The following is a 71,820-nucleotide window of genomic DNA, read 5'->3' as shown; positions in this document are numbered from 1 at the left end:
TCGACGACTGGATCGAAAAGTTTGAGCGAGTGGCTCGATTCAACCAGTGAAGCCCTGCCAAGAAGCTTCGCAACGTCTACTTCGCGCTCGAAGACTGCGCCAAAACATGGTATAAGAACAGGGAGGCCAGTCTTCAAATTTAGGCTTCCTTCCATCAGCAGCTGCGGGGTACGTTTTTCAGCCACGACCGCTGTGATCGCGCACGCCGGCTCCTGGACTGTCGTGTGCAACGGCTTCACGAGAGCGGCGCGATGTTCGCTAAGGACGTGATGCGTCTTTATAGGCGGGCTTACCCCGACATGACGGAATCCGCGAAGTTGCGCCACCTGATTCGCTTAGGAAACTATAGGCCCTGCAATTGGAAACATTTAGACTCTATAAAACTATGGCTGCCGCTACTGACATCGGAGTTGCGAACATGTCCTGTGAAGATGATCAGCACAGCAATAGAGCGGCCGCTACTGCCAGTTTGCTGAGCACCCAATAAACAATAAGGCACCCTCTAATCTTCACCTTGTAAAATAGAAAGGCGAACTGCGACACTGTCGCCTTTATCTCGTCTTGTTTTTAGAACTTATATTTTGAGCACAAAATTGCGGTTACTGAACTGGCGATGTAAAATATCACTTGAGCTCTGTTTTAAGAGTATCTATTTTGCTACCGCTTTGATGACCGCTAACGTTTTCCGGCCGCACTTGCTGATCCTCGTTCGGGTCCAATTCATTTGTACTCGCTTAACAAAACCTTTTTATTTGTGCTTTTATTATCCCGCACACTCTCATTAGCATAAAGACGTAAGGTACCACATTATTCGAAATACTAATCGACATAGACATCAAGCCGAACTTAACCAAGTCGTATTAACGTACCTGCGTGGCCTAGTCGTAGCGTGTCTCACTAGAAATGCAAAGGTCCAGGAGGGTTCGATCCCCCACTTCTCAATTGAAGTCAGAGACCTGAACCGGCAACTTCTGCCAAATCGTCCAGGCCACGTGATCATGTGACACTGCACCAACCTAAGACCAATCGTTTCCTGGCCTTGTCATTTGCCAGTTAGAACCTGTCATAGGGGTGCCCGTGACTATTCGCTCACAAAGGTTACACAGACTTTATTCTAGCCTTTAACGCTAACCCGTTAAAGCTCGGAAGACGAGTGTGCGCGCATCATTTGGGGAAAGAAGACTGTGGTCGCCTAGCGCTACTCTCATCGTTAGCTGATTTTTATTGAAGCTATATGCACTTTTCTCACACTCTGTATGTACACACAATGGCGGCCTTCCATTGCATTGCTGCACTGAGGCTCAGCCCACTTTTTATCTCAGATATAAAGGCACAGCTATGCAAAAGGCAACGACCGACGCAATTTAACAAGAGCGCCCCATGCGGCACAATATTGTTTTTGAGAGAAGCGTATTCATTTAGAGAAACAAACTTTCAAAAAGTTTGTTTTAAAGTGTGCATCGGAGAGTGTGGCCGAGGACCTGGCATTCTTTTCTTGATCTTGCCGTTCGTTCTAGCAGCACCATCGAGCACCGCTTCGGGAACGAAGCAGCTGTTGCAACATTGATTTTTCCCACGTTTACCATCGTCCAAGCATTTAAAAAAGTTATAGCAGGGCGCTAACCGCACCGGATTTCTCGACGGCTTTGAGATATTGTTAAGTGAAGCGGCATCCACTGATCGTATACTTCGCCTTTCGGTAAAAACTTGTATAGACTGGCTGCTTATAAAATGAGCTGCTCGTTTCTAACGTAGCAGGATATGCATCCACTAAAAGTATACCTACACACAAACATCTGTCGGTTCCCTAGAATACCACTCTATAATTACATGCCTTCTAAAATGTACTCCCCGTCCTTCCCCCCCCCCCCACCTCCAGAGTTAAATTTAATTCCGAGTACATCTTCAGCATTTTTCAAAGTAACGAACGGCTTTCCTGTTTCAAACGGGGGAGGCCTTTTGTTGTAATACTCTTCATAAACTTTAAGTACAGAAACATAACCTCTACACCTGCTTTATTAAGTGCGGAAGTGGAGGTTTTATATCTGTCAATATTTATCCTTGAAACATAACTATAGCTTCAATATCTCTTTTCATCTTAACGAACTGCATAGCTATGAGTGCGATCTTCTCTTAACATGAAACACAGTGAAGCAGCTGGTCTTGTTTTCGCTTCCAGGTATTTTTGAACATACCTTTCGTAAGGCGAATACAAAACTTGCGTGATTTTCTTCATGGCTCATAGTGAATTTTCTATATCTTTAATCATTTACAAATATGGATTGCAAAAACATTTCAAGGTTACGGGAGCACGCGCTGAGGATGTGCAATCAAATTTCGGAAGTCTAGTGGGCAAGAAGTTGATTAAGACACGTAAATTTGCAAGACGCCATTGCTTTTGACGTAGATGATAAATAACTAAGACATTATCTATATCCCTGTGTTTACTTATCGATTATGGCCTTATCAATCTGAAGTATCTGTGTGGAGAGACAGTCACTTCCTGTACACACTTCAGTGGAAGTTTTTATGCTCCATAATCTTGTTAATGCTCGCGCAATAAAACATCGCTATATATGTCTGTGCGCTCTCCGCAAATGTGTTTTCGAGCAAGACATCCGTCAAGAATGAACATAATAGCGCTTATAATTGCTACAGTATTATTTACCTAGGATAATCTGACCAATCAATCATAAACTACTAATCTAATAAAAAATATTTCATTGAAAATTTGAAGGCCATCATAATCTAAGGTGGTTTTCGTTTTAAATATTGTTGATCCCCACTGTGGTCCCAAAGATGGGATATAAAATATGTGAATTTAAAAGCACGTTGACGCTGCTTTATCGTGCTGCATTAATAATATATAACGACTTCCCTGCGAGTGATAATGTCGTCAAAACCACATTAGCCCCGTCTTCATGCACAGAAATCATCGTCTGTATTCTAGGAGTAAGAAAAGTGAAAGATGCCATTTTCAAATGTGCAATGCCGGAAAGGCAACTGAAGGAGCACTGACTCCGGTATTTTAACATCATCATTATCATCGTCATCATCAGCCTGATTATACCCACTGCAGGGCGAAGGCCTCTCCCATATTTCTCCACTTAACCCGCTCTAGGGACAGTCTACAGCAAGCGATGAGAAAAATCCTTCGTGACTCGCTGCCCGCTTCACAACCATTGTGTCTCACTCCCGTCGCATTCGGAATAGCGTTTCTAACTCCAACCGTTGTCGAGCCGGTGAAGCTGCGTGCGCTGATATAAACAAGGGTATTAAAGGAACTTTTCTGGAAAACATACAAACTGCGAAACACGCAGGTGCATCCGCAAGGTAATCAAAAAACGTAAAAATACAAAACGAGGGCACTTAGTGATAACTGAATTGTGCAATATGTGCGAAGCGTGATCCAGTGAGTATCTGACCACGCATTATAGACTCGTGTTGCATACATGTTCCCTCGGGAGCTCCACTCACCCAAGATGTTTTTTTTGGACAGCCTCCGGTCCTTCCTTCAGGGTGACATATGTACAAAGGAAGACGCCGGTTCGCCACTGAAAAAGAGGTCTTGATGCAGGTACTTACGCTGGAACTTCCTTTCTCATGTATGTAGGTAATGACTGCGAGCCCCCGATGAAATAAAGATGAACTCAGTTAAAAAAAAAAGTAGGTTTTCACGTAGAAGGCATCAACCGCGATATGTAGGGACCATATATCAAAAGAAACTGCTCCTTTTACTATACTCTTTAGTAAACGTCCATGGCAAAGACATATATTAAACAGGTGTTGTTGGTGCCAAGGTGCAATTCTTGAGGTAGATTCAAACATCAACAGCATCAGAAAGACGCTTTGCTCCACAAGCTTGCCAAGACAAATAGCTGCTATGGAATTACCCACAGTGTAAGCACAGAGAGACGGACTAGCATTTAGAGCATGAGCCAACCAAGTCGCAGCCAATATACGGCCGTGTAAATACTCTGCCAAAAATCAAGCCCACGGACATAACCAAAAATTGTTCATTCTCTTCGCACGACATTTGAACGAAACATGTTCGCAGTGCTAAGCAGTGCACTGTCAGAGCCACGACACAGTAGTCAAATGCGTAATTTTGGAATCAGCCTGACCACAGTTCGAGCATATGTTGGGAATACATCGGGAGCATATATCGGGAACAGCAGCGCCAAACTTTCATAGAAAGCACGCCCGATCAGTGCGTCGCCAGAACTAGAACTACTTCACACTGTTGCGAGGCTGGAGCAACGGGCTCATATGTTGGATGTCCAGCAGTAATTCAGTAAGTCACATAGGCCCTGAGAAACCCACATAAAGTCATGGAATTTCATGCTTCTTTTTGAAACATGTGGCAATGCACATAAATGCGCTGCGAAGCAGCCAATAAAGCAAGGCCTGAACAGATTTGGTGCCTTCTTTCTCAGACCACGTGATACAAACATCAGCCTTCTACTTCCGTGCCAGTACAGTGGTAAAGGCCGATATAAGTAGTCGAGGTGCTCCACTAAATGGCATAACCATGTAACACACAACGGTCGGCCGAGGGTAAAAGGGACGGCAAAGCCCAGCCCATATATATATATATATATATATATTGTTACGAGGTTTATTTACACAGATGTTAGGATGCGCTGGAGATTAGCTCACCAGAGCGGACAGACCCGGCTTCCTCTTCCTCTTCTGCTTATCCCGCCAAACCTCATCTTCCTCTAATACTGGTCCGCGGGAAGTGCGTGACAGTAGCCTGTACTAGCCTTCGATTAATCTGTTTCCAATTTCTGCAGTCTTTGTTTAACCTGGGTAAAACGGGGTTGTGCTTACAGCACACGCACACTTTTTGGCGCTCGCGTGTGTTCGCTCAGGACGCTGTCAGCGTTCCAACTTTCATCTCACAGCATCTACTTCGTTCGGTCACCTGGTGCAGGATATGATGCCCGGGACGAGAGAAACTTAAGGAAGATCAAGAATAAGTACAACGAGCTGGGTATTCGAGGGAATTACTGGCAAGGAGCTGGTCTTGCCACCTGCTTGCGAAAAGACTTTCCATCCAACGTGCTGCAGACGATCCTGGAAGAACGTGAAAGCGTGGGCAGCCCTTACCGCAAAGTCTACCATTGGACCGCTGATGTCCCAGCACAGATGAGACGGTCGCTGCTGTGAGTGCTACCAGCTCACTGTCTTTTTTTTTCTGAGTTGCACACTTCAACGCGAATGTTTGTTTACACGAAGCGAATGCAGCTCGCTCCGTTGAAAAGCCGTCGAAGTCGGCATCGTTTCACAGAAATATTCGCTCGGAAAAATCCTGATTGGTCTACAAGGTTATGACGCCGCAACCAAATGACCTCGTTCGGGAATTTCAAACGCCCCACATTGAAAATAAAGCTATATAACGAATTAGAAAAAAAAAAGTCGAAATGTAGCCAAAATTAGTGACGAGGTTCCTCGAATTGAGATATTTGAGGAATTAAAAATAATTCAATGAAATAAATTTGCCGCCAATCTGGTTTGAGCCCAAGTCTATTGTATGCAAGATAGGCACGCAGTGCACAGGCCATTTAGGGTTTTTTTTTATTATTACTATTGCTGGCTTGGCAAGAACGGTACAACATGCGTAAAAAGAATGACTTCCACCGCACTTGGTGGAGCGTTGACTGCCATCGTTTCAAAATTGCAAAGGTCATTCATTATACAAATCCACTCAGGTAGTTCACTTTGGCTTCAGAGAGCATTTCTTATGTAAACAATACTCCCAATCATTGGTGCACAACTTACTAAGGTGTGTTTGGAATATTCGTTTATGTTGTGGTAACGATAATTTTAAAATTACTGTAATTTATACAAGGAAAATTAAAAAGACAAATTGCCCATTGAAAAAACGATATTTAAGGCGCTTTGCGTCTGCGTCCTGCAAATTTTCACTTTGATTTCATGAAAGCAAAAGCATTTCTTTTCAGACGATAGCGCGCTTATGCAATGTGCCTCAAGAAATTCGTCAGATAAAGCATACAAGCAGCTTCATGTGATAAGGATCTTGCTCTTGCTTTCCTTTAGGTGTTGATAACGCAAGGAAACTTGCCTTTCTGTTGCTAGGTCCACATTGCCGAGTGCATGCTCGTAAACAAGACGAAGATTACTGTGTTTTTTAGTGTACTAACCCGAAAAAAGCCAATAATGAACGAGGTCTTGAAAAGCACAGGAGATTTCTATTTTATTGCTAATTTCCGCAACATGCATGAGTTAGCACTTCACCAGTAAAGTCAGTAACGGACAAGGTCAAGAAAAGCACAAGAGATTTCTATTTTATTGCTAATTTCCGCAACATGCATGAGTTAGCACTGCACCAGTAAAGTCAGTAATGGACAAGATCAAGAAAAGCACAAGAGATTTCTATTTTATTGCTAATTTCCGCAACATACATGAGTTAGCACTGCACCAGTAAAGTCAGTAATGGACAAGGTCAAGAAGAGATTTCTATTTTATTGCTAATTTCCGCAACATGCATGAGTTAGCACTGCACCAGTAAAGTCAGTAATGGACAAGGTCAAGAAAAGCACAAGAGATTTCTATTTTATTGCTGATTTCCGCAACATGCATGAGTTAGCACTGCACCAGTAAAGTCAGTAATGGACAAGATCAAGAAAAGCACAAGAGATTTCTATTTTATTGCTAATTTCCGCAACATACATGAGTTAGCACTGCACCAGTAAAGTCAGTAATGGACAAGGTCAAGAAGAGATTTCTATTTTATTGCTAATTTCCGCAACATGCATGAGTTAGCACTGCACCAGTAAAGTCAGTAATGGACAAGGTCAAGAAGAGATTTCTATTTTATTGCTAATTTCCGCAACATGCATGAGTTAGCACTGCACCAGTAAAGTCAGTAATGGACAAGGTCAAGAAGAGATTTCTATTTTATTGCTAATTTCCGCAACATGCATGAGTTAGCACTGCACCAGTAAAGTCAGTAATGGACAAGGTCAAGAAGAGATTTCTATTTTATTGCTAATTTCCGAAACATGCATGAGTTAGCACTGCACCAGTAAAGTCAGTAATGGACAAGGTCAAGAAAAGCACAAGAGATTTCTATTTTATTGCTAATTTCCGCAACATGCATGAGTTAGCACTGCACCAGTAAAGTCAGTAATGGACAAGGTCAAGAAGAAATTTCTATTTTATTGCTAATTTCCGAAACATGCATGAGTTAGCACTGCACCAGTAAAGTCAGTAATGGACAAGGTCAAGAAGAGATTTCTATTTTATTGCTAATTTCCGAAACATGCATGAGTTAGCACTGCACCAGTAAAGTCAGTAATGGACAAGGTCAAGAAAAGCACAAGAGATTTCTATTTTATTGCTAATTTCCGCAACATGCATGAGTTAGCACTGCACCAGTAAAGTCAGTAATGGACAAGGTCAAGAAGAGATTTCTATTTTATTGCTAATTTCCGAAACATTCATGAGTTAGCACTGCACCAGTAAAGTCAGTAATGGACAAGGTCAAGAAAAGCACAAGAGATTTCTATTTTATTGCTAATTTCCGCAACATGCATGAGTTAGCACTGCACCAGTAAAGTCAGTAATGGACAAGGTCAAGAAGAGATTTCTATTTTATTGCTAATTTCCGCAACATGCATGAGTTAGCACTGCACCAGTAAAGTCAGTAATGGACAAGGTCAAGAAGAGATTTCTATTTTATTGCTAATTTCCGAAACATGCATGAGTTAGCACTGCACCAGTAAAGTCAGTAATGGACAAGGTCAAGAAGAAATTTCTATTTTATTGCTAATTTCCGAAACATGCATGAGTTAGCACTGCACCAGTAAAGTCAGTAATGGACAAGGTCAAGAAGAGATTTCTATTTTATTGCTAATTTCCGCAACATGCATGAGTTAGCACTGCACCAGTAAAGTCAGTAATGGACAAGGTCAAGAAAAGCACAAGAGATTTCTATTTTATTGCTAATTTCCGCAACATGCATGAGTTAGCACTGCACCAGTAAAGTCAGTAATGGACAAGGTCAAGAAGAGATTTCTATTTTATTGCTAATTTCCGCAACATGCATGAGTTAGCACTGCACCAGTAAAGTCAGTAATGGACAAGGTCAAGAAGAGATTTCTATTTTATTGCTAATTTCCGAAACATGCATGAGTTAGCACTGCACCAGTAAAGTCAGTAATGGACAAGGTCAAGAAGAGATTTCTATTTTATTGCTAATTTCCGCAACATGCATGAGTTAGCACTGCACCAGTAAAGTCAGTAATGGACAAGGTCAAGAAGAGATTTCTATTTTATTGCTAATTTCCGAAACATGCATGAGTTAGCACTGCACCAGTAAAGTCAGTAAATGGACAAGGTCAAGAAAAGCACAAGAGATTTCTATTTTATTGCTAATTTCCGCAACATGCATGAGTTAGCACTGCACCAGTAAAGTCAGTAATGGACAAGGTCAAGAAAAGCACAAGAGAGTTCTATTTTATTGCTAATTTCCGCAACATGCATGAGTTAGCACTGCACCAGTACTCATTCATGTCAACAGCAGTAATTAAGATTGAAATAATCCCCTATTCTTTTCTTGGCGTAGCTGACTATTGGCCTCTTTTGACTCTGTATCATAGCGAGCCTCATCTCTGTCCCTCGATTTTTGTGCTTATGTTTTCAAAAATATTCTTACCTGAGCTGCCTGCCTTACACAAGCGCTGACAGAGCTAGGTAACGTGCAACAGCATTTTGAAAAATGGGCTACGGTGAGGTTACCGCAGACATATGACTGAATTTGAATCTGAGCCTTGAATGCAAAGAACATTTGAAAGATTATTCTGAGCCTGTCGAGTACGTGACGTCCAGTGAGGCGAGACGCAAACGGCGAGGTGAGCGTTCGCAAGCTACGGTGCCGTAATGTAGACCCATAATGTGGGGCTTTTATCGCTGAGGGGGGTAAAGAGCCGCCTTTTATAAGCCTGCCTTACTGGCAGCAAGATTTTGTAATTAAAGATTTAGGTTAGGTGATCGGAACCAGGCGTCGAGGTCAGCCTCCCGCATGCTTCTTTGCTGGCGATTCGCTACATATGCAGCAAATGGTATGCAAAAAACAACGTGAGTTTAGCTGGATTGTCTGTGTATTTCCTATTACTCTGGATAACAAGGCGCGATGGCCTAGTTGTGGATACCTCGCGTATGGATTGGTCGCCAGCGGTTACGCAGCTGGGATGCTTTGGTTTGGTTTGGTTCGTAGGGTTTAACGTCCCAAAACGACTCAGGCTATGAGAGACGACGTAGTAAGGTCTCCAGAAATTTCGACCACGTGGAGCTTTTCAACGCGCACTGACATGGCACAGCACACGGACGCCACTCCGTTCCGCCTCCATCGAAACGCAGCCGCCGGTGGCCGGGTTCGAACTCGGGTATTCCGGTACAATTGTCGGGCACCTTATCCACTGCGCCACCGCGGCAGAGTGCAGATGAGGGGATGACCGCGAAATCCCGGCTAACCTTCGACAGGGAGCAGCGTAGATTTCAAAAGGTGACATGAGAGATCTCCCCCGGCAACTTGGCATTCAATGACACCGAATCGATTGTTGGAGTGTGGATTCAACGCCGGAATTGCAGCCTGTTGAAACCCAGGCGGTGATATCAATCCACTCGCATGACTTATTAATTCGGGTAGATGTGCTCTGAGGTAACGAAATGTGTTATTCGTGATAGCAGTCGGGCGACAATTCTAACTGTGTGTGGAGGTGTTGAGGGTAATGGGGAGATGATGGTCGTTGCCGAGGGTATTCGCGGTTTTGAGTCATCGATTGATCCGCACGTGTTTTCAGAATTTTGGATCAGGTGATATGTATGCACAGCCTCTGTTTCCCATGCGGATACGACTGCGAGGGTCAGTGACCAGAATGAGGCCCAGTCGTGTGTTTGTAGCCAAAAATTGTTACCTTTGGGTTTCTTGTGCGGTATGCCCAAACGCAATGGTGGACAACAACAGTCTCCCGCAGTGAAAAGACCCGTACGCCGCACACGGTTGTCTACACGGCAATGGAGAGGGACGTGGCCGACCATCTGCGACTGGTGGACCAGAAATTGCGACGAGAGTGGGGGCTCTAACGCTCGCGCACCAGGGGATATCTGTCGAGTAAACAGTGGAACACGTTACAGTGAGTGCAGGCTCAGTTCTCACCATTTTTCGCAGCAGCCTCCACATGACGAAGGTTGCTGCGCGCTTGCGAAAATCTTTCGCCTGCTCCATGATACTGCACCGTTTCCCTCAGCACGGGTGACCGGGACACACGCGGCCATCTTAAGCTGCGAAATATTGCATTAGCCTCCATTTTTCACCCGACCTCGCACGAAATAACTTCTTCCTCTTCCTTCCCACTAAGACCTAGCTACGTTAGCATACCTCCAAGACAACTAGAAAGAGATTTTTCATGTGAATGCCGTTCCAGAACACAAGCGCCAGCTCGTCCATCAGGGGCAAAAGTGCGTGATCTTGGGCGGGGAACATGTACCAAACGATTAAACTCCTGCTCAAGCTTCATTGTTCTATATTTGTTCCTTCTTGTCAATAATACGAACTTTATGAACTTTGCTCGTAAAACACCGTTCCCTAGAAAGAATATATTCTTAACGAACATGGTTGCTGACACTGCATGAACGCGCTGAATACCTATAGCAACCTAACAACGTGAGGTGGCAAAGCATGAAGGTTTTCAATATCGGCCTCGTATTTGTGAAGGTTTTTGATGTAGCTGGGCAGAAGAGGGTAAACCGAGTGGACGCACGCAAAGAAACAGTATTTGGCTTTTCGATTGTAAGGTAGAATCATCATGTCTTTCTAGAAGAGGGCAAATATGGGCTGGTTGGTACACGTTGAAGAATCGAGCCTAGCGCTGTTTTACTCGCTTCTTCATTATGCATTTCTCACTGTTTTCGTGTTTCCTCTTGTGTGCATATGATGACCTGCAGGAGTGGTGTGGATGCCATCATCACGAGCAAGCCTGGCACTCTCGCATTCGTAATGCAAGGGTATTTTTCCCAATACATTGCGTCTGGCGACGCCCGAGGACAACCCCTGGATGAGGTTCAATGGCTGGGTGCCTTTCCCTAGGCTTCCGGCGATGCAGGAAGTTCGCCTGGGGGGTGATATACTCCAGGTCGTGCCAGGCGTCAACGATTAGAACATGGCGAACCCTTTACGACATATTAAAATATTAGCAATTGCGAAATGTCCTCATATTCTTCCATGTCTTCCTCTCAAGGTGGCAAATGCTACTCTAAAATGAATCATCTTCCCAATTTCTCCCAAAGTGGCAAATACTGCTGAAAATCTTCTCCCAATTCCTCCCAAAGTGGCTAATGCTCCTAGAAAACGAATAATCCTTCCAATTCCTCCCAAGGGGGCAAATTCTCAACGAAAATGAATCACATATATGTGTTAAACGCCTTTGTTCTGCCCAAATATGTACGAAACGTCCATTAACCGCACAGGTACCACGTTGTAATGCGTTAATGTTAGAATTTCCTTGTCCGAAAAACCCCATCCTTCGTCCGCCCGTCTCTGGCTTCGGTTAGCATCTCGCCAGCTTAGGCCTCAGAATCCTCACCTATTAAGAGGTGAAGGGGAGGCAGACAAACGACGAAGAGTAAGCCGTGGGCGATACGCTGTAGGTGTTAGGTTGGACGCAGGAAAATTGTATTTCCACAACTGATGAGTGGAGAAGGTTGGCAGGATGGAGACGAAGAGAGGGGGTGAGCGATTGACGAATAGGTGGAGGTGTACGCCGGCACACGGGAACTAACGGTGTACCCTACGCCACCCGCACGCACTGCCTGATACTGTGAGCGACAACTGCTCTTAAGTAACGAGAAGTTTGCGGTTATTAACATTTTTTTAAGGAAAGAAAGGGGCTGGCGCAAAAAATTTCGCGTGCACAGCTTGACAAGACCATAGGCCCAAACGTATGTATGTATGTATGTATGTATGTATGTATGTATGTATGTATGTATGTATGTATGTATGTATGTATGTATGTATGTATGTATGTATGTATGTATGTATGTATGTATGTATGTATGTATGTATGTATGCATGCATGCATGCATGCATGTATGTATGTATGTATGTATGTATCTATGTATGTATGTATGTATGTATGTATGTATGTATGTATGTATGTATGTATGTATGTATGTATGTATGTATGTATGTATGTATGTATGTATGTATGTATGTATGTATGTATGTATGTATGTATGTATGTATGTATGTATGTATGTATGTATGTATTGTGGGCATCCATAGCCACCTCCCCCTTTAACCGACCGCGCGTAATTAACACGCGTGATTACGCCTGCTGCTGGGGAAGACCGCGAGGCGAGGGCACATTGACCACCCTCCCAGGCTCCCGCGGAGACACCGCGCGGGTTCCCTTCTCTCCTCCCGACCTACCCGGGACACCTTCTTTACCCTGGCCCGAGGCGAGGAGCGCGTCTGTCGCAACTCCCTCGGGGTCTTTCGTCGGTTGAGCGTGCACGCACACGGTAGCATTTTCCATCGGGGAGACCGCCGCGTTCACCCTCTGCTTCCGGTTCCGCACGCACTTACCGCCGCGGGCCGTGAGCACGAAGCCACGCCAGGTGAGCAGACTAGATATCTCCTTGCGCGTGCTTCCCCGTTAGGTGGTTTTATTTCACCCCTGTACGCGAGCAGGACGCTCGCTCGAACCCACCGCAGTAGCAACTTCTCGCACCGCGGTTTGGGGGTCACAGCTCTGTCTTTTAGGGCTGCACGTCGGGGCTAGAAGGCGACTGCAGCATCTAGCCCCCCCCCCCCCCCTCCCGTGGCGCATTCTTGCGAGAATAACCCCACTATGCAAACATTTTCTTCTACATCTGCTTCCGGTCTATTATGCTCTCCTCAACATAATGTCTTCATGGACGTTTATCTTACAGAACAGCCATTTTACTGTGTGAGGAGAAACAATTGACTGCTAATGTGCGTTAGAACACACTGAAATACTCTAGATACCTTTCTTCTATGCCCTTGTTGGGACAGGGATGTACGTGGGCTTTGTGTCTCGAAATGAGCAGTGATCTCTTTCAACACAAAATAATTAAATTCGAAAGTTATATCGTTCTTTCTATAGATACTAGCACCTCAATTTTACTGCAGTACTTAAAAAATAAAAAGTGATGTGTGAAAAATCAAGGGAATGCTCAAATCACTTTCTGAGTGAAATGCGCCACAAACCCTGCCGACCAATCACAGACCATATCATCTGTACACTATCGCCTGATACAGTCTTCATCCGGACGTAACAGCGTTTTCCAGTGAACAGATTTAATGCCAGTGGGTAAATAAAAAAAAACAGGCAAATTGCCCAATGCCGCATATAGACGGCATCGCAGTAAACTATCCGGAAATTTGCGCGTTCACCATCTGAGGAAAGTCCAAGAGATTTGCTGCACGTGCCCACGTGGCACACGGTAGTTCGTTGGTGCTTGCAGCTTCCAGTGTGTCTTCTTCCTGCCTTGAGTGAAAGCACAAGATTTTCACACTTCGAAAGAGGAATGCGTTTCTCTTCAGTACGAAAAAACTGTGTACGAATAATCTGGACACGAATAATCACTCGGTAAAACCATTACGGGAGCCGCTCATGCTTCGTGCACCACTCATTCGAAATTTCTTATATATTCTGGGTTTTCCGGGCGCCTCGTACAGACCAAAGAGAAGCTATTCGCACTAGGAGAACAAAGGCGTAAGGAAGGGGTTTAACTTGCATTAAAACACGTGACGCCATGAAAACCAGGCAAAAGTAAATCAGGATTCGCACAGAAATCACAGGTGGCAGACGATTTACAAGCTTGCCCTGATTGGCCTGGGGCAGGTAGGTCAACGCCGCTTGCGGCGGGGGCTAGCCTGCCACTGATCTTTATCTGCTCTAGGCCGTCATTGCACCCGCCACCACTTCGGTGGTGGACGACGGGCGTTGTTGCGGTGCGCGTCTTTTTCTCCCTCTTCTTTTTTCTTCCTCGTCTATTTTCTCTTCTGTGCGCACGAGCAGCGGAGGTGGCTCAGCTACAGAGCCAGTAGCAGGCCCGTGCATTTTCTATTCCTTCTTTCTACAGCCACAACAACAACAACGATTTACAATGATTGAGACAAATTTTAATTAGACACACAAGCCTTTCTCTCTCTTCAGTTATGGTTTCGAGCCTAGGATCGGTCTTAAAGACCAAGCAAGCTCCAAACAGAGGTCTGAAAATCAAGGAGTGGTGGCCTTAGTGTTACCTCATCATAAACCTTTAGAAGCACTTAAACTTGAAGCCGGCTAGCGATATGGCACAGCTGTCTAATGCAGTGGCCAGCAAGGCTGGTCTCCTTGTCTCGGTCTTTCCTTTCTTCGAGCTAGAGAGGCATCACAGCCTCCTGGGCGAAATCCTAGAATATGGGCAACCATGCCTCTGCATTAAACACGAGCGCCACAGCGCAACAGATGATGTGGAGGCCACTCTTCGCTATCACGAGGCTGGAAGCCGCCGATTGGGACGAGGATCGGCAGAGAGGAAGGTGCAGCACACGACGAAGGTCTGAAAGCAGCGACAGTGGCCCCAAAGACATCACAGAGCAAAAACGGCACCTTCAACTTTCGGGCTGCGGCACTGGAGCTAGTGTAAGCGAGAAACAGCCGCCTCATATCCGCAGGCCGATCGTTTCACCACGACACTGCCTACTTATTTTTGTGAGACTAGGTTTGTTTGTTTTTTTCAGCCTTTCTAGCAGCTGTTCGATGCCCAGCCTGCCGCAATCAAAATGAAAAGTTTAATGCCCTTGCTATTCGGCGCTTCAACAACTGTTCTCGCATCCGACGATCCCGCCACCACGTTGCTTAGTCCAGTTGCCAGGCTGATTTTAGCCTTTCTGCTTGCTCCTGCTGGTTTATCCCAGCATAGTCCGTGTCGCGAGGATCTGAGACCTCGAAACTTTAGTCGTCTCACTAGCAATACGAAGGAGTCAGGAATGGGCAGGAACGCCACCCATGTAGATTTCGTCAATGTACGCTACGAGCATCCGTTGGCTGCCGTTGACCAAAGGTGAGCAGCAATTCCTAGACTCCGGTTGTCGACACTCGACATACTGACCGGTGTTCTCTGCAAAGGCTTCGGCAGTGTATGGGCAGGCTTTTAGGGAAAACTTATTTCGTGGTACCGCTGCCACATCCTATTAAAGCAAAGTTCTGCCATCTGTCATCAAACATTAGTAGGGCCGTTTTGTTTTTGTTTTTTAATTCGAATATCGTTATGTCGAATATCGTTATTGCCGCACAGCCTAATGGAAAAAACAACACTCGTATTTTTTACATGTCTATGTATCTTATATAATTTACAAAGAGGCGTGAATATAAAAAATGTGCACTGCAAACATTTCATGAAATCTTCATGTTTAAAACAAATCTAGTGAGCATACTAGCTTACTGCCCACCGCGGAAAGTTTTCGCCGGTACCTTGTCGAAAACCAAACCACAGATTTAATCTCGTCGTTATCGTCAGCTTATTTCCTTCAGTTGTATCGCTCAGAGTCATCACAAAATGTATGACAATATTCTCACGAAAAAAAAAAGGTATTGATAGAATTTATTTCTCAAACTTTACTAACGGTAAAATACGTGATGTCATGTGTCGCTTTTGGACATTAAGCCCTGTAAACACAAACCGATGGCCATTCAGATCACAAGTATCAAGGTAAATAAACAAAGGACGCTTTGTAAAAAAGCTGTTAGAATAATTGAATGAACAGAGATTTGACGTACGGTGAGATCTTTGAATCTGGGGCGATGAACAGATGATAAGCAAGGTTTGATAAAAATGCCGAATATTTAAATTTCTACCATATTTCAAAGCGCAGTAGTTACCAGTGTCATTTTTGTTCCCCACTCGTCACTGTGTCCGAATGATAATTTCAAGTGTTCGTCTTGACATATAGAGCAACTCCCCTTTTATTTTGCTTATCAGCATGGTACTATGTTGTCTCTCTTGTGCAGTGGCTACGCCGTTTCACTCAGGACACGGTCTCCTTCCTTCCAATGGTGGCTAAATATGGGTCGGACATGTAATGTGAGCCTCGGGTACCTCGGCACGGTGAGATTCACATTGGGAATCACACTGGGGATTGATATTGACACTTCAATAGTCAAGTGCCGATTGTTTATTGCTTTTGGCATTATGGCTGGCTTGACAGCTAGCGAAATTGGGATGCAGTATCAGGCACGTTTATTATTCCTGAGATAGAAAAAACCCTGAACACAAGAGCTTTGAGATCCAGTGTAGCCATATTATTCCGCAAGCCCCTAAGACCGATTGCATGCGAAAAGCCCGAGCCAGTACAAATAAGCTGGAATACAACTGCAGGAAGGTACTATATAAGAGGCCTAAACGAAATACTGAAAATTGTGGAAGAAAAAGGCATGTTTTATTCTTTTTCTCACAAGGTAAAACTGAAAAACTATCAAGACAAAATACAGTTCTTTTTTGTCCATTGCCACCGATCCTGACCGTAAATTCGGCGTTCGTTTTCAGATCGCGGTAATGCATCTTTAGTAGCAAGAAACGGACGAAATGGGGCCATTGTCATTTTTAAATTCCGGGCCTCATGTCTGAATGTTTGTATTTTGGTTGTTGCCCAGTAGGTCATCGCAGTGCGAGTATCATGACGTTTCTCTGTTTCGTCCATGGTCGCACGCTTGGAAGCATTTTAACGCGTGTGGCTAGGCCTTCACTCTAAACAGCCTTTGAGCCCCCTTACCTGTTGTGCACTGCAGATTTCACATCTCGTGCTGCACGTGAACAAAACTGTAAATGTGCCCACAGAACTGCGAAGCAAACTTTCGGGGGATCGCGCGCTGCGTAACTAAGCGTAGGCCAGTCTAGCAAAAATTAATCAAGCACAGATTGATGCACTGCATCGACCAGACCGCTCTAACATAAAATGTAGACATCCTCAACCCAGAAGCTCTCCTGATGCTTTTGATGGAACAATATATATACAATTTTTGTTCTTGAATAGGTTTGTGCGCAATCGTTTTATTTTTTAGTTTTCAAATTTCATAAAGATCAAGAACAAAGCCTGTTTTCTTTTATCGTTTATAACATCATATGGTATAATCCTACGCACAGGGTGAGTATAGTAAGCCAGCATGGCAGGATCAAGGTAAAGGCGTAGCACAGAAAGAGAAAGAGTAAACCCTCTAATGGCTTGCGTTTTACACATACTTGATAAATGTAGCTTCGTACGCATGAGATGGTTATTCACAAACCATTCTGAAAGTGTTCAAGCTCAGAGTAACATACGCCACTCTGTACGCCGACATCTACCTCGACCATTATGGAAAGTTTTTTTTAAAGAAACCGCACACCTAACCAGCATTCTGTGGTCATGTTCGCCATTATCCACCCCGGGCTCCAATATCCACAGCACGTAGCAGTGGGAAGCACTGATGGGGTGCTATAGCCCTGCCGTTCAAGCGGCGGTAGTGGCCTTGACAACGGAGGCTGACAGGGCTCGAAGGCCCGCAGCCGTCTGATTCAACATCCTCCCTACTTTAATTCATAAAAATTGTCTTCATTGATAAAATCGATATTTCTTCTCCGTCTTTCTCAAGCAAAAGTTTAATTGCACGTCTCGGCCACCTTCTCCAAGTCTGAGAAGCCTTTCAGTTTCTCCGACCGTTTCCTGATGATATATTGAAAGTCGCTGTCTGCATAGCATGAAGAGGTTCCACTTTTCCCGCCATGGTCTTTCACGTGCTTGCCTTGTTATGTGCCCTTTGCAAAAGTACGTTTTTAGAAATAATAAATTACAGCAACAATTACTGTGCTAAATATTGTGGTAATGTATATAAGTCTCATTGCCATTTATCATTTATTACTCCAAAAAGTATTCGCATTATGTTGCAGCTACTTACGAAAGCGAATGCACTTACGCTTAAACTACGTATTGAGTTTCATTAAAAAGAATTCAAATTAACATGTAAAAACCTTTCTATTGGCACGATGCATGCCTTATTAGTACTATAAGTGACTTGCCCTGGTTAGCATAATTCATTTTAACACCCGAAGGATTCGCCTGAAGAGATCACTAACCACGATAAGACATTGCTGTTTGTGGTTTTTTTTTTTTTTGGCCCAGGGACTCATTATGGCTATGACTGGTGTTGCATTATTGGAGCTCGGAGAGATATACAACACCAGCTTATCGGCCATCTCGCAGCTCATCACGACGCGGTGCGTCGGAGTGCTCGCTGGCTCTCTTATTGGTACGTTGATTATAGCACCGTTCATTAGACGGACGCTGAGAGGAACCCTACCCGAATCCTCTTTGTCACAAAAATGGCTTCTGTCGCTATTAATGGCTATAGTGATGCTTGCGCGGTAGAAAACTATCCACTTATAGCTAAGCAAAGTGGATTCAAGCAGAATCTCTTCTAGTATATTTAAAAATTATGCGTCCTTATTGCAAAGGGCTTCGTGATCAATATTTCAAACTGATCGGTGGTGTTTATTACCTAAGGTGACTGCGATAAAAGCTCTGCGTAGGTGTGCCATAGTTTGCGTTTACAGCCGGAGATGGCCACACTGCACCACCACGGCGAATCACTTGTTATTAATGGCAGAAATATCATGACGCTCGACTACAGTAACCAGGGACCGGGATCGAATCCCGGCTGCAGCGGCCAATTTTTTATGGATGCCAAAGCCAGGCGCCTTTGTGCTGTGCGATGCCACTGCATGTTAAAGAACCCCAGGTGGTCGAAATTTCCCCAAGCCCTCTACTACAGCGTCTCTCATAGCAGGAGTCGCTGAGATGTTAAGCCACATAAACCAAAACAAGTCATTAGTTACACAGAACGTAATAAAACAGACTAGCTTTTCAATAAATCATCTGTGGCCCTGGAACCTCGCTTTTCATACGGCCCTCAGTGGTTACATCTGAAAGTGCCCTGAATGCATTAGGTTACAAGCTAAGTTAGCTCCAAAGAACGCCTGTCTTGGTTCTTTGCAAGCGCCTTTTGTGCCTAACTCTTTTCCAGGAGGCAAGCTGTACGACACGTACAACACTCAAGTCATATCCATCTTGACCATCGGGCTGTCCAGCTTCACAGCTCTCGCGATCCCGCTTAGTGGATACTTGGCGGTGGCACACATTGCGATCTTCTTTGAAGGATTCAGCTGGGGTGCCTTCGGTACAGGTGAGAGAAACAGTGCTGTCCAGCTATGACACCTACTTCATAAATCTTTTAGAGTAAAGCTGTTTGCAGAGTGAACGTTTGCGCCTAGCAGATCACGTTAGCAGCGTTGTCGATCACATAATCCTCGGGGGATTAATGAAACAAAGTCCTCATCTGCTGAGAGCCATCCGAGCACTCCCCACAAGCGTTGGTAGAGCCTTTATTAATGCGTAAGCATTAAGTGGATATGTTTCCCAGGTCGTGTCACCAGAAGTTTGTTCGAACGTTCGAACGAAACGATTCATAAGAAAACGAATGGCTGCACTACATAGAGGATGAAAAAAAATCGTGTTGGGAAAAAATGTGCTGCGTGCAAAGTAATTAGTGAATTAATTAGGGCCAATTAGCTCATTCAGACGTCGGGTATGTCGTGTCACCAGCGGCAGGATTACGTTTGGACCAAAGGAGTGATAAGTAAAATACTTGCATTAGATAGAGGATAACAAAATCTCTCTGGCGAAAACATTGGTACATGGAGAATTAATTACAGCCAATTACATCAATCAGACGTTGGGTATGTCGTGTCACCAGAAGTTTGCCGGCGGGATTAGGTTCGAGCGAAACGGGAGATAAAGAAACGAATAGTTGCACTAGATAGAGGATGAAAACATATATCTGGGGAAACAATTTGGTGTATGCGGAAATATTAGTTAATTAATTGGAGCCAGTCCAGTCAGAGTCTAAAAAGCCAATCGGGTAATATCGACGCCCAAGGGGATTCACGTAGTACCCAACTTCCATGAGATGTTACGTCATAGTGTGACGTCACAAACCGAAAGCCTCTTCTTCCGTGTCTCTTCTTTCTTCCACAACGAATACTTACGCATTCCCGCAATGCAGTTGCCGCAGTGATCTCAAACTTTTTTTTTTTATTCGCAAATAGCAAAATATTGTGAAAACTGCACTGGACACACGACTAAATAGAAAGCGTGATCGAAAAGCCTTTTTTAGGAAACGCAGATTTCTCACTCGGTGATTACAACGTTCTCCCACTAAGCTCAAGTTCTTCGGTTTGGGCGCGTGCCAAATCAAACACTTTGAATGGAAGCGAGAAGGGTGAAACATTTGACTAATCCGACTTCGTTGCCTGTCGAGAAACAATCAAGGTTGTCAATGATTCGTTCTCGCAGCCCTCACCCGAGACCACCGGGTACGATTGGGAGAGGCTGGAGAATCCGCATAATCTTTAATACACGAACACAGTTCAGTTCAGTTCAGTCGTTCAGTCGTGTCCGACTCTTCGTGACCCTATTGACCATGTCACGCCACACTTTTCGGTCTCTCACTATCTTCTTAACATCACATAACTTCATCTGCAGTGCGTCGAGGATGCCATCTAACCATCGCGTTCGCTGCCTACCCCTTCTCCGGCGACCCTCAACCTTTCCCAACATCAAATCTTTCTCCAGCGACTCCTCTCTTCTCATCAGATGACCAAAGTAGCTGAGCTTTAACTTTAGAATTTGACCCTCCAATGAGCAGTCAGGGTTTATGGTCGACAATATTGACTGATTTGATCTTCTGGCAGTCCAAGGAACTCTCAAGAGTCTTCGCCAGCACCACAATTCAAACGCGTCAATTCTTCGGCGGTCAGCCTTTTTCACAGTCCAACTCTCGCATCCATACATCACAACTGGAATGACCATAGCACGAGTTATACGGATCTTGGTTGGCAGACTAATGTCTCTGCTCTTTACTAGGCGATCAAGGCTAACCATTGCTCTCTTTCCCAGAAGCAGGCGTCTCCTAATATCATGGCTGCAGTCTCCTTCCGAGGTAATCTTGGAGCCCAAGAAGAGAAAATCTGTCACAGCTTCCACTTCTTGTCCCTTGATGCTCCAGGGCTTGATAGGGCAAGACGCCATGGTCTTTGTTATTTTAATGTTCAGTTTAAGCCCAAACTTCTCACTCTCTTCTTGTACGCGCATCAGAAGTCTCTTGAGTTCCGCTTCACTTTGTCATTAAAGTGGTATCATCCGCATATCTAAGGTTGTTGATATGTTTTCCAGCAATCTTCACTCCAGCTGAAGACTCGTCCAGACCGGCCTTCCTCATGATGCACTCTGCATATAGGTTAAATAGGCAGGGCGACAGTATGCAGCCTTGCCTCACTCCTTTCTCAATCGGAAACCAATCAGTAAGACCATGCCCAGTTCTGACTGTGGCCTCTTGCCCTTCATACAGGTTCCTAAGGAGACAGATGAGGTGAACACACACTTGAGTAATAGATACAAGAGAAGCATACTTCTCCCTACCCACACGCACGCACGTAGATCAGCACACGCTCGCAGGCACGCAATCATTCAGCAGAGTGGGCGCCACAGCCCGGCGAAGCTTCATAGCCGCAATTTCTCAAACCTCTACCATAAAGACCTCTTCTTACCCACAAATGATGCTGAATAGCGTTAAGCATGCACCTGCCCTACAGTTGTACTCTTCCACTTCCTATGGAAATATGCTGCCCTTGCGTGGCACCAAGCTCCCAACATCCCTCATAATCCCCTCTCCTTGAGAGGCTACTCTCTCCAAAGCGTACCCACAAAGCCTGCAACTCTTGATTCAGCTGGCGCGCCGAATAGGGGCTGCCAACGAAGTCCTATACTGGGGACACCAACTGAAAAGAATGGCGGCTGATATATCTCACTTCATAAAAATTTTTCCTCCACCTCTTGCAACTACAGCTTAGTTAAGCATATTAAGTGGAGTCACGTCTTATTTCTATGCTACAGTACAGTACAAACAAACAAAGGCGGAAGAAAAAAAGAAAAGAGAAGGAACACGCAAGCGCCATCGCATTTCCTCCTTCTCTTCCGGTATGTTTGCACGGTAGTCTACAATGGACCCGCTTCAACGCAGTAATGTCGTCGTCTGAGCATTCCCATTCATTTTTTCTTTATCGCTCCCCGCTCCTTCTCAATATTGCTCTTCTCATCGTCCGCTTCTAGGCTCATAGTCTACAAAGAAGGAGATAAAGTCCTGCCTCATTGTCACTGAACGTGATCAAACATAGAACGCAATATCGTTCTGCCCACTCGAAGCAAAGTGACAAGGCCGCATGGCAGAGGTTCTTGGTCCCAACAAATAAAACTTGCAGTGGTCTGCGGCATAAACATGAAACAAAAGCGCGCCAAAGGACATTAATATAATCTAGCCATAACATTTCTAAAAAACCCATCGTTTCATAGGGATTCTGATAGACAGCAATCTGTAATGGAGCCCACATTGCACCCTATTAAAAAAAATGCTCACATCCATCACTCACTTACTGCGCTTTCTTGGCGTAAAATCATGGGACTTCTCGGTATACAGTCAATGCTGCAGTTGTAGAGAGCACTATGTCTAGTATTCCTGCGGTACAGTACACCCGTACTTTCAAACACGTGCAAGACTCATTTGCGTGCCCTCCAGGCAGTACAAGGTCAGGCTTTTCGCACATGCCTCAGCCTCCCTCAGAGCACATCAACATTGACAATTATTTCACTCGCCAAAGGCCACCATTTTCGACGTATATTGATACTCTTTGAGAATGCGCATACGACATATTTAAAGGGTTCCACACCATCACCTTGCACACATGCCTCTTCAAAGACCACATTCTGCATTTGCAAAGATCATAGCAACGCACAAGTAGTTCATCCCAAAACAGTTCACTCCTGCAGCAAGACCTCTGTCGCCACTGGGGTGTATGAAGCTCCTATGTGTGCGCCTTGCTATTCCGAGGGCATCGAAGAAATCGAATTTATCAACGCCAGCCCTTCAGCAAATGACACTGTTCATGCTACACAATGACTATGGGACCGTATTCACGTCTACACGGGTGTCTCGGTAACCCCTACTTGTTCTGCATGCGTCTTCATCGTTCCTGCGAGACAAGCAAGCACATACCATCTAATTTGACATAAGACTACCCCTACAGGAGAAGACCTGGCCGCAATTCGTGCTGCTGTAAAGTATATCTGAATAAACTCCTCAAAAATGAGCTGTGTTCTGGAATTCCAGACCTGGCATAAAATGTATTCAATCGGTCTTGAGCCATGGCGATCATGAGCAACTCTTAGCGAAGGTTAATCGACATCTGCACCACCTAGCATAACAAGAGGGTCACGAAATAATCTACCAGTGGATAACAGGCCATAGTGAAATTGTTGGCAACGGCTTAGATGACGATGCTGCTCGATCGGCTCCCGATACAACAAACACTGTCGAGATATGATTGATAAGAGCCGACACAGCAAGGCACCTTTGACTGATCGCGCGAAACGTGATTACACAATCATGGTCTACGCCTGGAGGCTGGACGTCCCACTCGCACCGCTTTGACCAGTTACTTCAACTACAGGTACCATTCGGCCTCCCCCACTGTGTTGCTGCAATGTGTCGCCTGTGGCTAGGAGCTGCGTTCAAAAACGCATATTTCCATCTCATCGGAATGGCAGACTCTCCAACGTGTGAGCAGTGCGGGTGTGTTGATACGATTGCGCACATACTTTGTGACTGCCCTCAATTTGAGCATGAGCGTGCCTTCCTCGCTGCTACATTCTGCCGCTTAGATTGTCGCCCTCTTACACAACCTAAGATTATGGGCCCTTGGACGACACCTTCATCAGGAAGGAAAGCAGTGAGGGCGCTCCTTAAGTTTTTTAAATGACTCGGGGTTGAGTTCAAGACTTCAAATGTACGCACTCCACCCCCTTTTACTATAGATCTCTGAACATGTGACAGACTCCTTTCCTTGCGCTCTTTCCTTTTTCTCCCTTTGTTCCCCTCCCCACGTGCAGGGTAGCCTACTGAGCATCGCCTTTAACCTAACTGCCTTTATATTCTACTCTATTATTTCTCTCTCTCTCTCTAGTGTGACAAAATCCACGTGCGCTTCATGTCACGAACGCAGTACATTGAGTTCCACACCCCATGACGTCGTGACATCATAATAACGCGCATAGACTAGAACCTTCTAAAGCTTGCCTCTATTATTGTGCACTTTGCTGTTTGCCCGCACAAGCCGTGTATAGTTATTTTACTAATATAAGTGGCAGCTTCCAGTATACGATGCGCACTGCTAACAGCCATGGTTATACGCACAGCTCTCTTGTCAGGGAGCAGTGAAGTGCTCTTTCATAGAGATACACAGAGTTAAGCTTACTTTAGTGCGAGTACAAAATGAAAGTCATTGTCTCGGCGTATTTGAAGAGCGTTTGAGGAAACAGCAAGGTGAGGATGGCTTTGTCTTTCTCTTCGATTGCAGGGGCAAATGTCTGGATCATGAAGATGTGGCCCGAGAACTCCAGCCCAGCGCTACAGGTCTTCCACCTCACCTGCGGCGTAGGCTATCTAATGGCTCCTTTAATTTCGCAGCCGTTCATGTCTACGCAGACAGGCGACACCGAAAATTCAACGACGACCGTCACCGGTATAAGTTTCAACAGTACAGAAGACTTAGACGTTGTGTCTCTGAACACAACGCTCGTAAAAGCCCCTTCAAGCAGGAGCACAATTTACTACGCGTACGCGATAGCCAGTGCCTACCAGCTGATTATAGTAGCTTCCATGACCATCTTGTACTTTATCGACAAAACCAACTTCAAGACGCGGAGGACCAACGTCGTGAACAACATTGGAGAGAACATGCAGCAGTCGGCGGAATACAAACGCTTCGCCCAGATCACGCTAATATTACTCTGTGCCTACATGATGGGCTACACCGCCCTTCAAACCACGACGTCTCAAATGTTAACGGCGTTCGCTGTGAAATGCGACCTGCGCTTTTCGAAACTTTCGGCCTCTCGCCTTGCGGCCGTTTACTTCCTGTGCTTCGCCGCGGGTCGCCTGGCCGCTGCTATTTTCACTGTCAAGGTCTCCGCCTTTTCTGTGTTGGTCGCATCCCATGTCGTTCTAGTTGCTACCGCCAGTCTACTATTGGCGTGGGGATCAAAAAGGGATCACGTTCTCTGGGCCGTCAGTGCTCTTATGGGTCTAGCTCAAGGTCCTCTTAACGGAGCGGTGACAGCCTGGGTAGCGAAGCGCATAAACATCATTAACAGAATGATGTCGATTGTCGTGGTTGCGGTAGCACCTGGTTTTTTATCCCCTCCGCTTCTTGTGGGTCAATTTTTGGACACCACTCCTGACGTCTTCTTGTACGTGTCCTTTGCAGCCGTCGTGGTATCGACAACGATATTTATCGGAATGTGCTTTTACCTAAGCAAGAGATGCATAATTTCTGCACATAAACAACTTAACCAGAAAAATGGCAATGTGGAACCTGACGCTATGCCTTCTAGTCAAGCAGCTAGCGACATCATAGTTCGGGATGTCTCGTGAAACCGTAAAATTGGAAGTCAAAGCTGAATGAATATTTTTTTGTTCCCTTCGTAAAGGATTTGTGAAAACAATCACAGTGTCATCGACAACATATCTTCGCAGCAACTGAATGATCAGTCTTAAAAATCTTGTTCTACCATAACGAAAATATACAAAGAATGTGCCCTGGTAGGGTTATTTCTTATTCCCTTGGTTAATCTGCTGCACGTTTTCCCGTTTCTTCTTCCTCCACCACTTCCTCTGAGGTATTGCCGCAACGGCGCGATCAGACTTTACATTAATAATGCGACCAAATTACTGGCTCCATGAAGCGAAATCTGTGTCGCCCTCGCTCTGTCGTCTGTCTGGCTGTTGGGTGAATCATGAGCGGGCCTCCAGCGGCCGGTAGTAGACAAGTAAGCACGGCTGATCAGGCTAGTTTGTAATTCTTGACATGTTACCTGTCAGGTGACAAGGTTGGGTACAGACTGGGTTGGGTGACGTGATAATAAGGCCGCATGCCGTGGCCAACTCTCATGAGCTGCATGCATGAACAGCATATTTAAGACGGAAATTGATCCCACGCTTTTGAACCAGGAGTCAGCCAAGCAACACTTAGGCGATGCAGGCACGTTCGTTTGCCTCAGTGGGAGCGGAGCTCCATGTCACTCCTGGCATCTTGGGCAGCACACCGTGCCCCTGTCACGTGTCACTGAACAGCGACATGAACGGGCACTGATCGTTTGGTACTAGCCTAAAAATCCGAACATTCGAACGTCCGCCCGTCCGTCTGCTTTTCTGTCTACCTCTTTGTGGAGACAAAAACGCGAGTTTAAGGAACTGAAGTACGAAACTTTATAAGAGTAAGAATAATAAATAAATAATAAAAAATAAATAAATAAATCAGAAAAACTATTTATTTGGCAGATTTGCGCCCGCAAAAGAATTGAATTCCTTACTCTTATAAAGTTTCGTACTTCAGTTCCTTAAACTGCGCTTGTCCTTGCCGCTTCACTTTATTAAAGACCTCAAATTTGAGCGGCTTCTTCGTCGACTTCGAATTGAGCACTGACGAGTAAGCGGAAATTGGCAGTTCAATGGCCGACAAGCAAGCTTGCTGCTATCGCTACCACTGAGCTAGCGGCGGCGGCGGCGAGTGATCATGCCCGTCAATTCTTTTGCGGGCGCAAATCTGCCAAATAAATAGTCTCTGGCAGATTGTTCCTCCAAACTGCAGACCGCACATGCAACCCAGCGAGCATGAAAATATTACCCCTTGTGAAGGAGACATCAACACGGCAAATTTTTTTTTTCAATAGACACAAGACCTAATCTCTGAAATAAATTCTGCAACAGCAAAAACCTTAATCACATCTCGCAATCAGATTTGCTAACTCAGCAACCCTCATCAGTTTAGAGCCAGAAGGCCATAATATTGCCGCGAACTACTGTAACCGTTATTTATTTTTTTTGCTGGCAATAGATGCCAGCATTCAATCGTAAAGCACTGAATGACGGACAATTAATTCAGTTTGCGTCAGCTCAAAGCAACTGAGAGCGGCTTTAGCATTTTTTTTTTCTTGCGAAAGATGCGCTCACATGCAGGATGAATGATTTCAGCCACTCGCGTCGGCTTCCACGTTGTTCCAGGCTATTGTCACCTTTGGCGGCTTTATCTAGCGGCTTCTTCGTCGACTTCGAATTGAGCACTGACGAGTAAGCGGAAATTGGCAGTTCAATGGCCGACAAGCAAGCTTGCTGCTATCGCTACCACTGAGCTAGCGGCGGCGGCGGCGAGTGATCATGCCCGTCAATTCTTTTGCGGGCGCAAATCTGCCAAATAAATAGTTTTTCTGGTTTATTTATTTATTTATTTTTTATTTATTTATTATTCTTACTCTTATAAAGTTTCGTACTTCAGTTCCTTAAACTGCGCTTGTCCTTGCCGCTTCACTTTATTAAAGACCTCAAATTTGAGGTTATTACATAAAGATTGGGTACAGGTACAAAGATATATATATATATATATATATATATATATATATATATATATATATATATATATATATTGTGACGAGAACTGTTATTAACGCGGGCCTTCTGTCTTGCAAAACCCAGCTGGCCAAGGTAAAGAACTTCTTTGTATGATGTTGCTTAACAACGCCCGGGCTTCGCAGTCACTTAAGGCGCCCCACTGGTTCGGACCGGAGACGAAGTCTTGAGCCGTGAGTGCCAGGAACCGCAATTTGAAGAAGAATGGGAGCATGATCTTGCGTAGGCTCGTTTCTTCCGCACCGAGTTTAGGCGAGTTTTGCTGTCGGTTAAGAGCCCATGAATGCACGGCCCGCATCACCGTGACCTCGGGTACTTTGACTATGTGGTCGAGGACGAAGTGGGCAGTGCACGCCAAACAAGAGCCAAACTCTTTGGAGGAGATCACAGAAAGGCTCTCTTTCTTGATAAGGGCCCTCGCAGGGAGGCTGCTCTCATCTTCGCCCATAGAGAGAACGTAATCCAGGACCGGACACACATCCTTGGCCGTCATTTTGCTCTTCACGTGAATGGCGCACATCTCGGAAAGTTTCGGCTCGAGGTACTTGATGGCCGCGCTTCGAGTGCACAGGGCCTGATGCACACTGTCCACCTCCAGCTTACCGCTGTAGAAGTACCTGCATTTTAACACAAGGCATAATTGCTCAAAAAGTCCAGAACAACTTCAGACATTCTTTGTTTTAAATCAGTGAGCATCAATAGTATGGCTTTTCCTGGCGTTGCTGTTTTCAGTTTTCTTTTCAGCAATGCACTCACTTATGTCTGATAAAATTTAATTCAGAAATTCAAAACCCCGACGATCGATGCAGAGTCGTCCGACCGAAAAGAACTCTTTAACTCATTGGAAATTTGAGTCTGTAGCTTAGCTTTAGGCTTATGCGGTAACATAATGTCTGCTGCTTAGCTCACTAAGTCCGGTTGTAATGTCAACAGTGCATGTTTGCTCGGTTCTCTTGTTTGTGTGTGTTTGTGCTTCCTCCCGTTTCGAGGAGCCATCCCGCGAGGCGCGCGGGCGGAGCGGCGCCCGTGCCAGGGGGAGGGGGAAAGGCACCATTTTCTTGTTTTTGGTTCCAGTGTGAAGTGTCCCTGCGTGTGCGCGTTATCTGTTTTAGGTAATTCGGGAAAGGGGGGGGGGGGGGCACCCCTCACGAGTTTCGGGCGGTAGCCCTGGACTTTCGACCCGAGCGGAGGAGCAGACGAATGTTCTCCTGCACGCTCGCTTGACAACGGAACGTCCTAAGCCGAAGGGCGACCCAACTCAGTGTGTGTCTCTTTTGTCTTCTTATCGACTGTGCCGTACTGCCCGTCTACCTCACCTATATTATTAAGCAAGTTTGTTCATTTAATTCCGCCCATTGGAGCAATTTCTTTGGGCGAAGCAAGGAGACGGGACCATCAGAAACAAGAAAAAAGAAACTTCAAGAACCAGCAAAGAGAAGTTTACTCCGGAAAGAAAGCTTTGCTCTGATTCGTTATGCTGTATCTCTAAGCCAGGTTAGACTCACATAGGTAACCTAGTCTACAGAGTGGAAGCCTGATTAAGAATTCTCAGACACGGTTTTCTGTCGCTTAACTCCTCCATTGCTGTCTTCTAACGCCAAGGAAATGCCTTGCGCTTTTCAAGCGAAAGGTTCACTACGCTAGGCCGAGCTGCGCTTCCAGAGTTAATAATTCGACCTTCATTTCACCTTCAATAAATAGGAGGACAAACGGTTGCTATGCGGTTCAGGAGTTCACAGAAAAATGAGACATATTTTCATTTCCTTTCCTTTAAACCAACACACAGTAGAGCCGCGCTTCCAGTGTCTGATAACCTGACCTCCATTTGACCTTCAATGAGCAGGAGGAAAAAAAAGAGAGCTGTGGTTTAGCTTGTGGTTAAACCTGGAGTTACGCGAGAGCAATCACCGTGGCTACGCTTAGGTTCGGCTTGAAGGTAAAGACATGACTTTTGCACATAGTAGTTTACTCTACGGTTTCAGCTTTATTTATGCCGTGGGGGAATCGCTTCACGTATGAGCATTCCTTGCCTCTCGACGTTGACCATTCTCATTCGGTTGTAGAAGACTTCTAGTGGTACGACATCGTCTCTACGTCGAACTCCGGGGCACCGCCGTCACAACGTTCGAACGAACCTTCTGTTCTAGCAACTCGCTGTTGTCGTTCGCCTCTACCAACTACCTAGTTATCTGCCTTCTTTTCCTTCTTTTAGGGCGCGGCACTTTGGCGCCCGTTCCTACGTTTCGCGTCGTTGCCGCCGTCGCCGTAGGCGTTGTCCCTTGTAACCAGCTCCGCAGCCGGGACAGCGCGCGCTCCTGCCACCGCTCGCCCCCTGCGTGTACCCACCCCCCTCCCTCGTGTTCTCCGGTTGCTGTCCGCGCTCCTCCCGCCACCGTTCGCCGCTGCATGTACCCCCTCCCCCCCCCCCTTCTTGCTGTGTGGCGGCGACGGTGTTCTCCGGTTGCCGAAGCGCCGGCTTGTCATCAGCGGATCACGGTGCGTGCATCCCAAGCCGAAACGTAAAGCCACGTTCACTTGACTCGCTAGCGGCGTTAGTGGCATCAGTCAGTCGCTGCTACCTCTTCGCCGCACAACGTTCCTATGGGCCCACGCGCCGCCTCCCGATCCACAAAGCTTCCTTCATGACAGTCAAGAACTGTTAGCGGAGTGTGTCTTAAAAGAATATGTGGGAAAAATAAATAAGTCTGTAATTGTACATACATGTCTTGTTCCAATTCTTTGCCTCAATATATCCAAAAGCTGAAACAGCTAATCGCTGAAATTTCACATTAGGAAGTAACGTAATCGTGTCGGCAATTTTTCTTCGCTCTTCGGACAGGTACGGCGAAATGGCGAGACTGGCCAATGTAGCTATCGCTACAAACGACGCTATGTGGATCAGGTAAACCAACCCAGAATGTCCGCGTGGGCTAGCCATTGACCTTTAAAGAGTCACAGGACAAAGAGTGGCTATGAATATTCTGTAAAGCTATGAAGTCAGCTGGGTTAAGGAATACAAGCGCAGAGCAATCGCGCTTTGACTCTGGGCCAGCCATGGGTGAGAACGGAGATAGCAATGCGCTTAGAGCTCTACAATGATGTCGTTTAGCGCTTGCTACGCCCGATCATCCTGCTGATACAGCTCGCCGTGCGAAGGTAAAGGCAAAACATAGTGAAGCCAAACGAGCTGCGGCTAAGATCAAGCGAGCCAAACCAAGGAGAACCAGAAGATGAAACGGTGTCTGAATAAAGAGTTATACCAAACGTAACCATGTTGCGAAACTTTCGCTGAATACTATGTTTGAGTATGTTAAACCTCAACTAATTTTAAGGTGAAAGCATTTAATGGCTCCCTCCGCCGTGGTGGTGCAGTGGTTAGAGCGCTCGACTACTGTGCCCAATTGGAGACGGGATCGAATCCCGGCCGCAGCGGCCGCTTTTCGATTGAGGGGAAAAGCAAGGCGCCCGTGTGCTGTGTGATATCAATGCACGATTAAGAACCCCAGAGGGTCGAATATTCCGAAGCTTTAAACTACGGCGCCTGGAGCCTGAGTCGCTTTGGGACATTAAACCCTACAAGCCAAACCAAACCATTTAATGGCTCATCGTTTTTCGTACATCGGCAAAACCTCTCACACTATAGCTGTCGATCATCCTGCGCCTTTCCTTTGCGCTGTCTCGAACGCCGCACCATTTAATCTTTAAGAGAAGAAATCGTGCTCCGACGGGTAACCGAACTACCCCTCCAATGACCAGGCAAGCGAGTTAACAAATTCAGCCGCGCCGGACATGTGAGAAACGTATCTTAATTCTCTTTCTCTAGCGTCTTGTCAACGCAGTTGCCATGGAGATCGCCGCAGCAGATGCCATGGCGCATCCTGGCAACAGCGTAACGTCTTTGGAGAAGGCGGCGGCGCGATGGGAAAAAAAAAAAAACCTAGAAAATTCTTGAGCTTCGAATCCGCTTCAGGCGATTCCACCAAGCCATAAATAGGGAGCCTCGTTGCAAATGCCCTTTTTTAGGATGGTGAAAGCCTTTGTAAGGGTCAATGCCGCCGCCCGCTAGATCGCCGCCAAAAACCAGTCGCTATTTTGACTCTCACGTCCGTCTCACAAGTCAGCTTCCCTGTGAGGCAAGAATTCATGCACAATAGCGACAGAACCTGACTCAGGGATAATAGTTAAATGCAGTGCATGCATCTACTACAGTCCACGCAGCTTCGGATGCAGTTCCCGTCGCACAGGTCATTGTGAAAGAACAGGTTTTCGAGCATTCTTAACGCGGGAATAAAGGGGGGAGCACTGTCACCCGCCCCTTCATGGATCACTGCCTTGTCGTGGCGGAGGGGCTTGCGAAACTCGATGAAGTCGTGAGCTCTGCTGTGTTGGGCCACCCATGATAGACAGGTCACGGCAGAGAGTTCTGACAAAATGTGATTCACTGGAGAAGGTAATGGCAACCCACTCCAGTATTTCCTGCCAAGAAAACCCTATGGCCAGTCGCAATACCATTTATGATATGGCGCCGGAAGATGAGCCCCCCCAGGTTGGAAGGCGTCCCACATGTTACTGGGGATGAACAAAGGGCGATTCCTAGTAGCTCCAGGACGAATGAAGCGGCTGGGCTAAAGCCAAAAGGACGCTCAGTTGTGGATGTGTCGTGAAGCGACCGGAAAGTCCGATGTTGCAAGGAGATATATCACATAGCAACATGGAATGTAAGATCTATGACGCAAGGTAAACTGGATGTCGTCAAGCGAGAAATGGACAGATTGAACATTGATATCTTGGGTATCAGCGAGCTCAAGTGGACCGGAATGGGAGAATTTAACTCCGGCGACCATTATGTCTTTTATTGTGGGCACGAATCCAGGAGAAGGAATGGGGTCGCTCTCACAGTAAACAGAAGAATGGGAAAAGCAGTGCTAGGGTACAACCCCAAAAACGACCCAATGATTTCACACGGGATCCAAGGTCACCCTTTAAACATAACAGTTATCCAAGACTATGCACCAACCACTACTGCTGAAGAAGCTGACGTTGAGAGATTTTATGCGGACCTACAATGCCTTTTAGACCGCACCCCATCATCAGACGTCGTTTTTCTCATAGGAGACTGGAATGCTAAGGTCGGGAGTGAAGAAATATACGGAATTGTAGGCAAGTTCGGTCTTGGCGCGCCAAATGAAGCTGGGCAGAGGCTAGTAGAGTTTTGTCAAGAAAACAACCTGACCATAGCGAATACTCCTTTTCAGCAGCACAAGAGGCGCCTGTACACATGGACTTCACCGGACGGTCTGTACAGGAATCAGATCGATTATTTTCTTTGCCGGCAGAGATGAAGAAGTGCTATACAAGCAGTAAAAACAAGGCCTGGGGCCGATTGTGGCACCGATCATCAGCTTCTTGTTGCCAAAATTAAGCTTCGATTGAGGAAAACGCAGAAAACTAGAAGGCCTTTCAGGTATGATCTGGATCAAATTCCATTAGAATATGCTGTGGAAGTGAGGAATCGATTTCAAGAATTAGATCTAGAAGACAGAGAGCCCGAAGAGATGTGGACTGATGTTCGTGATATAATACAAGAAGTTGCTACTAAGGTAGTTCCAAAGCAAAAGAAATGCAAGAAAGCAAACTGGTTATCTGAAGAGGCTCTGCAAATAGCTGAGGAAAGGAGGATGGCAAAAGTTATGGGGGAAAGAGAAAGATACAAGGTTCTCAATGCGGATTTTCAGAAAATAGCAAGGAGAGATAAGAATGCCTTCCTGAACATACAGTGCAGTTGAGGACAACAGCCAATTAAGGAACACAAGAGCTCTGTATAAGACAATCAAAGATATCAAAGGAAGCTTCTGTGCTAAGCTGGGCGTGATAAAGGACAAACGAGGCAAGGACCTCACTGAAGCCTCAGAGATAAAGAAGGTGGTTGGTTTGGTTTGTGGGGTTTAACGTCCCAAAGCGACTCAGGCTATGAGAGACGCCGTAGTGGAGGACTCCGGAAATTTCGACCACCTGGGGTTCTTTAACGTGCACTGACATCGCACAGCACACGGGCGCCTTGCTTTTCGCCTCCATCGAAAAGCGGCCGCCGAGGCCGGGATTCGATCCCGCATCCTTGGGAACAGTAGTCGAGCGCCGTAACCACTGCACCACTGCGCCACCCCGGCGGGGTCAGAGATAAAGAAGAGGTGGCAGGAATACACAGAAGAACTGTACAAGGAGGACCCGAATGTGCAAACCCAACATAAGACGGTTGTGATTACTGATCTCGAGCCGGGCATCCTGAAGAGTGAAGTTGAATGGGCCTTAGCCAGCCTTGCTAAGAACAAAGCTAGCGGAATTGATGGCATTCCAGCTGAGTTGCTTCAAAACCTCATCCATGACGCTGTTAACATTCTGCATACATTATGTCAGAAGATTTGGACAACCCTGCAGTGGCCACAGGATTGGAGGAGGTCAGTTTACATCCCCATTCCAAAGAAAGGCAGTGCCAAAGATTGTTCCAACTACCGCACGATCGCACTTATTTCGCATGCTAGCAAGGTGATGTTGAAAATCCTCCAAGGTAGGCTGCAGCAGTATGTGGATCGGGAGCTTCCGGACGTGCAAGCTGGGTTTCGCAAGGGCAGAGGAACTAGAGACCAAATTGCCAACCTTCGCTGGATCATGGAAAAAGCAAGAGAGTTCCAGAAACCCATCTACTTCTCCTTTATTGATTATGCGAAAGCATTTGACTGCGTAGATCACAGCAGATTGTGGCAAGCTCTCCAAGAGATGGGAGTTCCAATTCACCTCATCAGTCTCCTGAGGAACCTGTATGAAGGGCAAGAGGCCACAGTCAGAACTGGGCATGGTCTTACCGATTGGTTTCCGATCGAGAAAGGAGTGAGGCAAGGCTGCATACTGTCGCCCTGCCTATTTAACCTATATGCAGAGTGCATCATGAGGAAGGCCGGTCTGGACGAGTCTTCAGCTGGAGTGAAGATTGCTGGAAAACGTATCAACTACCTTAGATATGCGGATGATACCACTTTAATGGCAGAAAGTGAAGTGGAACTCAAGAGACTTCTGATGCGCGTACAAGAAGAGAGTGAGAAGTTTGGGCTTAAACTGAACATTAAAAAGACAAAGATCATGGCGTCTTGCCCTATCAAGTCCTGGAGCATCAATGGACAAGAAGTGGAAGCTGTGACAGATTTTCTCTTCTTGAGCTCCAAGATTACCTCAGAAGGAGACTGCAGCCATGAAATTAGGAGACGCCTGCTTCTGGGAAAAAGAGCAATGGTTAGCCTTGACCGCCTAGTAAAGAGCAGAGACATTAGTCTGCCAACCAAGATCCGTATAACTCATGATATGGTCTTTCCAGTTGTGATGTATGGATGCGAGAGTTGGACTGTGAAAAAGGCTGACCGCCGAAGAATTGACGCATTTGAATTGTGGTGCTGGCGAAGACTCTTGAGAGTTCCTTGGACTGCCAGAAGATCAAATCAGTCGATATTGTCGACCATAAAACCTGAATGCTCATTGGAGGGTCAAATTCTAAAGTTAAAGCTCAGCTACTTTGGTCATCTGATGAGAAGAGAGGAGTCGCTGGAGAAAGATTTGATGTTGGGACAGGTTGAGGGTCGGCGGAAAAGGGGTAGGCAGCGAACGCGGTGGTTAGATGGCATCCTCGAGGCACTGCAGATGAAGTTATGTGATGTTAGGAATATAGTGAGAGACCGGAAAGCGTGGCGTGACATGGTCCATAGGGTCACGAAGAGTCGGACACGACTGAACGATTGAACTGAACTGAACTGTCACCCGGGGGTGAGGAAAGATTTAGAATAGGGGGCAAAAACCAGTGTTGCTAACAGATGCGTCACCATTTTGACTCTCATGTCTCACAAGTCAGCTTCTCTGTGAGGCAGGAATTCATGCACAATAGCAGTGATAGAAGTAAAATGCAGTGCATGTATCTACTGCTGTCCACGCAGCTTCGGATGCAGTTCCCGTCATACAAGCCATTGTGAAAGAACAGGTTTTCGAGCATTCTTAACGCGGGAATAAAGGGGGGAGTACTGTCACCCGGGGGTGAGGAAAGATTTAGAATAGGGGGCAAAAACCAGTGTTGTTAACAGATGCAGTCACCATTTTGACTCTCATGTCTCACAAGTCAGCTTCCCTGTGAGGCAGGAATTCATGCACAATAGCAGTGATAGCAGTAAAATGCAGTGCATGCATCTACTGCTGTCCACGCAGTTTCGGATGCAGTTCCCGTCGCACAGGCCATTGTGAGAGAACAGGTTTTCGGGCATTCTTAACGCGGGCAAAAAGGGGGGAGCACTGTCACCCTGGGGGTGAGGAAAGAAGATTTAGAATAGGGGGCAAAAACCAGTGTTGCTAACAGATGCATTCGCCATTTTGACTCATGTCTCGCACGTCAGCTTCCCTGTGAGGCAGGAATTCATGCACAATAGCGACAGAACCTGACTCAGGGATAATAGTTAAATGCAGTGCATGCATCAGTTACTACAGTCCACGCAGCTTCGGATGCAGTTCCCGTCGCACAGGCCATTGTGAGAGAACAAGTTTTCGGGCATTCTTAACGCGGGAAAAAGGGGGGAGCACTGTCACCCTGGGGGTGAGGAAAGAATATTTAGAATAGGGGACCCTAACCGGATAGTGTAATAGTGGGGCTGACAATAGAGAGTTTTAGCTTACCGTGATCCGCGATCCGCTACTGGGATCCGCCACCACGCGTTCCACTGCGCATGCCCAGACCCCCCTTGACGCCGACAGATGGCGCCACATACTGGATGTCCGCACACAGACCTGCCGAGTCGGAACCAATCAGCTTGACCGCCCCGCCCACGCGCGGTAGAGAGCCACGGTGGCGGTTCGCGGATCACGGTAAGCTAAATCTCTCTAATGCGCACGCGCGGAATTGCGGCCCGCTAAATTTAGCGGCCGCTGCCCGGCCGCTGCCCGCACAGTGTGGCTGGCTCAACCCAAATCTGGCGGCCACTCGCGCCGCTCTTATTGGAGTTGGTACCACCCTAAAAAAGGGCATTTGCATCGAGGCTCCCTAGCCATAAAGACCAGTTTCACACACAAGGCGGTATTTGTAATCGTTGCAGCGTGAAAACATTATTACAATAGATATGGAAACCAACATTGTGTCTAATGCCAGCCGAGCTATCGCTCGACATTGGATTCAGTGGCGCTGAACCCATCTAGTTTTTAATTTCGTTCAGTAACTGTTATGGCAACATATAGTTCATGACTTCCCATTGACGCTAACCGCTCTGTTAAGCTCATCAGTTTATTTAATAACGACATTTTCATGATTACCTGCCTAGTTATGATGCCCTTGACAGTAAATACCGTCCACCCTGTTGACAGTGTTCCAGAAAAACATGGATGTATCTACTTTAAGGAACTTTCAGAAGCGTTTTTTTTTTGTTTTTTTAGAAAAATAAAGAATGACTGATCGTTTCTTTACGTACATACATACTGGACAGGATCGCACACAGAAAGAATATGAGCACGCTTCAAGAACTATCAACCTGCTTTCAGGAACATGTTTGCCTACATCGAAGATAGGGAAAACTTTATTAAGCACTGAACACCAGACCCTGAGCAGCAGAAAAGCACAAATAGCTTGAGTGAACTTACCGAAGAAGCCCCAGAACGCCTTCAGGGTGCAAGTCGGTGATGACCACGCGTTCCTCCTTGGGAAAGTTTCCGTAAAACATGGCTCTGAAGACCTCATTTTGCAGAGCTAAGACCAAGCGATGGGCCTTGAATATTCCCCGCTGGCCGGGAAAACGGTCGCTCTCGACGACAATCTCCACGTCAGTGAGCTCCTCCGCTTTAAGAAACCTCGCAAAAGAGAACTGCGATAAAATGATACGAACCGGTATTTCGTTGTAGACCGTATCACAGATTTACCGACTCCTTAATAGTAAGGACACATCAATGTCCGTTTCCAAGTAGCTTAATATTGCAATGTTTATATAAAATTACTGCTTAGGTTACACTAAAATTATATTTTACTTTCGAGCAATATCAAAGTTACCAAATAGATTTATATGCTATATTATGAACTTCACTTCAACGTTCAAACTGCCCATCATGCAAATTATGTGTTTAAAATGTTTTGAAGTATTAATCCATACTCGAAGACAATATTACGAAGCGCGCTTTTATAATGTTTAAAATCATGGCCAATCAGCAACATTATCAACATTTTCAATCATTGTGTCCAGAATGGAGACGCCGAAAATCTTATTCCGAAATTTCACTCTTCCCCCATTGACGACTGTCACGCATGGCAGCTTCAATGACTGGTCATATAAGCTCCCGGTCATGATATTGAGTCGAAGGTGAATATGAGTAGCATGTACTTATTGTGCTCTATTGTCATCCACGTTCCACCTTTGCCCTTTGCTTCTTGCAAAGCGTAGATAGAAGGTGTGGCAGATACCACTAAGCAAGTGTGGTTTGGCATGGTTAAGTTACCATTACAGTGACAGTGGCATCTATGACGCTTAAGTATCTGATGTTGAGAAGCCAATGATTGGCTTTAACAAATACGTAGCACTGCTGTGAAGTGGCGCAGCTACTTGGGCTTCAAACTTAGCTTCTGTCATATCTACACCACGGATTAAAGACCAGATTACTTTGAATGGGGCGAGATGGGATGGAATTGAATTGGGGAACTGGGACGGAAGGGCGACGGACGGACGGATGGATGGATACGTCCGCCGCTGAGGTCAAGAGTGGCATTGAACGCTCTCAAGATTACGTTACAGGTAACATACCCCCCCCCCCTCCACCACCTGTAGATGAAGACCCGCTGCCATAACCCTTGTTTACATGAATGCGACTACTGGCATATCGCATCGCATCCTGTTTTTAGCGCATCGCATTCGTGTAAAATGGGGTAATGCGCCAGGCAGGGCTGGAACTAGAAGAGTAAGTCAACATTCACCACACATGTAAACCCGGTCGCATCGCCTTAGGAACGCCATTAGCTCAAGTGGGGTGTCCTCGCCGAGCACCGAAATGCCAAACCATCGCTTGACGTAGGTCCGTGTTCCGAATGGGCGCCGTTTTCAGAAGTGTGGTTTGTTACGACCAAGCATCCGCAATTGCGCGCTCTATTGTTCGCCTGTGGGCATGGATAAGTTTTGTGAATATGTGGTGATGGTCCAATGGCTCTAAGTGAGCCTGTTTCCAGGAATCCTGTTTTGTAAGCATGTTTTGCTTTGTGGACAACCTGCAAATGCCAAATTGACCTTGTCAAGAGAACGTCTGGAAAAACACAAAGAAACGTCCCCCTGCGGGAAATAGCAGGAAGTGCTTTCTTTCTTTTGTTCACCCTTCCAGTCGAGAAGTGCTATCCTCCAGTGATGAATGCCTCCTATCCAAAGGAGACGACAGAGTGACATGTCCGCTGACGTGCAGGACAAGAAAGGAGCATGACTCATACGGCCATTAAGTGATTTCCCGGGAATGCAGGAAAGATTTGCAATTGTCGAAAAGGGACAATGTTGGGAGCCCTATGCGGCGCCACGTGCACTCGGGTTTCTGAGAAGTAAAACCCCTTTTCAGAACCAGCCTGTGGTTTCTTTGCTGAAGAATAGAAATGTACCTCCTCTCCTCGCCGTTCCCAAGCTTTTCCCGCCAACAAGTGATCACGCCCAACGAATGAATGCCGGACCAGTCAGTGCTTCAGACTATCAGTGCAGTGATGTGTTCGATTGGATGCCGATACCTGAGGGGCGTGCCCTGGATTTGGTTGGTCAGCATCTTCAGAGAGGGGCTGGACATAGGGGGGTTTTAAGGACGCTGCAGAGCACGAAATGTCGCTCTGGGCCCTGGGTAAACGGCTCATCCAGTCGCTTCTCGCTATGAACTCTTAACGCTTGCCATTTTGCTGATGTACCCTTCTTTTTCGTGTAAATAATCTTGTAAATAAGTTTCTCAAAGTGCCATTAAACCTGCTTGTACATATTTCACCAACTTCGAAGATTCAATCCTACTTCAACCCCGAGTCTCTGCACGCTACCAAGTGAAGGCCGGGTCGACGTAGCCCCAGCGTCACGACAACTGGTGGCAGCGGTGGGATCTGAATCTACAAGCACAACGACTGGTGACCAGCGTTGGGATCTGAATCTACAAGCCACAACATCTGATGACTGGAGGTGGGATCTGAATCTACAAGCCACAACATCTGGTGATTGGAGGTGGATCAGAATCTGCAAGCCACAACATCTAGTGATCGAAGGTGGCATCTCAAGCAACAAGCAGGAGCAACAATCGGCCAACAAGAAAGCAGCTCGGAACATCGATCGCATGTGTGGGTGAGTGCTTGGCTTTTCTTCTGATGTGGACCAGGTTCTAGAACAGGGTTAGATTTTAGAACTGGTAAAAAGTGTTGAAACGCCTTTAGGTTTGGTAGTTTGCACTGTTGTTTTGGAAGTAGCCGACACTCGGAGCGATCATGGACCTACAAAAGCTGCAGAAACCGGAACTGTTGCAATTGTGTGAGGAATTGGGAATTGATACAAGTGGTTTGGCACGAAAACCCTTGATTATAAAGGCAATCACTGATCTGGGAACCGATGATGAGGAGCTCAGTGAAGCATGGAACCTCATCGGTCAAAAAAAGGAGCAGCTCAGACAGCAGAAAGAGCGGGAAAAAGAGGAAAAGAGGCGTGAGCGTGAACTTGAGAGGGAAAAAGAGGAAAGGGAGCGCGAACGTGAGTGGGAAAAAGAGGAAAAGAAGCGTGAAAGAGAAGAAAAAAGGCTGGACCAAGAAATTGAGCTCCGGAAATTAGAACTAGAGTTGAGCAAGAGGTCGGGCAATTGTCCCCAGCTAGCGGTACCTCTTCTCAACAAGGAGGCAGATTTCAAGATGTCAAAGTACATGCAGCCATATGTGATATCAGGGGATATCGGTCTGTATCTGGCTAACTTTGAGCGAACTTGCGAAAAACTGTCCTTCCAGCGAGACACGTGGTCTCAGAGATTATTGACGGTTCTGCCCTGCGAGGCAGCGGAGGTTGTCGCGCGGCTAAGCAAGGAGGACGCGGACAACTACGAGAAGGTCAAAGCTTGCCTTCTGAGAAAGTATAGGCTTAGCGCCGAGGCGTTCAGACAACGTTTTCGGAACGCTACTAAGTCCAGGGACGAGAGTTACCCTGAATTCCTGTACAATTTAAGAGCAAATTTGGGCGAGTGGCTAAAGAGCACAGATTCCTACAATGATAGGGACGCTGTAGTCGAGCGAATTCTTTTGGAGCAGTTTTATAACTGCCTCCCAGAAAAAGAAAGAAATTGGTTACAGGACCGAGGCGAAATTAAGTCGGCAACTGAAGCTGCCGAACTTATTGAGGAGTATGCTTCGCGCCGACAATTCAGCAACCCAGCAGTGGATAGGCCCCGCAATCCCAAGTTCAGTGTGAAAAACCGTCAGGAAAGGCACTTTGCTAGAGTTGGAAACGAAGAAATGAAGGTTTCTTCAGGCAAATTCCCTAGAAAGGACGGCAGTGAGAAAAGTGGGGAAGTGACCAACGTGCAGAACACAAAGAATAAGCTTGAGGCTAGGAAGCCGCTCACATGCTTTAGGTGTAATGAGCAGGGTCACATTGCCGTCAACTGCCGGAAAGAAAAGATTGCTTTCTCGTATGTCAGGGACTGCGATGAAAATAGGCAGCTTTTAGAACCCTACCTGCATGACCTAGTAGTCAACGGGAAGCCTTGCAAGGTACTGCGCGATTCGGCCGCAACGATGGATGTTGTCCATCCGGCGTATGTATCGCCTTCCGACTATACAGGACAGTGTGCATGGATCCGACAGGTAGTTGAGGAACAGAGTGTGTGCTTGCCGATCGCGAACGTGGTCATCGAGGGCCCTTTCGGCGAATTAACAACCGAGGCTGCCGTTTCAGGAAAGCTTCCTAAGTGCTATCCGTATTTGTTCTCCAACAAATCGGACATGCTGCTGCGAAAGAGGGGCATCCTTTTCGGAGACAGAGTTGTGCCAGCCTTAACACGTTCAAAGGCGCGAGAACTAGCTACACTGCTAATTCCAGAAAAATCCACCGTGGAGGAAACGACAGCTAAAACAGTGGTCGATGCGGAAGACAGTGGGTCAGAAAACTTTGAGAGCAAGGCATCTCAAATAAGTCAACTTGAAAGTGAGCTTGATGAGACACGGAATGAGGACGTCCTTGGGAGTAACCTCTTGCCGCCAGCGTCTAGTAATCTAACGAGACTTTTAAGTGGAACCCGAGAGGACTTAGCTATGGAGCAAACCATGGTAAATCTAACGTTAAACCTTTCCGAGGAGATGGGGGATAACTTGATTTGCCTCAGCGGAAAGGGAAGCAACGCTCAGGAGCTTCTCAGAAAGACAGAGCAGAGAGGAAAACTAAAGAAATCCCAGCTGTCCGATCTGGGCGAGATAATAACTGAGTTTGAGGCCTGCTTCGTGGACAGGCCAGGCAGGACTGATTTGACTGAGCACGATATTGAGCTGACTTCAGACGTGCCAGTGCGATCAAGGTGCTACCGATTTTCTCCAAGGCAAAGAGAAATTCTGGATAGGGAAGTAACTCGCATGCTGGAATTAGGAGTAATAAAACCCTCGGAAAGCGATTATGCTTCGCCTATGATCTTAGTAGAAGCTCCAGGTAAAGACCCTAGGCCTGTGGTAGACTACCGAAAGCTAAATTCTCTCACCAGGGATCAAGTGTATCCTATTCCGAATATTGAAGAGAGAGTAGAACAGGTCAGTAGAGCGGCATATGTGACTACGCTGGACCTTACTCGAGGATACTGGCAAGTACCGCTCACTGAACGCGCCAGCAGATACGCGGCTTTCGTCACTCCGACGGGCAGCTACCAGCCAACAATGATGAGTTTCGGGCTCAAAAATGCTCCATTTTGTTTTTCCCGACTCATGGATAGGGTTTTAAAGGGGTGTGAAACATTCGCGGTGCCTTATTTAGACGACATTGCGGTTTTTTCCGACTCATGGGCGGACCATATGGTACATCTAAGAGCTGTACTGAGCCTTTTGCGTCAAGCTGGACTAACCGTAAAGGCCGAGAAATGTTGCCTGGCAAGGGCGACCGTGGACTACTTGGGTCACAATGTAGGTCAAGGTTTCAGGAAACCCAGCGAGATTAAGATTTCTGCGGTAGCAGACTACCCGCGGCCGAGCACGAAGACGGAAATTCGGGCATTCTTAGGTCTGACTGGGTACTACAATCACTACATCCCTAACTATTCAGCTTTGGCTAGCCCTCTGACCGACGCTCTCCGCAAGACAGAACCGACAAATGTAGTCTGGGACGAACAAAAGGAAGCCTCCTTCGTAAACCTGAAGGCTGTGCTGATTAGCCGTCCGGTATTGCGAGCTCCAGACTATGGCCGAGAATTCACGGTCCAGTGTGATGCCAGTGATCGAGGGTTAGGTGCTGTTCTCTGCCAGAGAGATGACGACGGTAATGAGCACCCCGTGCTCTACCTGAGCAGAAAACTGAGTTCTAGAGAGAGGGCTTATTGCGCGTCAGAGAAAGAATGCGCTTGCATTGTATGGGCCATTCAAAAATTGCAGTGCTATCTTGGAGGGGCCAAATTCACCGTAGAGACGGACCATTGTCCCCTGGCTTGGCTGCAAACTGCGACATCGAAGAACAGTCGCCTTCTTAGGTGGAGCTTGATTTTACAGCAGTACAATTTTGAAATAAGATACAAAAAGGGGAAGTTAAATGGGAATGCGGACGCGCTTAGCCGCTCTTTCTAAGCGGTCCGAGATGTTCCTCACCATGTATCCAAATTGATAATCAGGTTTTTTTTTTCGTGCGCTTGTATATGTGTGACTATGTAAAGCAGCACGTTTGGTTTTCTAGGAATACGTGGGTCCTGAACGTCTTGAGTGTGGGCTTTTCTCGAACAACAATGGCAGTTTTCTTTTGACCTGGTCTCTTCAGACGGGAGCCGAGTGCTTGCTTCGACATGTGGTTGAGTTTCAGACAGCTCGAGCAATTTGGCCTACAACAATCAAGACAACGCGACAAGCAACAGCGAGCTTCAAGCGTTCACGTGCAGGCCATTAAGTCGTCTCTTCATGCAGCAGCTGGGACTGCTGCCCTCCGAGACTCTTCTGGCGGGGGAGGAGGCTGTTACGACCAAGCATCCGCAATTGCGCGCTCTATTGTTCGCCTGTGGGCATGGATAAGTTTTGTGAATATGTGGTGATGGTCCAATGGCTCTAAGTGAGCCTGTTTCCAGGAATCCTGTTTTGTAAGCATGTTTTGCTTTGTGGACAACCTGCAAATGCCAAATTGACCTTGTCAAGAGAACGTCTGGAAAAACACAAAGAAACGTCCCCCTGCGGGAAATAGCAGGAAGTGCTTTCTTTCTTTTGTTCACCCTTCCAGTCGAGAAGTGCTATCCTCCAGTGATGAATGCCTCCTATCCAAAGGAGACGACAGAGTGACATGTCCGCTGACGTGCAGGACAAGAAAGGAGCATGACTCATACGGCCATTAAGTGATTTCCCGGGAATGCAGGAAAGATTTGCAATTGTCGAAAAGGGACAATGTTGGGAGCCCTATGCGGCGCCACGTGCACTCGGGTTTCTGAGAAGTAAAACCCCTTTTCAGAACCAGCCTGTGGTTTCTTTGCTGAAGAATAGAAATGTACCTCCTCTCCTCGCCGTTCCCAAGCTTTTCCCGCCAACAAGTGATCACGCCCAACGAATGAATGCCGGACCAGTCAGTGCTTCAGACTATCAGTGCAGTGATGTGTTCGATTGGATGCCGATACCTGAGGGGCGTGCCCTGGATTTGGTTGGTCAGCATCTTCAGAGAGGGGCTGGACATAGGGGGGTTTTAAGGACGCTGCAGAGCACGAAATGTCGCTCTGGGCCCTGGGTAAACGGCTCATCCAGTCGCTTCTCGCTATGAACTCTTAACGCTTGCCATTTTGCTGATGTACCCTTCTTTTTCGTGTAAATAATCTTGTAAATAAGTTTCTCAAAGTGCCATTAAACCTGCTTGTACATATTTCACCAACTTCGAAGATTCAATCCTACTTCAACCCCGAGTCTCTGCACGCTACCAAGTGAAGGCCGGGTCGACGTAGCCCCAGCGTCACGACAGGTTGTCTCCCTGACCTCAAGCCATCTGATCGGTGGAACCACCGGCACCGAATGTCACTAACACTTCAGATTCCGGCGTTTCCAGCAATCGGATGACTCTAGGTCAGGAAGATAACACTTATTAAAACGACACACACTCGGAATACGGGCCCTAGCGTCCCCCTTGCTTGCTCCCCTCTGTACATCTCGCTATCCTCTCCCATACATCAGATAACGGGCAGTCGGAAAGCACGAAAGAAAAAAAGAACGGAAACCTGCTCCAACGAAAGTGCCGTCTTTGCTGTCAATGTGCGACACCATGTGTCGCCACCATCGCGCCAGAGATGATGTGCTACGTGTACACGCTTTCGCATCGTATTACGTGATGCGCTACGAAATGCGATGCGAAGCGTCAGTTGCCGAATTCATGCACGCACGGCTACAGTTCTGTTTTTACGTCACCGTACGCGACACGCAAAGGTCGTAGGTTCGAAGCCAATCGGCGGCATGTCGTTTTTTCGAACGCTTTCTTTTCGAATATATTCACGATACAAAATTATGGGGATACTTTAACTCCGTCTTAAAAGTATAACGCGATAATGGCCTGTAGCCCTTCGGAGTGCTTTCGAATAGGTAAATCGACGTAGACGCGCAGTTTGCGTGCAAAGGCTACTTTCAAACTCAGGACGCAGAGGCACCATCTTTCTTAGCAACGACGTGACATGTCTTGACGGAGTTCTGGTGGTCGCCGCATGACGGCGCCACATGATTTTTCTCGAATACATTTTTCTAACTCTGGGTTAGCCTTTTCGATCGGACGAGCTCTATTCGCTGTCGCATAAAAGCGGTTATACTACTGAGATTTTTTTTCCTGATGAACGTCACAAATTGAAACAAATATTGACATAGACCCTTACGTTTTCCTCGGTGTTGTTGGCTATCTTCATAGTTGTAATGTTACAAGCCCTTCAACTCTCAAATTGATTGCTGCGGGCCATTTAGAACGATAAAGCCAGGTGGAGTGCGTGCAGCTGGGCTTACCTCTTGTGCGCTGTCAGTCTGACAAGAGGCGGCCACGTAGCGCGTGCTGGAACCAGTGTGGCAGCCATAGTAGTTCTGCTGCCTACAGCTCCCGCATGTAGTCCTGTACCCGCACCGATTGCAGTATATATAGGCTGCGCATAAGGAAAGCAGTCTGGAAACACAAGGAACCCATTCGCCAGCGCCCGCATTCCCCACCTACGCAAAATCATATGTGTAAATAACTGTATATGCAACCCAAAAGCTCATAGCAATGACAATATAAATATTTCAATTTTTCTCCTTGAGAGCACTAACATCTCGTCTCTGCACTATGTACACAGAGAGAACATCTGTACTACCTACTTTTTAATACATTTATAACATATATTTTAGGCAACAATTGTTGCCTCAGAACGAGAAAGATGGAGTTATCAATATGCGGCAGTTTCGCGGACGAAAAACTAAATACGTCATAGTAAGCCAGCCATTCATGTCCGCAGACTGCGTGAAACTAGAATCTACTTCAGTAGCATTTTGCGCACAACTTTCGATTGAAAATGTCGCTTGAGGCCATGAGTTCGCTTCGGTCTACTTGATTTTTCATTAAAGTGCGCTTTTTGAATGCTTATAATTTCCTTTTACTTGCTGCGTCAAGTATCATCCGCCAAAATCACGCGCACATTTCTCGACTATAATTCAAAGTCCGCCAAGACTACAGCCCCCACGATTTTCCACGGAAGCGGCGGAGTGGTGAAACTCAGGATGATATTCATAAACACTCTACCATATAGATACAGACGACTGCACTGCAGTTTTAATGCCAGTAATGTCGGGAGACCCCTTCATGAATCACTGCCTTGACGTGGCGGAGGGGCTTGCGAAACTCTATGGAAGTCGTGAGCTCTGCTGTGTAGGGCCACCCAAGATAGACAGGTCACGGCAGAGTTCTGACAAAATGTGATTCACTGCAGAAGGTAAGGGCAACCCACTCCAGTATTTCCTACCAAGAAAACCCTATGGCCAGTCACAATAGGTATAATGATATGGCGCCGGAAGATGAACCCCCCACGTTGGAAGGCGTCCCGCATGTTACCGGGGATGAACAAAGGGCGATTCCTAGTAGCTCCAGTACGAATGAAGCGGCTGGGCTAAAGCCAAAAGGACGCTCAGTTGTGGATGTGTCGGGAAGCGACCGGAAAGTCTGATGTTGAAAGGAGATATACCACATAGCAACATGGAATGTAAGATCTATGACGCAAGGTAAACTGGATGTCGTCAAGCGAGAAATGGACAGATTGAACATTGATATCTTGGGTATCAGCGAGCTGAAGTGAACCGGAATGGGAGAATTTAATTCCGGCGACCATTATGTCTTTTATTGTGGGCTCGAATCCAGGAGAAGGAATTGGGTCGCTCTCACAGTAAACAGAAGAATGGGAAAAGCAGTGCTAGGGTACAACCCCAAAAACGACCCAATGATTTCACACGGGATCCAAGGTCACCCTTTAAACATAACAGTTATCCAAGACTATGCACCAACCACTACTGCTGAAGAAGCTGACGTTGAGAGATTTCATGCTGACCTGCAATGCCTTTTAGACCGCACTCCATCATCAGACGTCCTTTTTCTCATAGAAGACTGGAATGCTAAGATGGAGAGTGAAGAAATATCCGGAATTACAGGCAAGTTCGGTCTCGGTGAGCCAAATGAAGCTGGGCAGAGGCTAATAGAGTTTTGTCAAGAAAACAACCTGACCATAGCGAATACTCATTTTCAACAGCACAAGAGGCACCTGTACACATAGACTTTACCGGACGGTCTCTACAGGAATCTGATTATATTCTTTGCCGGCAGAGATGGAGAAGCGCTATACAAGCAGTAAAAACAAGGTCTGGGGCCGATTGTGGCACTGATCATCAGCTTCTTGTTGCCAAATTTAAGCTTCGATTGAGGAAACCGCAGAAAACTAGAAGGCCTTTCAGGTATGGTCTGGATCAAATTCCATCAGAATATGCTGTGGAAGTGAGGAATCGATTTCAAGAATTAGGTCTAGAAGACAGAGCCTGAAGAGATGTGGACTGATGTTCGTGGTATAATACACGAAGTTGCTACTAAGGTAGTTCCAAAGCAAAAGAAATGCAAGAAAGCAAGCTGGTTATCTGAAGAGGCTTTGCAAATAGCTGAGGAAAGGAGGATGGCAAAAGTTATGGGGGAAAGAGAAAGATACAAGGTTCTCAATACGGATTTTCAGAATATAGCAAGGAGAGATAAGAATGTCTTTCTGAACATACAGTGTCAAGCAGTTGAGGACAACAGCCAATTGAGGAACGCAAGAGCTCTGTATAAGACAATCAAAGATATCAAAGGAAGCTTCTGTGCTAAGCTGAGCGTGATAAAGGACAAACGAGGCAGGGACCTCACTGAAGCCTCAGAGATAAAGAAGAGGTGGCAGGAATACACAGAAGAACTGTACTAGAAGGACCCGGATGTGCAAACCAAATATAAGACGGCTGTGATTACTAATCTCGAGCCGGGCATCCTGAAGAGTGAAGTTTAATGGGCCTTAGCCAGCTTTGCTAAGAACAAAGCTAGCGGAATTGATGGCATTCCAGCGGAGTTGCTTCAAAACCTCAACCATGACGCTGTTAACGTTCTGTATACATTATGTCAGCAAATTTGGACAACCCTGCCGTGGCCACAAGATTGGAGGAGGTCAGTTTACATCCCCATTCCAAAGAAAGGCAGCGCCAAAGATTGCTCCAACTACCGCACGGTCCTAGCAAGGTGGTGTTGAAAATCCTCCAAGGTAGGTTACAGCAGTATGTGGATCGGGAGCTTCCGGACGTGCAAGCTGGCTTTCGCAAGGGCAGAGGAACTAGAGACCAGATTGCCAACATTCGCTGGATCATGGAAAAAGCAAGAGTTCCAGAAACCCATCTACTTCTGCTTTATTGATTATGCAAAAGCTTTTGACTGCGTAGATCACAGCAAATTGTGGCAACCTCTCCAGAGATGGGAGTTCCAATTCACCTCATCTGTCTCCTCGTGAACCTGTATGAAGGGCAAGAGTCCACAGTCAGAACTGGGCATGGTCATACTTACTGGTTTCCGATTGAGAAAGGAGTGAGACAAGGCTGCATACTGTCGCCCTGCCTATTTAACCTATATGCTGAGTACATCATGAGGAAGGCCGGTCTGGACGAGTCTTCAGCTGGAGTGAAGATTGCTGGAAAACGTATCAACAACCTTAGATATGCGGATGATACCACTTTAATGGAAGGAAGTGAAGTGGAACTCAAGAGACTTCTGATGCGCGTACAAGAAGAGAGTGAGAAGTTTGGGCTTAAACTGAGCATTAACAAGACAAAGATCATGGCGTCTTGCCCCATCAAGTCCTGGAGCATCAAGGGACAAGAAGTGGAAGCTGTGACAGATTTTCTCTTCTTGGGCTCCAAGATTACCCCGGAAGGAGACTGCAGCCATGAAATTAGGAGACGCCTGCTCCTGGGAAAGAGAGCCATGGTTAGCCTTGACCGCCTAGTAAAGAGCAGAGACATTAGTCTGCCAACAAAGATCCGTATAACTCGTGCTATGGTCTTTCCAGTTGTGATGTATGGATGCGAGAGTTGGACTGTGAAGAAGGCAGACCGCCGAAGAATTGACGCGTTTGAATTGTGGTGCTGGCGGAGACTTTTGAGAGTTCCTTGGACTGCCAGAAGATCAAATCAGTCGATATTGTCGACCATAAACCCTGACTGCTCATTGGAGGGTCAAATTCTAAAGTTAAAGCTCAGCTTCTTCGGTCATGTGATTAGAAGAGACGAGTCGCTGGAGAAAGATTTGATGTTGGGAAAGGTTGAGGGTCACCGGAGAAGGGGTAGGCAGCGAACGCGGTGGTTATATGGCATCCTCGAGGCGCTGAAGATGAAGTTATGTGATGTTAGAAAGATAGTGAGAGACCGGAAAGCGTGGCGTGACATGGTCCATAAGGTCGTGAAGAGTCGGACACGACGGAACGACTTAACTGAATGTCTGGAGATATTTCTTTCCATTCGCGAAACACTTCACCGAACACCCTGAGATCAACGCAAAAAAAAACAACTTTATTAGTTGCTGATTTCCTGCAAGTAGCCGTGTGACTCTAAAGTGTTTATGTTATCTTGTTTTGGAAGCATCATTGCTTTAATATACACCAATAAAAGCTATCCTTCGAATACCGAGTTTTTTTAGTAAAATAGTATAATTGTAGCCCTCAGTTCTGCGTAGACTCTCGATGCGATGCCAAGACAACACAAAGCTTGCTAATTAGTCGCCATGAAAATATTTTTGCCATGTTTCCGTACTAAAAGCTGAATTTTTTACTACCGTTTTATTCCAAACAGAAAATCTTTCATGAAGGAAAGGGCATGTACTAGTTCTCGCTTCTACACGTGGCCATGTGTGCGGCTACATACTACCAGCTTTCAAATGGGCATGCTTCCACAGCCAGCGCAGCAGCATGTAAAACATTCATGCATGAATCTTAGGAGTGACTGCGTCACTGCATCGCAAAAAGGAAAATTATTTATGCTGCGCGCCGTCCCAAATATGCAAAATGCACGCCATTATTTGCTCTAAACAGCGCAGAACTACGCAGGCGTTCACAAAAGCACGGAAACAAAGCGCCGACTTGCGACTGAAACGAGTTCCCCATAACAAACATGTAGTGTAGAGTGTAGGCTACTGGACATTATGAAAGAGGAGCGGGATGCGAGTTTTGCGATAGACAGCCGAGTATAAGCTGTGTCAGGTCTATTCTAAAGCAGCACTCTTGTTATAGTCAGAGCTGCAGATACTTCTCCCACACGCAGTCTGTCGCTGGCTTCGGCGCTCTTTGGACTGGGAAGCATTTGCGCAAAACATCAGGAATCGTCTCATACACCTGCAGTGCGCTAGATGTCTCCTTGATAAGTTTATCGCAGTGTCGAAACGGAGTTTTCGCAAGCCGCACGATAGAAGCGTTCCTGCTTTTTCTCACAATGGGTTGAAATCAGCAACTGCAACCGTGCGCTTATCGAAGACGAGAGACGTTTGAGACGCGAATTTAAACGCGACTGCTACTGCTTGCTGCCTCTCCGATGGCGCTTCTTTTACTCCACAGCGCTCTGTAATGCTCAATATAGAAGGTTATAGAGCACTGTGTCCCCAGCACCACCCACATGACATCGCGACCAGGCGGTGGGCAGTCCATACGGAAAGCATTTTGTTTCAGCGAATACAACCTGGAATCAGCTGACTGCATTTCTATTTGTGTCGTTGGCTCTGACTGAAGCTATCCAAGTACAAGGTCCGGTTAAAGTCCATTCTATTTCCTTCCTCAGACTTGAGCAGAGATCGGCTGTCTTCGCGAGGCGCTCCTCGAGTTGAGCCGCAAACAAGAGATGTGTGGTCTTTCTAGCTTCCTTCGCTTTCTGCAGCTCCACCAGGAGCTCTGCACACCGACACTCCTGCACAGACGCTTTTCCAAGTTCTGCAGACGGGCACATGTGGACGACCGCTTCGTCCGCGAATCGTTGTGAGGTGCTGTGTTCTATGACCAGCTCGACAGTGAGGTCGTCCAGTCGGTCCTGCACCGCGTGCACCGTTTTGACCAGTATTCGCGCTTGGTCTGTCTCACCGTCGAGTTCCTTCTTCAGTCCGAGCAGACTCTCATCCACCAACCTCACATCTCCGGGAAGAAGCGGCACCTGTCGCATAGCGTTCGCTACGCCTTCTCGAAGCCCTTCGGGTTCGTCTGGGACACCGTCTTGGACGGTGTACTGCACACGTTCAGCCGGAGCCAATTCTTCATTGACTCTATCGTGCTGTGACTTCACATCCGTTTGTGCTAGTTCCTGCCGCAACGTACGAAGGTCTTCCAGCTCTTCTTTTCGGTGCTTTTCCCAGTCCTCTAACTTCACTTCTCGGAAAGCCGCTGGCGTTCAGAAAGCTGCCGCTTGGATAACGGCTGAAGTTCGAGTTCCTTCCACCGGTGGGGGAGGGGAGGGGGACATGCTAAAATGTCCTCCGACCACACATATACACGGTAACTGCCAAACATACACGCCACACCAATCGGTAATCTCCGAGGAAACTTTCAGGAAAGGAGAGGCCGTTCGATGCCACGACGTCACCGCACTAGGAGGGTTCACACATTTTATTATATACCGGGTGTCCCAGCTAACTTGAACCAAGGGTTACAAAATAATATATTTGAGGAAGGTCAGTGAAACCAATTGCATACAACTGCCAGCCTGTTTGCGCACTACAGGCAATTTTTTGTTTTGCAATTACTTAATTAGCTAATTATGTTAATTTCTCTAATTTATTAAATATTGACTTTAGACCAAAAATGTGAATTGGAAAGTTGTAGAGCAACTTCAGAAACCCCCATTCCATTAATTGCGATAAAGAAAGTCTCACGTGTATCTTTTTTTCCGGGCTCAGAAGAAAGCCCAAGAAATACAAATAATACCACGTGACTAGCGCATTTGTGCGCCGCGATTGTGGTGCTCTCAGTCGTGGTTTGAGCGAACGAAATCAGCTGCGGCCGTGACCCGATGGTCCCGTTGCAGCGGCAGGCAGAAATGTTGGCGATGGTTCGATCGAGCTCGAGCTCGCCCGTCGCCACCGCGATTTTGGCCAGACCTGCGCACCGCAGCAGCCTACATCACGACAGGCGGATGACGATAAAGAACCGGCAAATGAAGGTGCAGCGCTAATTTTAGTCGAGTCACATGATGTCTTCTCGCCCCTTTACCCAAGCATGTATGCGCAGACACAGTGGCTGATACCTTATCGCTCATCCGTTTGTCGTGGCGTTCGCTCATGGGAGAGAAGGAGGCCTTGTTAGAATCTCGGTGGTGTCGGCTCGCCGCTCTCGCTGCTACTGCACCGTCACGTGGGCCGGCTGTCTGAACCGGGCGAAGAAGCCATCGCAGGCATATCGGCCTGCCGCTTTGACGGGGCCAAGAAGGCACGGCCGCAGCTAATTTCGTTCGCTCAAACCACGACTGAGAGCACCACAATCGCGGCGCACAAATTTGTATTTCGCGGGCTTTCTTCTTAGCCCGGAAAAAAAGATACACGTGAGACTTTCTTTATCGCAACTAATGAAATGGGGGTTTCTGAAGGTGCTCTACAACTTTCCAATTCACATTTTTGGTCTAAAGTTGATATTTAATAAATTAGAGAAATTAACATAATTAGCTAATTAAGTCATTGCAAAACAAAAAATTGCCTGTAGTGCGCAAACAGGCTGGCAGTTGTATGCAATTGGTTTCACTGACCTACCTCAAATATATTATTTTGTAACCCTTGGTTCAAGTTAGCTGGGACACCCGGTATATATATATATATATATATATATATATATATATATATATATATATATATATATATATATATATATATATATATATATATATATTGCAGTATCAGTGTGAACAAAGCTATGTGTTGTGCGCACACTCGGTCTATATATATATACTGCAATCTTTCCGCGGGATTCCAAAACGCACGAAACCAACGTTTCTACAAAGAGAGAAATAAATATGTGCACAAATCATTGGCCATCGTAACAACAAATGCAACTAACATGTTCTTGAGAAGTATCTCTCTCTGCGTAGCAACGCTGTCAGGTTTTTAAAGCCAATAATATCTACTAGAAAAACAAGTCTGTTTAAAACAACGGATCGAATTAGTACCTTTCGTTGATTTGCCTACAAACATTTTAATGGCTCGTTTATACCGCCCGGTTTTTCTAGGGACATGAAATTTATTCGCAAACATTTTCTTGCACTGATCAATGAGGACAACTGCTTTCTTGTACGCTCAACACTCCTGCCCCACCCACAGAAATTTAGACGCACCCTTGATTTCAATCCCAGGGCAAATCTGCGGGCAGGAAGTAATGGCGGTTTCTTACAGCACATCCAAACGGGTAGGAAAAGCGTAGCAAGTAAGACTGTAAAAGTTAACATAACTTAGGTCACGGAAACTGCATGTGTAGGAGACTGGCTACTCACCGGTCATTTTCCGTAAAGAGCCAACAAATCCTTCGAAGGGCAGCTACACCGCCTCTGCCGTCCACGCCAGCGCGATCTCACTCAGTGCCATACCGCGGGTTAAACGCCGTGTTCAAAACTTCGTTCACTAGAGGCGTCTACCTTGCAGCCAGAGCAGATGCGGTCGCCAAGCACACTGGATTTAGAGTTATCACCGAAATGGAACGAGTGTGCCACCGTTTTTGCTTTCCGCGAGAAGCCGTCACGCACTCCAACACTACTCGTGAACGCCAGCGACGCTGTCTGAGCAGCAGCCAGCCGCGATCGAGCCCAGCCGCAAGCGATGCGCCGAGCACCGACAGCCGCCGTCCTCCTCGCCCTCTTATAAACAAGGAGCAGACAACTCGGATTCCGCGGCGTCCCTACTTGAACTGCTACGCAGCAAACCCAGCCATGTATTCCACCTGATCAGACCTATGTAGCCCATACTGTAGTAAATGTTCAATAATCCCCATCTAAAAGAAGTCCTCAGTTAATTGAAGCATCCTAGATTAGACAGGCACGAAACAAACGCGGTGCGGTACTCGCCCAGCCTCCGATAAGGACGCCATGCTGTGATGGAAGTTCCAGGGTCGGCTCAATTCGCAGTTGCAATGAGCGTCCTGCCATCGAAATGCCGTTGCTGGCGGCGTCGAGAAAACTAAAGGGGCGGAGATTGTTTTCTTTCTCCGTGGTGCTTCTTCATTCCTCCTTGGAGGGCATGGACTTAATTTGGATTGCAGGTATGCCGAATCGGAGTAAAAATAGACACGGTTTTACGCCCATGCACGCCATATTGCCCCGAGCCATTAGTTCTTTTATTTATTATTTGTTCTTTTTCGACAGCCGCCGGCATGCGGCCTTATCACTGTGATAAGGCCGCATAAGGCTCCCCTAAAGAAAAAGGAAAGAAGAAAAAGCGTGCCTCCCGCTTCACTGGCGTCGTTGACGACAAACGCGGCCAACCGTGCTCGGAGTAGCTTGCAAGACGCCGAAGGAAACGGTCGTCAGTTTGAATCTGTGTAAAGTTTCTTCCGTGTAGCCATTAAATCAGTTTAAGTTTCACCGGAGTTTTATTCTGTGACCAAATTATCTCAACACAGACGCGACGACCACAACGATTAAGACAGACAGCACCCATTTTAGTGACGCCTTCTAATAGTCAACCGTAACAATTAACCCCGTCAAAATGCAGGATACACGACACTGCGTGGCGGTCTGTTCTGATCACGTGATTTTAATTCGTTATAGGTGGTATGCACTTGCGCCAGCATGACGCACAACAATGCCACCGGCTGCCAATTTTTGCGGTGCACGTAGCATACCAACTCCTGTCAGTCCAGCTTCGAAAGTGTGCACGCTTTCGTTCTGTTACGACAGAGCTCGCGTGCCACGGTTAGAAATCACATGCATAGGAAATAGGGCCTGTAGGTGTCGCATGCGATAGCTGAATGAAAATGTCTTGAGAACATTGTTTAAACTCCACTTCAGGGTGGGCATGTCTTAGATGCAGCTTCGGTCGGGAACGGGACAAAATGAGGTAATGCAGAGTAGGTTATAACCCGGGTCAACGCTGGTCAGCGTCACGACGCTTTAAACCGTTGTTTGCCAGCATCTCAATAGTTACACATACATACATACATACATACATACATACATACATACATACATACATACATACATACATACATACATACATACATACATACATACATACATACATACATACATACATACATACATACATACATACATACATACATACATACATACATACATACATACATACATACATACATACATACATACATACATACATACATACATACATACATACATACATACATACATACATACATACATACATACATACATACATACATACATACATACATACATACATACATACATACATACATACAGTCGTGAGCAAAAGTGGTATACGCGTACTAAGCCGATGGCAGAACTCGAGAAAACTGCATCCCAACTTTATATAGCAACCGCTATCTAAGATCGATACAAAAGTGGCGGTGCCCCATTTTATCCACATGCATGTACCGATGTCATTGTCCCTTACGCTGTCGCTAGATGGCATTTCGATCCAGTTTTCCCAGGCTCCCCACGTAGCTCAGCAACCTGTTACTTTAACTCGGTAACTGCACCGTAAGTGCATAGCGTTTACACATGCCAACACGAAAGACAGACACGAGAGGAATGAAGCGCGGACTGCCGAGTATCGGCTACACACACTCGCGTGTCGACACGTATGGCGCACAATGCAAAAATGAAATACCACCATGCACTTAGACCACAGTGTGGTGCAAAAATATGCATTTCTCTAGTGTGGTAACAAGACCTCTAAATTCCGACGGAATCGGTGCGGCTACTGAACATTATGTGTGCTTCGAGTCAGCCAGCGGCGTCGCGTATTGTCAATCCCCGAAAAATGCAACAACAGAAGTTCCGGGTGCGTCACTAAAAAATAAAACACAACAAAAAGGAAGTCAATAAAGCTATATGTTTTGTTGAATATATTGGAGTGCATAAACTAAAATGCATGTGCAATAAAATAGTTTGCTGGATTAAAATTGTTTGCAGTAATCATCCGATCATTCCAGTTGCGTCCATCGGGCCATCTTTAGCACGTCGAATCAAAACGAACCAGAGAGAGAGAGAGTAAACTTTAATTGGTTAACGGAATTTCGTGGGTGATTTCCTCAGTCCAGGATACCATTGGCTTGGGCTGCCTCCCGGGCCCTAGTGGGCAGGCTGCGCTGCTCAGAAAGACCTGTGTGGGCCAGCTCTGCCTCCCACTCCGTTTGGCTGAGTGCTCGAGCTTTGTATTTCTCTAATCGCTCTTTGCAGTTCCATGTCATCATGGCAGCAGAAAAGGACGGGCAACTTGAAGCACACGATCCTGTGGATACCGCACACGAGGGAATCGACGGCAACGAGGCAGCCGACAGGATACCCCGAAGGCATGCTCTCCGGGCACCTGCGCCGGCTGCCCCATAGCTTCAGCCCCTCTCACATACGGGGAACTAATATGATACTTCAAATTAGGAAGAAAACGATACGCAGAACCACACGAAGACCTCAGCAGAGAGGAGGCAGTAGCCTGGATGAATATACTGTCTAGGACATTCCCAAAACTAGCAAAGTACCCCAAAATCTGGCCCGAAAATTCAAAACTAACACATGCACTGCATGCGGTGAAGTCTCGGACATGACATGAAAACGAATAAGAGCGCTTTTAAAGACCGCACTTCCCGTCGCTTCGGTGGCACAATGGATGAACATCTCGTACCGTATTCTAAAACATGTGTTCGTTTCCTGTATGGGGACCCGTTTTTCAACCTCGGCACGAGCAGCGCAGCTGCCCATCCGAAGTGGCGTTTACTTAAAATCGAGTTGCTTTGAGACGTTAGACCCCACAAACCAAACCAAACCAAACCGTTTTATTCCTTTAGATATTTGTAAGTTGGGGCGTCTGGGCTAAAAGCTGCTCGAGGCAGCTTGCCGAGGCCCAGGTGACCATCTACAAGGTAGATAGGCCTAGGGTACTGTGAGCGGAAAAACACTTCGAAATAAACAGAAACAGAACAACGAAACCGACGCGTGCACACGTACGCTACATAGGCGTTCAAAAACGAAGACACAGTATATAAAAGAGATTACTGTGGTAGACGTAGCCGGTATAACAAGCAAAACTGTTTATTTATACATCAGGTAATGGCACCCGTTTTCGCTCTGCTTGGCGCAGTCGTCCATGCCGGGGTCTCCCGGCGGTCCGCCTGGTTAGCTTGCCGCTTGAGGCGCTGTCGTCAGTGGCGCCCACAACACCCCCCTTTCTTGAAAGGTTTGATCTCACAGGTCCAGGCGTTCTGGTCGCTTACAAACACGTCCACTTCTTGTGGTGCTCGTGTCCTGCAACGGTTGCAGGTGTCTTGCTACAACGTTTCTACAACGTAGGACCTTGGTTCTGATGTTGGCTGTGTTACCACGCCGTGTGATGCAGCTCCAGCGAGGATGCGCACCGCTGTGCCTCGTGGTAAGCGCTCTCGGTTCCGTACCTTGTGCCGGGTGTCGTATGATCGTTTTGCCCGAGCTCTGTAGGCTTCATTATTTTGTCTGGATTCGCTGTCGTCCCACTTCGGGGCTAGCAGCTTCGAAGTGGTTGGTACTGTGGTGTTCAGACGACGACCCATTAAGAGTTCTCCTGGTGAAAACCCTTCCACCCTGGGTGTGGCCCTGTAGGCAAGCAGCGCTTCGTGTATGTTGGAAGACTTCCTCAAAAGCGGCTTTGCTGTCTGCACAGCCCTCTCAGCCATACCATTGCTCTGCGGGTAGTAAGGGCTTGAGGTTGTGTGTGAGGCTCCCCAGATGCACTAGTTCTTTGAACTCTGTGAAAGTGAACTGCGGCCCGTTGTCTGTGCGTATTGTCCGCGGAACACCGTACCGTGCAAATATTGGCTCCAAGACTAGGGCTATGTTTTTTGTAGCTGTCCTCTGCAGCTGTTCTAGCTCGAAAAATCGAGAGTAGTAGTCTACTACTACAACATACTCTTTCCCCTCCAGCGTGAAGAGATCCATGCCGACTGTGTCCCAAGGGTGTGCTGGCAATGGGATTAGAAACAGGGGTTCTGTTTCTGGCTTTCTGTGCTCTCTGCAAGTTGGACACTTTTCCACATAGTCTTCAAAGTGCTTGCCTATGCCTGGCCACCATATGCATTCTCTTGGCCTCGCTTGGCACCTCATTGTGCCCAAGTGGCCTGCATGGAGCTTTCCAGAACCTCTACTTTGATGTGTGGCGAGATGATTATTCTGTCGCCTTTGAATAGCAGACCATCAACGACCGAAATCTCACTAGCCACCTCGACGTACCTTTTCAGGTCAGGTGACAACCCATGCACAGTTGGCCATGATGTAGTGCGGAAGGTAGCCACCCTGGGAAGTGTTTCGTCTGACTTGATGCTTGTCCTGATTCTGTCCAGCATTTGATTTGAAGCAGGGAGCTGTTCAAGTGCTAATTCTTCAAACTCGCGCACTGCACTCTCGAGAGTTCTTTGTCTCTGGTTTCCCAGATGGCTTCCGGGACAGAAGGTCTGATGTGTACAGCTTTTTGCTGGGAGCGTGGGACATGGTGTAGTCGTACTCCAAAAGGCGCATCCTGAAACGTTGAAGGCGAGGACTCAGCTCGTCAAGTCGTTTAGTCGTCAGCAGCGGTATTAACGGCTTGTGGTCCGTTTCCACGTGAAAGGTTGATCCCAGCAGGTATTTGCGGAAATGTTCGCAAGTCCATGTGATTGCCAGTGCCTCCTTTTCGATTTGGGCATATCTTTGTTCTGTATCCGTAAGGGAGTGTGATGCATATGCCACAGGTAGAAGCTTTTCGTGTGACTGCTGTAGAAGTACAGCCCCAAGACCGTATAAGGAAGCATCCACAGACACTGTGTGAGGCGACTGAGCATCGTAGTGAGTGAGAATCGGCGTCCTGCTTAAAGCTTGCTTGAGTTTGTCAAAACTCTGCTGCTGAGCTGGGCCCCAGTGCCAGTAAGCGTCTTGGTGGAGCAAGTCTCTGAGAGGCTTCGTAAAGTCTGCTAGCTCTGGAAGAAATTTCGCTAGGTGGTTTGCTGAGCCCAACAAAAACCTGACTTCTGACACATCACATGGTGGGTCGAGCTGGACTATGGCCCTGACCTTTTCCGGGTCGGCGCTGACTCCTTTTGAGTTTACGACGTGTCCTAAGAATGTTACTTCCGTTTGTCAAAAGAAGCACTTGTCGATGTTGAGGGTAACACCTGCATCTTCCAGCTTCCTCAGCACCAGCAGTAGGTTGATGTCGTGTTCCTCAGTTGTCTTCCCTGAGACAATGATGTCGTCTTGTAGACAACTCACACCATCTAGTCCTTTGAGCACACGGAGCATTTCTCGTTGGTAGAACTCTGGCACAACTGGAACCTGCCAACTGGTGTGATGAAGGTTGTGTATTCGCGAGAGTCCTTGGACAGTGGCACCTGCCAGTACCCTGCTCGTGCATCTAGGCGGCTGAAAACTGTTGCACCTGCTAATTTTGCACGACACTCGTCCACCGTAGGCATGAGCACACGTTCGAGTATTATTTGTTGGTTGAGTTTACCATAGTCCCCGCAGATGCGCAACTCATTGTTCTTTTTTCGTGCGACAACCATTGAAAAACACCACTCGGTTGTTCGCTCGATCTTCTGGATGACTCCTAAGTCTTTCATCCTTTCTAGTTCTTTCTTCACAAGTGGAAGCAGTGGAAGAGGCACGCGTCTAGGATAACTGACTGCGTATGGCTCAGCATCCTTTTTGACTTTGATGCGGTACTCAGTCTTCATGACTCCAAGCCCAGACGTTAGCTTTGGGTATGACGCCAAGAAGTTGGGGACATCAGTAGATTGTGCGAGGGTTTCGTCTAGCTCAAGAGGGCGCTCTAGAATCCCAAGTTATTCTATAGCTGGTCGACTGAGCAGCGGTTCTTTTAATCCTTTGATGATGAAGACTGCTTCTTGCACTTCAGTGTTGCGCCAGGTGACTGTTGCATCGATGTAGCAACAGTGGCTATCGCTGTCTGGCCTGGGCCTATCAACAGCTGTTGCGTTGACTTGATGGGTCCAATGACGGTCTGAGTTTTACGTCTCGCAAGCTGACCACGAGCCTGTCCCGAATCAGTTCGTCTTTGAGAGTTCCGTAATCGCATCTTTCGGCCATCTTGAACAGTTCAGTCGCAAATGCGTCGACGTTTTCATGCTGCTCTTGTTTCCGAGAGTTAAATCGCACTCTCTCATAGATGACATTCTTTCGAGGTAGGAAATGCTTTTCAAAAGCACTCACCACGGCGGAGTATGATGCCATCTGTTCATCTGTCAGTTTCAAAGCAGCGAGCACGTCCTACGCTTCTTCGCCCATGGCGTAGAGTAATGTGTTGATTTGTGTCGTCTCGTCCTGTCCTGTCAGACCAGAGATGAGTCGGTAGCGTTCCCACCTGCGGTGCCATCGTGTCCAATCTTCAGGCTTGCGGAAATCGAGCTTTGTCAGCAATTCCACGGCGAGCGGGTTGAACGTCATTCTCGGAGTGCCGCTCGCACGCTCTTCGTTCGCGCCGCGAATGTCTGGCATGACGCTGCGGCCGCTTACGTTGGGCTCGCTGTCCTTCTGGGTGTCACGCTGCGTTGGTTATCCCGCCGCTGCCGCCATGTGGTAGACGTAGCCGGTATAACAAGCAAAACTGTTTATTTTTACATCAGGTAATGGCGCCCGTTTTGCTCTGCTTGGCGCGGTAGCGCGGTCGTTCATGCCGGGGTCTCCCGGCAGTCCGCCTGGTTAGCTTGCCGCTTGGGGCGCTGTCGTCAGTAGCGCCCACCGGTACTGTTCATGCTTTATATTGACACATGCCATTCATAGACGACGAAGATTTGAACGGGCAATTCGGAAAAGACGACGAAGCAAAACAATGCTCCGCTTTTGTGCTGCCCTGACTGGCTGTTGATGTTCTTCGGTGCCAGAGTGCCAGAGCGCCTTCTGTGTAACGTTACGTTACAAATCTGGAGGAGGTGCTGGGTGCTACGAGTAGAAATGTCTCTCTTGATCTTTCAAAATTGCGCTTGTAGAGAACTCCACTTCGTAAAGCGTATGACTGCAAGCCAAGACGAAAAACAAGCGGTACTCTACCATCGCGTCCTTCCAGAAAATCGATGAGCGGCGCCAGCTCCGGGTCCTTGCGTTGAAGGTCAGCCATATGGGATTGGGTAATGGCCCCAATAAAGGAAAAATCGTCGGCGTTTTCCACTGCAGTGGAGTCCAATGGCGCGCGTGACAAGCAATCCGCATCTTGGTGTTTATGTCCCGACTTATAGACAACAGTAACGTCATACTCTTTAAAACGGAGGCTCCAATGAGCTAAGCGGAAGGGTCGTCCATACAAATATGGTCGAAACTTGCTGATGGCCCAGATTACCGCAAGGCACTTCTTCTCCGTTGTCGAATTGTTCGCCTCCGATCGTGAGAGTGTTCGGCTCGCGTAGGCGATAACCCGTTCTACTCCGCCTTGCCACGGAATGAGTACCGCGCCGAGGCCAACGTTGCTGGCATCAGTATGTACGTCGGTTGAGGCGTCTTCGTCGAAATGGGCGAGTATTGGGGGTTTGTTTAGGCGGCTTCTAAGCTCCTGAAAGGCTTGTTCTTGATCGTCTCCCCACAGGGAGGGTATGTCTTCTCTGGTTAGTGCTGTCAGTGGTTCAGCTATCTTAGAAAAATCTTCGACGAAGCGTCAGTAGTATGAACAAAGACCTAGAAATCTTCGAAGTGCCTTTTTGTCGGTGGGGCGTGGAAAATTTGACAATGCGGTAGTCTTCTCGGGATCAGGGAGAACGCCCTGTGCACTGACAACATGGCCGAGGAAGAGTATAGTTCCTTGAAAGCAAAGTGGCATTTCTCAGGCTTTATCGTTAGTTGCGCGCCTTTGAGTGCTTGAAGCACGATGCGCAACCTGTCCAAGTGTTGCTCGAAAGTAGGCGAGAAAATAACAGCATCATCTAAATACACCAAGCACGACTGCCACTTCAGACCTGATAAAACCGTGTCCATCATACGTTGGAACGTGGCCGGTGCAGAGCAAAGACCGAACGGAAGCACTTTAAACTCGTATAGGCCGTCGGGCGTCATAAATGCAGTCTTCTCTCTGTTTCTCTGATCCACCTCGATTTGCCAGTATCCGCTTTTGAGGTCTAATGAGGAGAAGTACCTGGCATCGCGTAGTCGGTCGAGGGCATCATCAATCCTGGGCAGCGGATAGACGTCCTTTTTGTTCACGTTATTTAACTTTCGGTAGTCGACACAGCATCTCAATGTGCCATCTTTCTTTTTGACAAGGACCACTGACGACGCCCATGGGCTCGTCGAAGGCTGGATCACGTCGTCCGCAAGCATTTCATCCACTTGCGTTTTAATGGCGTCACATTCCTTAGGAGAAACCCGGTACGGGCGCTGGCATACCGGTAACGTGGTCTCATCGGTGATGATGCGGTGCTTGGCGACAGGAGTACGACCGACCTTAGAGCCTGTGGCGAAGCAGTCTGCGAAATCGCTCAGAAGAGCCGAGAGAAGATTCCTTTGATCGGGCCTCAAGTCGGGGCTAATTTTAACGGTTTGCAGAGCATGACAAGGTGCGGCCTCTTCTTTAGGGTTCGCTCCGGCGGTGCATAAATGAGGTAAGGCAGTAACATCGTGAAGGACAGCAACAGCCGTGTACTTGGCGAGATGCCGCATCTCCTCAGCAAAATTTGTCAGGAGGACAGAAGCACAACTGTTCTGGAGTTGTACGAGTCCTCGAGCAACGGCTAATTCCTTCTCGAGTAGTAGCGGAAGGTGCCCATCCACGATGCCCTCGTAATCGTGGAACAAATCATGCTTTACAAGAACTAGCACACTAGAACGTGCCGGAACCCTTATGTCATCATCGACTATACGCAAAACGTTCAGACCCGGATCTTCGTTTCCAATGCGCGCCACGGCTCGTTTCGTCGAAAAGGAAACCCGCGCTTCTTTCAGGTCAATGACATCGCCGTTGGTCTCCAGGAAGTCTAGACCAAGGATCAAGTCTTTCGTACACTCGGGAAGAACGATAAATTCTCCGACATACACAAAACCACGGATGCCGACCCGCGCTGTGCACTTGCCTGCAGGTTCAATCAAGTGACTTCCCGCCGTACGAATTTTCGGACCGGACCAATGTGTTAAAACGTTCTTCAATTCCCGGGCGAGACCACGACTCATTACTGAATAATCGGCACCAGTGTCGAGTAACGCGGTGACATCCACTCCATCAATCGTTACACACAAATCGGAGGTAGTATGCCGGATGCTGTTGCTACCTGACACAAGCGAAATCTCGTCGGGTCGGCCTGACGATGACGGAGGATCTTCACATTTTCCGACATCAGCGACCCTGCCTCCGAAGGCCGCTGGTATTAGTTTTCCCGGCCAGGGCTGGGAGAGCGGCGTCGGGAAGAGTTGGGACTTGTCGAACGGTTTCTCGTCGGGGACGTAGACCGACGCTCTTGGTAACCGGATGTGACGGGGTACTGTCGTGCTGCAAGGTCGCTTGCAATCTCAGTAGGCCGTTCTGCATTCCGAGGGTAGAGGTCCTCCGAGGCGAAACCCCGCATGTTGACGGGCGGTACGGGCACGCCCAGTAAAGGTGACTGGCTTCACCGCAATGATAGCACAGGGGCCGACGGTCCCGGGGCCGCCATACTTGACTTTTACGGGGTCGCTGGTAGATTGGCGGAGGGGAGTAGCGAGGCTCTATGCGACTCCATGCGAGGTCTTCCATACGAGTACCCTGCGGCTCCATTGCTGGAGCTGCGGCGTTGATACTATGGTCCGGCGGGGGAGCCTTACGTAGGACGGACGCGTAGGTGGGCCTCGCGTCGAACGTCTGGTGAGAAACGCGCTGCTGGGGAACGTCAGCAACTTGCTCAGCTGCCATACTCACCTCGTCCCGGATGACTTCAGCCAGTGAAGGAAAAAGTGTTGTGTTGCAAGGAGTGATGTTAAGTTCGTGTTCGGCAGGTAGAGAAGCAGAAGACGCAGATCTGATGATGGTCAGGAGGAGATATATATTTACAGAAGCAAGATAGTTTACATTGGCAAACTGTAAGTTACAGTAACAAGAGTCACACAGACAACTGCAACTAAAACAAAATAGACTCTCACACAGAGAAGTCACTCTACAAGCCCTTACTTTTCTACAGAGCATTTCGGTTAAAGCCTAGGGACTGTAAATACGTGCTAAGCACGAAGCCTGGTCCGAGGACCGCTTTTTGATACCAGACATCAACAAAGACCCAACGGCGGTCACCTTAGGTGATCCGCCCCGAAAATGAAGCGGCCAATCAAATTATTTAAAAACATGCCACAACCCCCGTGGGTTGGGAATAATCTCGGACCCAGGTCTTTAATTACTTCAAATAAAAATACAACATTTAAAACACACCCTCTTTCCACTCGCTGGTCCCCAAACCCTCTCACACGGCGCCTGTCTTTGCCTCCCCTCCTCAGCATGTTTGCGACGCAACCTTGCAGCTGGCGCCTTTGTGAAAGAAACGCCGCGGGGGCTCTGAAGACTAGGCCATCCAGCCGTCCCGTTCGAGGAAAAAGGGGGGGGGGGGGGGGCGCTGTCTCAGAGCAGTGTACAGTCGCCGTCGCTCGGACCCAATGTCTCGCTACACAGCGGGATGCCGCTGGGCTGATTGCCTACTTGGGAGGGCCGAGGGTCGCGCCTATTGTCGCCTTCTGCAGGACATTTAGTGAGCGCTTGTGGCAGTGCAAAAGGCTTCATTAACGGCGTCTCCCGGCACCCATGCTTGGCGCCACGGCGGGAGATCAATGAGATTGCTGGACGAGCTGGCCGTAAAGTGGTTCGCAGAAGCGTGCCACTGTTGTTCCCGGCTGATAATTGGATGCGTCTGTCGTTCGCGTCTTGGCGACGCCTCGGGGCGAAAGGACGAAACAAACCAGGCCTCCCGCGCGCCCCGCGAGCCCGCGCCCAAGAAAAGGGGAGAAAAGGAGAAAAAAAAAAAACAGCGCTCGCTCCTTGGCCTCGGCGCGTGGGGGGTTCGACCGCCAGCTTGACTCCACGCGCGAGTCGCTTTTCAATGCGGCCTTACACAAGGCATCCGGAGCGCTTGCAGTTCCTCCCGCACGACAGAACGGATGAGATTTCGTAATGCGTCCATGTCGCTGCCGACCTGCACAGGGGGTGCGTCGGACCAAATGATGTTCACATCACGGTTATACTGACGGGCTCTCTGAAAAATTGCTGCGTCGGTACTTCGGCCCATACCGTGTCCTCCGCCGCCTCAGCGACGTTACTTATGAAGTTGAATCCGCGACCCAAGATCCCTCAAGCCGTAGACGACGTAAGTTCACTGATGTGTACACGTCGTCCGGATGAAACCCTACCACGATCGCCCCGCTGACTAATCTTGAGACTGATGGCGCCCCGTTTTGTGCTGTGGTATCCCATACCAACCTAGCATACTATCTGTCAGCTCATCGCATCAAGCAACATTTGCAGCATCGAGGCGATGCTGCCAAGAAGGGGGGCAATGACACATGCCATTCATAGACGACGAAGATTTGAACGGGCGATTCGGAAAAGACAACGAAGCAAAACGGTGCTCCGCTTTTGAGCTGCCTTGACTGGCTGTTGGTGTTCTTCGGTGCCAGAGTGCCAGAGCGCCTTCTGTGTAACGTTACGTTACAATATGATAAACCTGGAACGGAGGATACAAGACAGTAACTTAGGTTTTAACCTGTTATATAGATTAGGTGGAAAGGCGGTAGAGCAGCGCCTCCCCGGTTTGATGTATGCAGATGATATTGTGCTGCTAGATGAGAGTCTAGAAGAATTGCTAACTCTAGTTAAGTATTGCGGAGACGAATGGGGACGCTTTAGGCTTCCGTTTCAGCGCAGTTAAGTCTGGTTTGATGATTTTCAACGGCTCAACTGATCAGGGTCTTAAATTACAAGGCCATGAAATACCATGAGTAGCAGAATATAAATATCGGGAGTATGGGTAAACGAAGGATTGGCATACATTGGAAAGCGTGAGCAATCCCGTAAGGCCAGAGGGCAAAGGAATGCCGGGATAATGAAGCATAGGACATTGTGGGGATACAACAGGTAGGAGGTTTTAAGGGGTATTTGGAAAGGAATTATGGTGCCCGGACTTACTTTCGGAAATGCGGTTTTGTGCCTAAAATCAGAGGTACAGTCGGCATTAGAAATAAATCAGAGATCCGTTGGACGATTAGCACTAGGTGCCCACGGCAAAACTACAAATGAGGCGGTACAGGGAGATATGGGCTGGGCATCTTTCGAAGTACGGGAAGCTCAGAGTAAAATATTATATGAGGAACGCCTGAGGAAATTGGACAGTAACAGATGGGCAGCTAAAGTATTTAAATACCTGTACTCAAAAAGCGTTGACTCACAATGCAGGAAAAGAACTAGGAAACTAACTAGTAAGTATGCTAGTCACAAGGACGGAGAAATAAAGAGCATTAAGCAACAGGTGAAAAACACAGAAGGTAAAGATTGGATAAATTCGATGGAAAAGAAACAGAGTGTGGAATTATACCGAAAGTGGAAAATGCAGATCAGGAAAGAAGATTTCTTTGATAACTCAAGAGGCAGTGCACTACTTTTTGAAGCTAGATCAGGGTGCCTTAGAACACGCAGCTACAAAAAGAAATTTAACAATGGAGATGACGCATGTGCTGTATGTGGTAACTCCAGTGAAACAATTGACCATATTATACTCGAATGTAATGGTGTCCATCCGGAAGTTGATGCAGGCGCGACCACTGTTCCTGAAGCTCTGGGGTTTAGAGATACCAGTGACCGGGTAAACGGGCGGTGGAATCCAGCAAACAACGACTGGAAGATTGGTGGCTTAAAAGCAGAGAAGTGACATAATGTTAGTAATGTAGAAACAAAAATTTAATAAATAGAATGGTGGTTTAGTTAACCAATCTAAATCAATAATTAAGATATAGGGAGAAAACTGAGCATGATAGCTACTGCTACCACCCCGTTTCAAAGGGGACGCTCCTATATTCCATCCATCCATACATCCATCCATCCCACAACAATTACAGATTAAAGGTTCCACATACATAACGGCCGGTACTACTTGAAATGCCGACCATATAGTTTTTAAAACACGACAGTAGATCTGTAAGTTAAAAAAAGCAACAAAGTATAGCAATTAACAAACGCTTAGACATAGCAGAGGAATAACCACTTCAACGGTTGTGTTGCACAAGACAAACAGTGAAAGAGAGATGGTATTAGTGACTGGTTTTATACTTAGTGCGGCAGCGTTGATAAACCAAATTTCATACTTTCTTGTTGAAACGAATCTTTAGTCATCTTTAGCAGTCATAGAAGCTGAGGCTGATAAAACTTTATTCACAATAAGTGGGAGGAATAGGGGAAGTCAGCTAGCGTGCCGCAGGCCGTGGAGACTTTTGGCAACGCTGGCCCATTCGACGGCCTTGAAAGAGGAAGCCTTGCGAAAGATAAATTGAGTATAAAATACGAAATTCGTGCCAACACGGCACGGGGATGATATTATAGGTCACGAACAAAGGACAGGTGTAAGAGCAGTATTCGTGGTTTGCAATGTACCAGACGATTCTTTTTTTTTCGGATAAATATTTTATGTGTGTTAATATTGCTTGTGGTTCTCCAGATAATTGGCAGTAGCAGATTGCGTGACAAATAATTTATGATATTGTTGCGGATGAAGAAGAAGAAGCGGGCAGTGGCGCAGGCTGGAGCGCTCGCGCTAGGCCCGCCGCGATTCATTAAACTCATCTCACGGTCATCTGTTTTCGGGCTTCCCGCCCCGCAACATTTTGGTTGAAAGTGCTGGGCAGTTCATCCTTCCTCATCCTGGCCCGAAGCTTCTGAGCACCGCGTCTTCTTCCGCTGTCGACAGCCGGTGCTTGAGACGCATCACTTGGCCTTTCCCGAGCCTGCCGGGCCTGATGCAACCTGACGCGACCCTCGCCGTTCCACCGCCCCAGCCCCCGCTCCGACCACAAGATACGAAAGAGGCAAAATGGCCCCATTGACCCGAAGCGCCACCGCACGACCACAAGACACGCCAGGAGACGCGATTGAACAGATGACCCCAATGACTATAGATGCTGTCCAAAGGCCCCAACGACCCAATACGCCACCAGTGATAAGAACATTACCTCTGCCCATGCCATGCGGTGCGTGCCTCGGTCTCGGCCGTCGGATTTTGGCGACCTGTGGGCAGAAAGCGTCCTCTGCCAGGCTTCACTGGGGAATCATCGTGCCAGCAAGCCGTTGTCTTCTTTCCTTATTCCTCTGCTATCTTCACCAATCCAGTCACGCACATCGTCAAGTCATGGATCTTATCGCCGTGGGCAATCTTCTTCGACCACTATCGGGAGGAGGTCAAACATCTATATTTTATTTTGTCAGGGGGGGGGGGCTCAGTCCAGGGTCCCGTTGGCCGAGGCTGCATGTAACAGCGCGGCGAGCCAGCCATTGCCGGTGCTCTGGGCAAGGGTACTGCGAGGCGGCCTCCTAATCGATGCAGGGGTACGGGAGTGGACAAAGAGAAGGGGTAACCTAGCTGGCCCGCCCAAACCATGTGGTAAAGCATTGCGCCCTCACCGCAGTGAGGGCAGCCAGTAGAATTGCCGCCAGCCCTCCTCGCTAACCCTCCACAAAAGATCAGTGTGATCTGGATTCCGGGACACCAGTCGATGTCCGGCAATGAAGCTGCCCATCGACACGCTCGCACGCTCCTTCCCCGAGCCTCCCCTGTCCCGGACCACACGTATGTGCCTCCCCAATCATTACACACACAGAAGTGCTTGAACATGACAGGCTGTCTCACCGTACACTACCGCCCTATCTCTCACCTTGTTTACCCAATAGGCAGCAGTTTACCGCCACGTACAAACTAATACCTTTCATCATCTCTCTTAAATGACGGTGGCCCCGGATAACGTTACGGATGAAGAGGAAACGGGCAGTGGCACGGGCAGGAGAGCTCGCACTAGGCCCGCCACGATTCATTAAAATCATTTCATGGCAATCGGTCATCTTGCAGTTCTCCGGCTTGCCGCACAGTAGCAATATAGTCGGGAGACTAATTAGCATTGTAAGGATTCTGCGGCAACGTGAGACAGCGCCAGCTGTCTGGACGTTTTCCTGCGTGTATGTCTAAAGCATATATAAGACCCAGTTTAGACTACGGTACTGCTAAATGTGACTCCTAGTATTTTATGAATTAACTATTTCCATATTCAGGCCTTCAAAGGTGATGAGACGGTTGAATTGATATGCTTTATTTTTTTCGTCTGAGAATTATTACCTGCCTTCTTTGATGGATTGAAATCGGTCCGTTTGACTGACAATGAGGGTAACTTTATTTGGCACTGCTCTCTCGACACATTTGAATCTAGACGACCGGGCATGTGTACACAGCTCTCGGCGTATATAAATTTAATTGGTTTGTCAACGTGCCCAATACTGAAAACAACATTAACAGCGATCTAGTAGGCTTCCTTGCGAAACATCTTAAGTTACTGCTTGAAAGTTTGATCGATTATCACGTGTATCATTTATGTTCTGTCGCTTAGTAAGATTTACCTAATTCCACAGACGTGCCGCGGACTCCGTAAAGAAGTTTTGTCATGAGAACAAAAGCCTCGTGGTAGGCGTGTGCGGGACGCCTTCACTGATGCCCTGTTTGTTCTGCTTAATCATCCTGGGACAGCAACACGGCCTGTGCGTCACATACGTAGTGCTGCCTATGCTCCAGACTTGACGTGGTGGTTGGACGCGGGAACTCCCTCATGGCACATGGAGCCAGACTGCTGGGGAAGCGATCACCACCCTATAATCATCGGTATCCATCCCTCCCGTCTCCGCCCTTTACGCCGCAAATGTTCTGTGATCAGCTGGGACAGCTTTCGCTCATGTCTCGACAGTATGTCTCCAGATTCGCCGTCACTCCTTGTTGACCGTATACAAAGAGCACTAAACAGTGCTACGACTACTACCTGGATTGATGTAGGTCGACCGGCACCAGATCTTGGCCTGCTTAACTTGTGGGCAGCCCGCCGTCAAGCTGAGCTGGCTGCTACGCGAGACCCTACTTCGGGGCAGGCACGTACACGACTTAATTATCTTACTGCGAAGGCTCGGAGATATGAACGCGATCTCTCGCGACGCCAGTGGCATGCATGGTGTGAACAATTATCTGATAAATCATCGAACGCCTCACTCTGGCGAACGTTTCGTGCAATGGAACACGGTCGTCGTTCTACTGACGCAGCAGCAACAGCATGCTTTGCGGCTAATCTGTCGCCGGGCGATTTCGCCAAAAAAGCTGCTCAAAAATTTTTCCCAAAATACGATATACTGCCTCCTTCAGCTGCAAATCTTAATTTGGCAGGTATCCCTGCAGTCGCATGGAAACTACCATCTGCTGCCGACGCAGATGGAATTTCGAGCCCCTTTTCGATGTCTGAGCTGCTGGCTGCAATTGACGATGCGAAACGGAAAACAGCGCCCGACCTGGACAAAATTCAGTATGAGGCTTATAAGAATCTCAGTACTGCTGCACTTCCTTAACTACTAGACACCATAAACAAAGTGTGGCGTGATGGTGTCGTACCCGAGAGCTGGAAAACCCGCTGTCATGATCCCTATTCCCAAACCTGGGAAGCCTCCAACAGACCTCGCCAACTTACGACCAATCTCTTTAACATCAACGCTTTGCAAGCTTGCAGAGAAAATGCTAGCCACGCGGCTTTCTTGGTGGCTTGAACAGCACGGTTTTATCACCCTGCTCAAATTGGATTTCGTCCATACATAGGTACAGAGGACGGGTTGACTGTCTTGGCATCAGCAGTTCTGTCATCTACCCGCAGCCGCAATGTACGTACCATATTAGCAATGGACGTTGAAAAGGCATATGACAACATCAGCCATGCTGCAATCCTGAATGCCATTGACATGCTTCATCTCCCTCCGAGAGTACGCACTTTTGTCGCATCATTTTTAGACGGAAGAAAATTTGCAATACGCCTCAGTGGTGACACAGTTGGTTCATTCGTTTCACTATGTGGAGTGCCCCAGGGATCAGTATTGTCTCCGACGTTGTTCAATATTACTTTCATCCCATTGGCGTGGCGCTTACATGATATCCCTGAAATCAAGTTTTTGCAATACGCAGATGATATCACGGTATGGAACACTCGCCATGATCTTTTCACTCAAGAGGCCGCCCTTCAGTCAGCATTAGACGTCACCTCTGATTACGCATCCTCCATTGGCCTTCAACTTTCTGTGTGTAAAACTTCATA

General features: G+C 47.2%; 2 protein-coding genes and 1 long non-coding RNA gene across 3 annotated transcripts in view; 2 read left to right on the top strand and 1 right to left on the bottom strand.

Moving 5' to 3' along the window:
* LOC146189834 (uncharacterized) overlaps nt 1-11,699 on the top strand; it is a 14,329-nt gene extending 2,630 nt beyond the window's left edge. Inside the window, exons 3-5 of the long non-coding RNA XR_014707311.1 lie at nt 3,500-3,577; nt 4,937-5,168; nt 10,975-11,699. This is a non-coding gene — a long non-coding RNA (uncharacterized LOC146189834). The remainder of the gene's footprint in view (nt 1-3,499; nt 3,578-4,936; nt 5,169-10,974) is intronic.
* Nucleotides 11,700-15,028: 3,329 nt separating this feature from the next.
* Nucleotides 15,029-25,613, top strand: LOC146189833 (sodium-dependent glucose transporter 1A-like). The gene is made up of 5 exons (XM_084605354.1): nt 15,029-15,102; nt 16,050-16,146; nt 18,194-18,320; nt 19,095-19,253; nt 24,538-25,613. Exons 1-5 carry the CDS (start codon nt 15,029-15,031, stop codon nt 25,611-25,613), a joined length of 1,533 nt encoding a protein of 510 aa, XP_084461480.1.
* A 1,293-nt stretch (nt 25,614-26,906) lies between these two features.
* On the bottom strand, nt 26,907-54,579 carry LOC146189832 (BTB/POZ domain-containing protein 6-B-like). Its single transcript, XM_084604596.1, has 4 exons — nt 53,854-54,579; nt 45,826-45,959; nt 37,302-37,522; nt 26,907-28,261 (listed from the first exon to the last, which is right to left on the bottom strand). The coding sequence occupies exons 1-4, from the start codon at nt 53,858-53,860 to the stop codon at nt 27,679-27,681; spliced, it is 945 nt and encodes a 314-aa protein (XP_084460722.1). The 5' UTR covers nt 53,861-54,579; the 3' UTR covers nt 26,907-27,678.
* Between the last annotated feature and the right edge of the window lie 17,241 nt (nt 54,580-71,820).

The sequence above is a fragment of the Amblyomma maculatum genome, chromosome 5, assembly GCF_055883805.1.
Source record: "Amblyomma maculatum isolate TAMU_Amacu chromosome 5, ASM5588380v1, whole genome shotgun sequence".
NCBI lineage: Eukaryota > Metazoa > Arthropoda > Arachnida > Ixodida > Ixodidae > Amblyomma > Amblyomma maculatum.
Note: the sequence above shows the minus strand (reverse complement) of the source record. Positions and strands in the feature narration are given on the sequence as shown.

Coding starts and splice junctions, on each gene's coding strand:
- LOC146189833 (XM_084605354.1), top strand. CDS start 15,029: ATGGGCAGGAACGCCACCCATGTAGATTTCGTCAATGTACGCTACGAG. Junction 15,103..16,049: donor TTGGCTGCCGTTGACCAAAG/GTGAGCAGCAAT, acceptor TCTCTTGTGCAG/TGGCTACGCCGTTTCACTCA. Junction 18,321..19,094: donor GCTCGCTGGCTCTCTTATTG/GTACGTTGATTA, acceptor ACTCTTTTCCAG/GAGGCAAGCTGTACGACACG.
- LOC146189832 (XM_084604596.1), bottom strand. Junction 37,523..45,825: donor AGACTGACAGCGCACAAGAG/GTAAGCCCAGCT, acceptor ATTTTATCGCAG/TTCTCTTTTGCGAGGTTTCT. Junction 28,262..37,301: donor GGCGTTCTGGGGCTTCTTCG/GTAAGTTCACTC, acceptor GTTAAAATGCAG/GTACTTCTACAGCGGTAAGC.